Genomic DNA, 70,108 nt, shown 5'->3' on the forward strand with positions numbered 1-70,108 from the left:
TTACACTGTACTCTCCTTGGTACTTAGTACAGTTCTCTGGATACAGTAAGCACTCAGTAAATTTTATTGATTGATTGATTAATGTTCCAATACATCTCTATTTCCTTTTTCTCCCTGGGTTGAAAGAACATGAGCACGTACTTGTTCTGAGGCCATAGTTAGCCCTGTTCTTGCAGAGAAGTAGCATGGCCTAGTGGATAGAGCATGAGCCTGGGATTCAGTAGGACCTGGGTTCTAATCCTGACTCTGCAATTTATCTGCTGTGTGACCATGGGCATGACACTTGACTTTTTTGTGCCTCAGCTACCTCATATGTAAAATGGGGGTTAAGACTGTGAGCCCCAAATGTAACATGGACTGTGCCCAACCCAATTTGCTTGTAACCACTCCAGCACTTGGAACAATGTCTGACACATAGTAAGCACTTAACAAAGGTGACAATTATTATTACTATTTGAATCCATCAAGAGATTTACGACAGGTTGCATTTTATTTTCTGGGGCTGGGTTAAGTGGGGCAAAAGATTTTCGTGGGCAGACTGCACTAGTTTATGAAATAGCTCCCCAAACTCCATTCATTCATTCAATCATATTTATTGAGTACTTACTGTGTGCAGAGCACTGTACTAAGCTCTTGGGAAGTACAAGTCGGCAACATATAGAGACATTCCCTACCCAACACCGGCCTCACAGTCGGTTTATACTTAATGGACCTGGATTCCCTGACTACAGGTTCATATTCTCTGGACTGAGCATTGAGCAATCAAGTCCTACCACACATCTGTCAAATAGTTACTGGGGACTGTCAGATATGCTGTCAAAATCTCAAGGGATTGGGTCCCTATGGGTCCCTATGTTCCTCAAAACCAATGTAATCACTCTTCAGAACAAGAATCTGCGAACCATGGAGGGGAGAGCTTTCTTTATATTTTCATCTTCAGGTAATCAATTCTATAGAATGGAAAAATACTCTCTGTCTAGATCCGAGAGTTAGGATAATAATGATGCTATGTGTTAAGTATTTACCACGTACCAAGGACTGTACTAAGCCTTGGATAGATACAAGATAATCAGATCAGATTATCTGATTATCTGATTAGAGAAGCAGCACGGCTCAGTGGAAAGAGCCCGGGCTTTGGAGTCAGAGGTTACAGGTTCAATTTCCAGATCTGCCAATTGTCAGCTGTGTGACTTTGGGCAAGTCATTTAACTTCTCTGTGCCTCAGTTCCCTCATCTGTAAAATGGGGATTAAGACTGTGAGCCCCACGTGGGACAACCTGATCACCCTGTATCCCCCCAGTGCTTTGAACAGTGCTTTGCACATAGTAAGCACTTAACAAATACTATTATTATTATTATTATTATTATTATTATTATTATTATTATTAGATAAAATTACTGTTCCTAAACAGGCTCACAGTCTAAATTGAAGGGAGAGCAGTAATTAATCCCGATTTTCCAGAGAAGGAAACCGAGGCCCAGAGAAATGAAGCGATTTGCCTAAGGTCACATATCAGATTAGTAGCTGAGCTGGGATTAGAACCCAGGTCACCTGACTCCCAGGCTCACAGTGATAGAAGCCTCAGTTATTTATTTGCAATTTTTCCAGGAAAGGGGAATATTTTCCCCATTTAGAGCTCACTGCCTAGTGTAGAAAACAATGAATCAATGATCAATATTGATCCTCTATTAATCCAGTATCTTTGGAACATAGCCGCTGCTAGATATTTGAAAAGTCTAGCTATTTGAGGGTCATAGTCTTACAGGGCATTAACTCATCTAGGGTCATCAGATTCTAGCTGAAAGGAAAGTTCAGTTGCCACCCGATTTGAGTCTGCCTCTCTCCAACCTCAATGGGATAGCACTTCCTAAAGGAGAGTGTCAGCAGGAAGTGGGAACTTCTGGAATAAGTTGGTTCAGGGGTATAGGAGGGAGGGAGTGGAAATGCTAATGGGGATCCCTCTTTTGGGGACACTTCTCCCTAATCTAAAGTGCTGAAGAGAAGCTGCATGGCCTAGTAGATAGAGTATGAGCCTGGGAGTCAGAGTAATGTGCGTTCTCATTCTTTCTGGCTCTGCCACTTACCTATTTTGTGACCTTGGACAAGTCACTTAACTTCTCTGTGCCTTAGTTACCTCATTTGTAACATGGGGATTATGATTGTAAAATGTGAGAAGTGGACTGTGTCCAACCTGATTAGCTTGTATAAGCACTTAGCACAGTGCTCTGCACACAGTAAGCACTCAATAAATACGACTGAATGAATCTACCCCAGTGCTTAATAATGTGCCTGGCACATAGTAAGCTCTTAACAAATATCATTAAAAACCCCAAAAACTCCTTGACTGCTTTGAGGCCTGCTTGATTGGACCCTCCCCTTTTCTGTTTATTGACATTTTTAGTTTTAGAAGATCTTTCTGGTACAACAGATGTTCTGGGTATGAGCCTTGGAGAGCTAGCTCTTACTTTACCTGATTACTCCTTTACCATGCATAATTCCATAGCATGACGTTCTTTGAGGTGATAGCCACTGCCCAATAATTTCCAAGCTGCCACACCAAATACAGTCATTCAGGAATTGTCCAAGATGCAATAAAGCTTTTTTACATTTCGGTAAAGTCTCTTGTATACTTCCAAAAAGAATTGAAGTAACACCTACGCTAGGTTGACGCCCACCAGAATATCCAGAGGCCTGTGTGCTGCCGATGCTGTTGGTGAACACTCGCGAGTCAGAGGTATGTTTGGGTGAGCCCTGGATCAAGCACTTATGCACGGTTTGTCCGAGATATTGACCTCATATTTCCTCATAAAACCAGAGTTGCTATCATGGAAATAGTAGTAATAGTGAGAATGGATAATTAAAAGAATAAGGTATGTCCAACCCGAAGCTTGTCACTGGCAAAGACCTGAAGATGATACTTCAATTCCCAGCAAGAAGTCTGCAGCCGTCAACTATCTTATTTCCTAGGTGATAATTATCCAGTAGGGTTGCTTTTCACTTTGCATCATCTTTCTCTTCCCCCTTCTCCTGACCCTTTTCATCCTATTCTGTCATATCCCATCCCAATCGTACATGTTTTTTACATTATTCTGGCCAACAAATCTTCCCATGGGAAGGTTCCCCAGTTCCCCAAGCCTGGACAGTATGGATTAAGCGACTGAAGCATGGGGAAGGACAGAATGGGTTTAGGGAATTGGAGTGTTCCATCCTCTTAAATGTGCTCCCAACTCAGCTTATCCACTCACCCACACCCACCTTCACCAAACTGAGACCCCACACCATCCCTGCTCTCCCTGCTGGAATATAATGTAGAGAGAGGGTTCGTTCAAAGTCTTCGTGATACAGTCTGGTCTATGAAGAGCTATCCTTCACACCGCCATGCCCATCTTCCATCGTATCCCATCTACAGTCAATCAATCAATCATATTTATCGAGTGCTTACTGCATGGAGAACACTGTACTCGGTGCTTGAGAAAGTACAGTATAATAGAGCTGGTAGTCATGCATTAGGCAAGGTGGTTGAGTACTTTATGGCCAATAGTAAGGAATTTCTGTTGGACATCAAGGTGGATGGGCAACGACTGGAGGCTCTTCAGGGGTGGGGAAATATGGGTTGAAACCTTTTGTAGAAAAACGATTCTACAACTCCCTAGGATCTGAAAGAGTACCCAAGGGGAAGGCTTTTTAAAAAAAAAAATTGTATTTGTTAAGCCCTTATTATGTGTCAGGCACTGTACTAAGCTGTGGGGTAGATACAAGCTAATCTGGTTAGACACAGTCCATATCTCACATAGGGCTCACAGCCTTAATCCTCATTTTACAAATGAGGTAACTGAGGCTCAGAGAAGTTGAGTGACTGCCCAAGATCACACAATAGACAAGTGGAAGAGCTGGGATTAGAACTCAAGTCCTTCTGATTCCCAGACCCACATTCTATCTACTGGGCCAGGATGCTTCTTTTCAAGTTTTTAAAAGGGTAAAGGAAGCTATATAGTGAGAGGGGACTGTGTGGGGAGAGAAACCTGGATGAGTAGAAAAAGTAGCTTTACCTAACGATTATCGTTTGTGACATGCTGCTGCCTGTAACCAACACAGGGAGTTTTGCAGAAGGAAAGAATTTCTGGCTGGGAGAGGAGGCGACACCTTCTGGTCATCTCCGGTTTGACACCAATTTAGACAGTTGTGAGCCCATTTCCAATGTTTGATTAATTATCATCGTCTTCAACAACAATGGTATTTATTGAGCGCTTACTATGTGCAGCACACCATATTAAACACTTGGGAGACGTACAATACAACAGAGGTGCTAGGCACATTTCCTCTGCACAATGAATTTATAGTCTAAAGGGGGAGACAAATATTACTGTAAATAATATATGATATAGAATTCACAGATATGTACATAACTGCTGCGGGGTTGAGGATGGGTGAATATCAGATGCCCAGAGGCCAGCGATCCAAGACATAGACGATGCAGAAGGGAGAGGGGAAAAGAGGGCTTAATCAGGGAAGGCTTCTTGGAGATGTGACCTTACCGAATCTTTAAAGGTGGGGAGAATGGTGATCTGACGTATATGGAAAAGAAAGGAGTTTCAGGTTAAGGGGAGGACGTGGGAAAGAGATATGCAGCAAAATAGGTGAGATTGGGGCACAGTGAGTGAGTAGTGATAGAGGAACAGAGTATGTAGGCTAGGCTGTAGTAGGAGACCAGCGAGGTAAGGTAGGAGGGAGCAAGGTGATTGACTTCTCCATATTTAGTTTCCATCTGTTAATCTGATTCTACCTTAAAACTACAATGAGCATGTGTCTTGGAGGTGAGATGTTTGGTGGAAACCATACCTCAGTTCAAGAGTTCAGTTTCTTGGGCCTGACTGATCATAAATAGATGAAGATCACATGTTTCATGACTTTTTTGAAATGTATCTTGTAACGTTAGTGGGGAATCTTGGAATGATCCTGTTAATCTGGATTGATCCTCGGTTTCACTCTCCCACGTACTTTTTTAACAGTCATCTGTCTCTGGTTGATCTTGGTTATTCCTCCGCTGTCACTCCACACATGCTATCAGACTTCTTAAGGAAGGGTAAGTCGATTTCTTTCGGCAGCTGTGCTACCCAGATGTATTGTTTTGTCATCTTTGCAAGCACAGAATGCTACCTTTTGGCAGTGATGGCTTTTGACCATTATGTCACGATCTGTAATTCACTGCTCTATGCGGTTATCATGTAGCCCAAAATCTGTGCCCACTGGTGATCGGGTGCTACCTCATGGGTTTTGTGAATGCAACCACCCAGACCATTCTGACGGTACGTCTATCCTTCTGTGACTCCACAGTCATTAACCACTTTTTCTGTGACCTCCCTCCCCTGCTGGAACTGTCCTGCTCTAACACCCATGGCAACGAGACCGTACTACTCCTGTTTGCAATGTTCCTGGGCGTGTTCACATCTCTAGAAATCTTCCACTCTTATATATTCATCTTCACCAACATTTTGAGGATTGGATCTGCTGAAGGGAGATGCAAAGCTTTTTCTATCTGCACTTTCCACCTGGCAGCTGTGACTATTTTATACGGGACCACGGTCTTCACATATGTGCGGCTGAGCTCCAGCTACTCCCTGGACTCGGACAAAGTGACCTCTGTTTTCTATACAGTGGTAATCCCCATGTTGAATCCCATGATCTACAGACTGAGAAATAAGGAGATGAAGAATGCCATGAGCAGGTGTATATACCAAGGATATGGGATTTCATGACTGATTGAATATGTGGTTTGAATGAGAGAGATGAATTAAGGACAGTGCCAAGGTTAGGGGCTTAGGAGACAGGAAGGATGATGGTGTTGTCTAAACTACAGTGATGGAAAAGTCACGCGGAGGATAGGGCTTGGGTAGAAAAAGGTACAATACTGTTTTATCCCTTTTAGCATTTATTAAGTGCTTACTATCAATCAATCAATCGTATTTATTGAGCGCTTACTATGTGCAGAGCACTGTACTAAGCGCTTGGGAAGTACAAATTGGCAACACATAGAGACAGTCCCTACCCAACAGTGGGCTCACAGTCTAAAAGGGGGAGACAGAGAACAGAACCAAACATACCAACAAAATAAAATAAATAGGATAGAAATGTACAAGCAAAATAAATAAATAAATAAATAAATAAATAGAGTAATAAATATGTTAAACCATATATACATATATACAGGTGCTGTGGGGAAGGGAAGAAGCTTACTACGGGAAGCTTACTACGTGCAAAGCACGTTTCTAAGCGTTGGGGGAGATATAAGGTGATCAGGTTGTCCCACGGGGGGCTCACAGTCTTCATCCCCATTTTCCAGATGAGGTAACTGAGGCACAGAGAAGTGAAGTGACTTGCCCAAAGTCACACAGCTAAGTGGCAGAGCAGTGATTTGAATCCAGGACCTCTGACTCCAAAGCCCGTGCTCTTTCCACTGAGCAATGCTGCTTCTCTAAGCTTCTGCTTCAGTCCCTTCTATGGACTGAATGTCAGGACCCACAAAGTTTGAGTTCCTGGGGCCCTATGTTACCTGGAAACACTCTCTGGCCTAGAACCTTCCTGCCTATAGGCATGCACCCTGTAGACTCTCTACCCCAAGGCCAAGGTCATTGATGACCTTTGAGAGGGTAGTTTCTGCGGAGTGAAGCACCACTTATCTCTTTCATTCCTCACAAATATTCAGTCTGTCACCAAATCCTGTTGGTTCTACTTTCACCACCTTAATAAAATCCGTTCTTTTCTCCCCATCCACACTGGTACTATGCTGATCAAAGTACGTATCAAATCCCACCTTAACTATTGCATAGATTTATCACTGACCTCCCTGCCTCCTGTCTCTCCCCGCTCCAGTCGTTTATTCACTCTGCTGCCCAGAACCTTCTTTTCTAAAAGAAGTCTCTCCACTCCTCAAGAACATCCAGTAGTTGCCCATCCACGTCCACAACAAGCAGAAACTCTACCATTAGCTTGAAGCCATCAGTTCTCCCCCACCTACCTTACCCAGTGGATAGAGCACAGACCTGGGAGTCAGAAGATCAGGGGTTCTAACCCCTTGGACAAGTGACCTCATTTCTCTGGGCCTAAGTTATTTCATCTGTAAAATGGGGAGTGAGACTGAACCCCATGAACAGATACTGTGCCCAACCCTATTTGCTTGTATCCACCCCAGCACTTGGTACAGTGCCTGGGACATAGTAAGTGCTTAACAAATGTTATTATTATTATTATTATTATTATTATTATTATTATTATCATCATTATCATTATCATTATCATTATTATCATTATTTCCTACAGCCAGGGCTGCCCATTTCCCTCCTCTGACACCAACCTACTTTCTGTATCTCAATCTTACCTGCCTCGGGGCCAGACTCTTACTTATATCCTCCCTCTGACCTGGAACTCCCTCCCATTTCACATTCATGGAGCACCATTCTCCCTATCTTCACATCCCTACTAAAATACTATCTCCTTCAAGAGACCCTCCCTAACTAACCCCTCATTTCCCCAACCTATTTACCATCCCCTCTGCATCATCATGCACCTAGGTCTGCATCCCTTAGACACTTGTATATTCACTCCACATCCAGCCCCATAGCATTTAAATATTTATTTTTATACACTGCCATTTTCTTTATCCATTCATTTTAATGTCTGTCCTCCCTTCTAAAATGCAAACCCCTTGTGGACAGGGATTGTGACTACCCAGTCTATTGTATTGTATTTTTTCAAACACTTAGTACAGTGTTCTGCACAGGTAGAGCTCAATAAATACCATTTACCAATTAATTGATTGGCAGTGGCTATGTAAATCTGGGGATTGGAGGGTAATAATAATAATAATAATTGTGGTTTTTGTTAAGTGTTTACTATGTGCCAAGCACTGTTCTAAGTGCTAAGGTAGAGATAAAGTAATCAGGTTGCACACAGTCATTCATTCATTCATTCAATCGTATTTATTGAGCACTTACTGTGTGCAGAGCACTGTACTGAGCACTTGGGAAGTACAAGTTGGCAACATATAGAGACGGTCCCTACCCAACAACGGGTTCACAGTCTAGAAAGGGGAGACAGACAACAACATAAAACATGTAGACAGATGCCAAATCGTCAAAACTAATGAAATTAAAGTTAAATGCACATCATTTACAAAATAAATAGAATAATAAATATGTACAAGTAAAATAAATGGAGTGATAAATCTGTACAAACATATATACAGGTGCTGTGGGGAGGGGAAGGAGGTAGGGCGTTGGTGTTGGGGAGGAGGAGAGGACAAAGGGGAAAAAGAGGAAAAAATCCATGCCCCTCATGGGGCCCACAATCTTGATCCCTGTTGTCCGCCAGCGGCCTTGGCATGACTGACTCCATCTTCTGCATACCAATAGTAACCCTTCATTTTGTGCAGACTCCAGTGTGTGCAAAGCTACATTAACCAAAGTGGCTCCACTCTGTCTGGGATAAGTATAGTAGGGGTAGGTGGGAAAGTTCAAACTGTTTCTAGAGCGCAGCCCCTACAGTGCTGGCTACAGGGGATTTGCATCCACCACCTGTTTCTCATCACTTCTTCCACTCCATCTCCTTTAATAGTACGAGATCTATTATGCTGTTCGAATGTGACTCTGGTTTGTGATGATCAGGAAGGAATTGTCTTGACTCTAGGAAGCCTCCTGGTCAAATCTGATCCAGTGCACACTCCACCTGCACAGCTGAGTTCCCTCGTAGTACTCCTGGATGCATCTCCCTGCACAGATGATCCCACTCTAAGAACATTGCCTCTGACACTGTGGAGTCGTGTTCCATCGGATGTAGGCTTTCTTCAAGGGGCAGCCAGTTAAAATTGCAGTTTGAGAGGACCGGGCACCTCCCCAAGTCAGACAGTATCCAATGTCTCCAGAAGGTTAAGCAGATTTAAAGCCCCTGATAACTGCTTTTTTTGCATGAGGGAATTTTAATCGAATGTTGGTCTCCTTGTAATACTCCAGTGTTGCCTGTGCAAAATCCAGGCTCCCCTCCATTTTATCGGTTTATCCAGGACTTGTGTGCAATCAATTCTTACATTTTGCCTGTGCACACTGTGGTTCCTAGTTCCTCGGTGGTAGTTAGCTCCGTGAGTCCTAAAGCAACCTGTTTTACTTATATTGATCTAACTGGTGATTTCTTTACCATCCCGGTGTCCTGTGAGAGCCAGTACCTTTTTGCCTTTACCTCGGAAGGCCGTCAATTGACCTGGACAAGACTTGCCCACGGTTTTGTCCACTCCCCAACCAACTTTTCGAGAGAATTATGCAGAGCCCTATCACCCCTCAAATTACCCTAAGGGATCAGTATGTTCCAGTATGTGGATCATATCCTTATTGCCTGGGACACAGAAGATCTGTGTCGGTCTGGTTCCCTCCAGGTCCTAGCCTGTTTGCATCAGCTTGGTCTTAAAGTCAGCCACGAGAAACTGCAGTGGTGTCAGCCCCAGGTAAAATAACTTGGGTTCATGTTGTGGGTGGGAGAAAGAGCAATCGCCCCCAAACGAGCAAGCCTGATTCAGTGCATGCCTTTCCTCTTAGGACATGCCGTTTTTGTTCAGACTCCACATGAAGTTGTGCACCTCCTTCGTGGAGCAGCCACCCAAGCCCAATCTGTGGCACATCTGACTAAGTATGAGGATGCCTTATTGGAAAATACACAGGTACAGGTGGTGTGCTGTGGCTCCGTGAATCTGGCTACTCTCCTGGTGTCCTCCCCCATGACTGACCAAATTCATGATTATGATGATGTAGTTCAGGAAACTGTAGCTCCTCAACCTGACCTCCGAGATGAGCCTCTGTTCACTCCTGATAATAATACTAATAATAATGGCATTTATTAAGTGCTTATTATGTGCAAGACCCTGTTCTAAGCGCTGGGGGCATACAAGGTGATCAAGATGTCCCACAGGGGGCTCACAGTCTTCATCCCCATTTTACAGATGAGGTAACTGAGGCCCAGAAAAGTTAGGTGACTTGCCCAAAGTCACACAGCTAAGTGGCAGAGCCAGGATTCGAACCCATGACCTCTGACTCCAGTCAATAAATCAAGCAATTAATCAATCAATCAATCAATCAATCAATCGTATTTATTGAGTGCTTACTGTGTGCAGAGCACTGTACTAAGCGCTTGGGAAGTACAAGTTGGCAACATACAGAGACAGTCCCTACCCAACAGAGGGCTCACACTCTAAAAGGGGGAGACAGAGAATAAAACCAAACATACTAACAAAACAAAATAAATAGAATAGATATGTACAAGTAAAATACATAAATGAATAAATAGAGTAATGAATATGTACAAACATACATACATATATACAGGTGCTGTGGGGAAGGGAAGGAGGTAAGATGAGGGGGATGAAAGGGGGACGAGGGGGAGAGGAGAGAAGGGGCTCAGTCTGGGAAGGCCTCCTGGAGGAGGTGAGCTCTCAATAGGGCCTTGAAGGGAGGAAGAGCCCTAGCTTGGTGGATGGGCAGAGGGAGGGCATTCCAGACCTGGGAGATGACGTGGGCCGGGGGTCGATGGCGGGACAGGTGAGAACGAGGCACGTTGAGGAGATTAGCGGCAGAGGAGCAGAGGGTGCGGGGTGGGCTGTAGAAGGAGAGAAAGGAGGTGAGGTAGGAGGGGGCGAGGTGATGGAGAGCCTGGAAGCCGAGGGTGAGGAGTTTCTGCCTGATGCGCAGATTGATTGGTAGCCACTGGAGATTTTTGAGGAGGGGAGTAACATGCCCAGAGCGTTTCTGAACAAAGACAATCCGGGCAGCAGCATGTAGTATGGATTGAAGTGGGGAGAGACACGAGGATGGAAGATCAGAGAGAAGGCTGATACAGTAGTCCAGACGGGATAGGATGAGAGCTTGAACGAGCAGGGTAGCGGTTTGGATGGAGAGGAAAGGGCGCAGCTTGGCAATGTTGCGGAGCTGAGACCGGCAGGTTTTGGTGACGGCTTGGATGTGAGGAGTGAATGAGAGAGCAGAGTCGAGGATGACACCAAGGTTGCGGGCTTGTGAGACGGGAAGGATGGTAGTGCCGTCAACAGAGATGGGAAAGTCAGGGAGAGGGCAGGGTTTGGGAAGGAAGACAAGGAGTTCAGTCTTGGACATGTTGAGTTTTAGGTGGCGGGCAGACATCCAGATGGAGATGTCCTGAAGGCAGGAGGAGATGCGAGCCTGGAGAGAGGGGGAGAGAGCAGGGGCAGAGATGTAGATTTGGGTGCCATCAGCATAGAGATGGTAGTTGAAGCCGTGGGAGCTAACGAGGTCACCAAGGGTGTGAGTGTAGATCGAGAACAGAAGGGGACCAAGCACTGAACCTTGGGGAACCCCCACAGTAAGGGAATGGGAGGGGGAGGAGGAGCCTGCAAAAGAGACTGAGAATGAACGACCGGAGAGATAAGAGGAGAACCAGAAGAGGACGGAGTCTGTGAAGCCGAGGTCGGATAGCGTGTTCAGGAGAAGGGGGTGGTCCACAGTGTCGAAGGCAGCTGAGAGGTCGAGGAGGATTAGGATAGAGTAGGATCCGTTGGATTTGGCAAGCAGGAGGTCATTTGTGACCTTTGATAGGGCAGTTTCCATGGAATGTAGGGGACGGAAGCCAGACTGGAGGGGCTCAAGGAGAGAGTAGGTGTAGAGGAATTCGAGGCAGCCCGTGAAGACAACTCGTTCAAGGAGTTTGGAAAGGAATGGTAGGAGGGATATGGGGCGATAACTAGAAGGGATATGGGGTGATAACTAGAAACTAACTGATAACTCCAAAGTCCGTGCTGTTTCCACTGAGCCACGCTGATCTAACTTTGTTTACAGATGACTCCTCCTGTATGGACCAAGGGGTGTGCCTCACCGGCGCTGCCATTGTTACCCTCACCTCTGTGCTGTGGACCGGCTCACTCCCAGCTTCTTGCAGTGTGCAGGCAGCTGAGCTTGAAGGCCTTACACAGGCATTATTACTCGGTAAGGGGAAGCACGTGAGCATCTGTATGGACTCTAAGTATGCCTTTGGGGTATGTCACGCTACAGGTGCCCTATGGCAATGTCGTGGGTTGCTCACCTCAGCTGTCCATCAGGTTGTTAATGGGGATCGTATAGAGCGCCTACTATGGGCCCTCTTGCTCCCAGTCGAGGTGACCATTGTGCATGTTCGTGCCCACAACCGGGGAAGTGATTCCATGAGTTTGGGCAATTGCCGAGCCAATGAGGACTCTCGTTGGGCAGCCCTCCGGTTTTTCTGTGCTTCTTGTTTTTGGTGCTGTATTTCTCAGCTTTTGAAGGCCTGCCTCCGACACACTTCATCTACCCTGATGCTTCTGCAAACCTCGACTGTACCCCTGCCCAAGGCCGAGGTCATGGACATGCAGCACCATCTGGGCACCATGTTTCGCTGAGGAGGGGGATTGTTGTGTCTGGTCTGCTCTAGTATGCCTGGATTTTTCTGTCTTTTCCTTTACTTTAGGTGCCGGCTTTGCGGAAGACCTATGTTATCCCGAGAAGGGTTGTGTGTGATCCTCCCGGAGGCCATGGGCCTCGGAAGGATCAAAGGGAGGATTGTTGTCCGCCTGCGGACTTGACATGACTGACTCCATCTTGTGCATACCAATAGTAACCCTCCATTTTGTTCAGACCGAAAGCACTCCAGTGTGTGCAAAGCTACATTAACCAAAGTGGCTCAACTCTGAATGGGATGTCCCCATCCTGTACTGACCATTATCTCCTGATAACTTCCTGATAACAGGGATTTAGACACTAACAAAACCATGACAAACAAAGGGTTATAATTTAACTCAGGATCTAGGAATGCCAAGGTTTCACGTGCGGCACGTGTTCGGGAATCCTTTGTGTAGCTCAGATGGGGAACTAAATAAAAGAGGAAGCAGAGGCTCAGATTGGGGCTGCTTGCCACTCTTACCTCTCTCGGGAGGTGAAAGGGCAGGTAGTCAACCTTCCTACCTTTCCTGCTCTATCAGAACTCATGTCTCCGAGTCATTTTTCCTATCTGCATCAACACCTTGGGCTCTCAAACCCTGTGGACATTTACACCAGTTAACCTATTTTGCACCCTACTTTTCTTTAACAATCCCCATTTTACAAATGAGGTAACTGAGGTATAGAGAAGTTAAGTGACTTGCCCAAGATCGCACAGCATACGAGGCAGAGCTGGGATTAGAAACTATGATCTCCAACCTCCAGGCCCATGTTCATTCCACTACGCCACACTACTTCTCTGTAAAACCCCAGTAACCTGGAGAATCTTGGGGCAAAGCGGGAGATGGAAGATAATCACTGCTTTCCTCACAGGAGGTTTCATCGCTTCCATTCTGTGGCTGGAGAAGAAAACATGGCTTATTGTCCTATACATGTGTGTTTACATGCATCGATGTGCATATGCACACATGCATGTTCATGTGCCTAAGAACATGTGCACTTATGATATTCATATATACACTTGTTCACATGTATGTACTTACATACAAGTGAATATATCTATATATTAATATTTTCCACATACACTGTGTATGCATATATATGCACTCTTTTGTGTGCTGAAAAGCTTGAAATAGGACTATGGAATATCATAAAATATAGACACATAGATATTTGTCTGTGTATAGATTCATATATGTAAACATGGAAGAATTTGATTTCTTTTAAATAATTAGCTATGAGTCCAACTCGTGCCTCCAAAGCCAAGAGAATTAGAACTGTGCAATTCTGCCATGCTTTGACCAAATGGGATTTTGGTTCCATTTTCAACTAAGGTTATTGGAGACAGAGCTGTCACGTGGTAGAGGGTGCTTCAATGCCCCTCACACAAGCCCTGGTGGGGAAGATTCATCTTTAAACAGGGAGCCAGACAAAGAAAATCCTTTATAAATGTGGGGACTCTCATGGTATAGGTGTCAATCTCGCCAAGAACCTGGTCTCTAGAGAGGAAGAGAGGGAGGGGATCAGAGGTGAGGTAATGGCAGAAAGAGAGAGGGGGGATTTGTGGGTGCTGGTACACACAGGTGATCTGGGGACTCAGACCCAATCCAAGGACTGGAGGAATCAGTTGGTTCCCCCAGAACACTCCAGGAGATAATCCCAGGGCTACAGACCTGGATCCTAAAAGTACCTCCAATCTTGAAAATCTGACCAGCTTTAAAAATCCTACTGCATTATAAGAATAGCAGGATTGACAGAGTGGATTCCTTAGGCCAAACTGCAACACGAATCCTACCCTAAAGACTGGATTTCTGCCTTGAGATGTAAGGGGAAGTCAGGGAAGGATTAGATGAGGTGGGAGAGTTGGATGGAAAATCAGTGATGAGAGTAGTACTTAGATCTTAAAACCGAATATGGCTGCTGATTGTGGCCTGATGATTAACAGAAACTTCAAAGATGGTCTGCTGAATGCCAAGAAAGAAAAAGCTTCAGACAGCTTTAATCCTAACTCACGTTCATTACCCTTTCCCTCCTGCTCCAACTCCCTGATCATGAGTCCTCATTCAAGAATGTTAAGCAATCTTTTTCACCTCCATCTATTGAAATGTAAAAATAAACCTATCAATATTATCAAAAAATATTCTTATAGAGCTTTGTTGTAAGTTTGAATTTACAATGTGGAATTAGTCGCATGTGTTTACCCATTCACATTTAAGGCTAAGCAATGCCAACTGAATTCTCCATCTCTACCTCACAGTAGACCCCCCCACATTCTGCAAAAAGGCATTTTCTAGTGCAAACTATGAAAATGTCTACAATTTGGGGGAACACAGTTTTCTTCTCAATATTTTCTTCAGTGCACCTTTCATCTCACTGTTTCTCAAATTGTAGATGAGAGGGTTTAGCAGAGGTGTGAGGAGAATATATGCCAGAGAGAGCAATTCCTTGCTCTCTGGCCTTTGCAACTCGCCTTTGTAACTGACCTTTGGTTGTAAGTAGGTGAGATTAGCAAGGCCGTAGAATAGGGTCACAGAAGTCAGATGAGAAGCACAGGTGAAGAAGGCTTTTTGTCTTCCGGCTGTTGAAGACATTTTCAGAATAGTGTAGAGGATGCGAGTGTAGGACAGAAGTATCATCAGGAAAGGAAGCATAACCACTGAAATGGTGCCTATACAGGCATAGATTTCAAAGAGGAAGATGTCTTCAGACACGAGCTCCAGTACCGGGGGAGTTTCATAGAGAGGTGATTCATTTTATTGTGGTCACAAAACGGAAAGCTAAATATCCAAAGCGTTTGAATCATGGCAATAACTGACCCGGAAATTACAGAACGCACTGTGAGCTTGGTGAGAACTGCTTTACTCATAAGGACGGGGTAATGCAGGGGATTACAGATGGCCACATAGCAATCATAGGCCATTTTGCATAGGAGAAAGCATCCCGTAACCCCTAGGAATAGAATGAAATACACTTGCACGGCACAGGCAGCAAACGAAATGGTTTTGTGACCCACTGAAAGAATCACAAGCATTTTGGGGACGATCGTTCCACTCTAACAAGTTTCTGAGATAGACAAGATCCTCAGGAATAAGTACATAGGAATGTGAAAACTCTGTTCCAGGGTGATGATGAAGACAATGACCATGTTTCCTACCAAGATAATTAAGTAAATGATTAAAAACACCACAAACAGACGAAACTGCTGTTTGGGAAAGTTGGGAAAACTCAGGAGAATGAAGTCAGTCACAGCACTCTGCTTCCCCTCATCATTTCAAGCATGAAAACAGTAAGGCAAATGGCATGTTAATGCTCTTCGGCATGAGGTTAACTTATTCTGAAATCTGGCTTCTGCAATGACTTAACATCCTGTTCAACTTTCATTCACAGCCACCTATGAGAGATCAGAAATCAGCATTCCCATCTCTTCTGGGAATCTCCATTTGACATTTGCTACATTCACTGAACAAATCACCAGGATGATTAGCAAATCACCAGGATGGGAAATTTCGCACAAAGCTGAAAAATGAATGATGGATATTCCTAGACCAAAAGGACGGAATCATATTTGCCATTAGATGGAGAGTTTTTTTCTACAGTCATAGATAACATGGGATTCTATAACCATAAGCATAAAAAAGGCTTTGCTATTTATGCCTAAATCAATCAATTAATCCATCATATTTATTGAGCACTTACTGCATGCTTGGAAGAGCACTTGGAGCGCTTGGGAGAATACAATATGACATTGAAACTGAAACACCCACAGTGAGCTTACATCCAAGAAAGGGAGAAATGCCAGAAATAGGATTTGAACCCACACCTCTATTCAGAGACCAGAAGCCCCAGTAAGGGGAAGTGACAACTCAAGTCTGCCTCCTCAGAGCACTAGACCAGGGCTCTTGCTCTTCCTCTAGGTACACAGGCACATAGATAGTTTCTGTTGACAAGGATTGCTTCTGGCAGGTATTCTATATGATCAGGTTTGGCTTCAGATGTTTGACCACACTAGTGAGTGGAATAACCCCCCCCCCACCTTCTCTAGGATCGCATGACAGCCAGTGATGACATGCAATGTGACTTATTGACATCATTCGGGAACAATGTACAGTAATCCTCCCTAACATATTTTTCACCCACCTGAACGTAGCCAATTGACCAATCAATCCATAATACTCTCCCAGGCCTTAGTACACAGTAAGCACTTGATAAATGCGACTGATTGATTGATAATATCCATTTGTACTTCCCAAGTGCTCTTCACACAGTAAGCGCTCAATAAATATGATTGAATGAATGAAGGAATGAATTCAGCTCTGTGGGAAGAGTACCCTGCCTGTGAATTCTCCCCCTCCCTCCGCCTGAGCAACCCACAGCAACTGCTACACTACAAAGTTGTGCAACAGGAACTATTCCAATCAGATAGACAACCTGGGAATACGGGGAGGGCTAACCGGTTCAAGGGGTCTTTGTATATGAGGCATTGCTGCTATTTTTAGTTGTAGGCATTTAGACTGAGCCTTGCAGAGCCTGGCCTGCTGATTAGTACTCAGAACCCCTCCTTAGCTTGCTTGCTGTGCTACAGCTGTGTGAATACACCCAATAAAGAAGCAGAACTGATCACTCTGGCTCGAAGTCTGGTCTTTGGCTTATCATTGCCCAATCTAAAAAACACGGAGCCTCCCTCTGGTCGGCGACCCCAGCTGACTTGGAGGCATCTCCCCACATTGGCATAGTCGGCAGGATTGTGTGTCAATGCCCCAAACCCCAGACATGGGTAAAAAGGAGGCAGGATGCCTGGTATCACAGATCCCGGGGTGGAACTCGGGACAGGTGTAGCTGAAGTGCTTGATATGGCTGCCCTCCCCGACCCCCGGGAATGGGGTGCTCTAGTGGAGACCCCAGAGGGCATAGAGGACGCTCTATGAGCCCTGAACATACATAAGGTGTCAAAATCAGAGCAGAACTCAGAACGCAACTCGGGGATGTGATCGGACATAGCTGAAGCGATTGATATGGCTGGCCCTCCCCGGGAATGGGGTGCTCTAGTGGAGACCCCGAAGGGCATAGAGGACACTCTATGAGCCCTGGAAATCCATAAGATGTCAAAATCAGAGAGGAGAGCCGTTGCGACTCTATGATGGCTGCTGCTGGTGACATGCCAAAATGAAATGAATATGTGGCTGGAAAGTGAAAGTACGGCTCGAGAAGCTGGAAAGGCAGTTCGGGAGAACCAGGAGTCAAAAGAGCCTTATGCAGGACTCCTACAAACGACAAATAAGACCGCCGAAGAAGCAGTCGAGAAGGGGGTTATCTTGGGGTGCAGACTAGCAAAACTGAAGGGGCGACCGATGTGCCACCCCAGGGTATGGACACTTATAATGGGCACCAACTGGGACCCGGAAGCCTGGCACCCAAACAAGAATGGAGTGAGGAGGAAATGAAAAACATCATAGAAGAAGACATCGAGGGAACTAAACTAAACTAAACTAAAAGTACCCTCAGCCCTGAAGGGATAGGGGACCCCGAACCCAGGGACCACATCGCTGTAAGGGATTATGCCCCGGCAGAATTGATGGGGTCCACAAGCAATACCATCAGCAGCCTCGAGAAACGCTGCTGTCACGGACGGTCCGATGCTGGGACCAGGAGGGTGACGGGATTAAATTAACTGGAGTTGCAGCTACCCTTCAAGTCAGGCAGTGGTTGAAGGTGGGTCAGGTCAACATGGGTAATCACTCCCTGATGGATTGGGCAGTGGCCACCAGAAAAGACACCTGGACCACCCCAGAAAAGCTACCTGCTGAACCAGAAGATTGGGTTGATGTAGAAGAGGCATGCACATTATTGAGAAGGTTGGGAATGAAACAGCAAATATATGTTGCAGGAGATTATAGCTCCAATGCAGCACTCTTGAATTCCGGGGATGCACAGTAAGCTCCTCAATTCAGCATCCCCTAACATAGAGGGAGTGTTGCTATCCCTGGTTGCGGAGAAGATGGGCAAGCCTGTCATAGATCTTGTACTGGCTTTGGGGGATCTGGAGGGGCTGATTCCAAAGGGTAGCAGGATTCGAGGGGTGGCTCCAACAGAACCCATCTCTCTGGAAGAGGCAAAACAGAGGGTACCCCGATCCCAAACGTGGAGAGATTTAATAGGGGCCAGGATCAAATGAGAAAAGATAAACAGCCAAACACCGTGCTGTTGGCCCTGTGGAGAAAACTACCTAAGGATCAGAGGTATACCACAGGGGAAGGCAAACCCACAGCTGAATCACCGAAAGTGTCAATGGGTGCAAAAAAGGAGGCCCATTCACTCAGCCCCAGGTGGGGCCTTCTGCACCGCTGTACCCGGACCTGAACAAATGGAGAGACCAGACGTAGGGAAGTAGCCAAGGCCGCTCCCTTTGGGTCAGGTCAATCAGGGGAGATCGGAGACCATACGTTACCCTGACCGTTTGCTGGGGTCCCCAGAATATTCAGTTCACCTTTGCCTTGGTGGACACCAGTGTGTAAGTCACCCGTATCCATGGGGACCCCAGGAAATTCATGGGCCCCTGGATGTGGGTAGAAGGGTTTCGAGGACACAGCACCTCTGCCGTGAGAACCACCCTATGATTGGGTGTGGGCCAGATGGCCCCCACCACCTATCAGGCACTCATCACGGTAGTGCCCGAGTGTATATTGGGGGTGGTGACACTTGAGAACCCAGGACCCCCTCCCTCGATTCCCTCAGTACCAATTTGTGAGAATTGGCCTGTGGAGAAGGGGGAGGGGGAACTGCCAGCTGGGACATGGTACACTGATGTGTCAGCCAAAGGGAACCTGATTATGTGGGCTGCAGTTACAGTCCACCCGCCCATGGATACCATCCTCTGGGAAAAAGGGGTCCATTAGTCCAGCCAATGGGCTGAACTCAGGGTGGTATGGATGCTCCTATCCACGCACCCTGATGTAGATGCCTTGGCAACCGACTCGTGTGGGCTGTATACAGCAGCCTAGCCCCATGGTTGGGAGTGTGGGAAGCCAAAGGGTGGATGGTAGCATGGGGCGAGGTATGGGAAAAGAGATGTGGTGTGACATTGCCCGAATATTAAGAGCCCGGGAGGCCCCCCTCACCGTGTACCATGTGCCAGCTCACCGGGGACCCCCAGGAACGAGGAGGTAGGCGGGCTCACACAATGGCGGGAGGCACGGCCCACCAACGCCATCCAGGGCATACATGAGGTACTACCTCATAGCAGGGTGGATGCCACGTATCGAGCTCTCCACAGACCGGGGTGGGAAGGAAGCCTCAAGGAGGTACGTGAATTCTTGCAAGATTGTAAACATTGTATGAAAAAGGATTTGTGGCCCTATGGCCATAAGAGGACCCCTGCCCCTAAGTCAGGGAAAGAGATACTTGCTCACCGCGGTGGATACTCAGATGGGAGTAGTGTTCACCAACCCAGTGGCAGCAGCAATGCAGGTTGTTACTATACAAGGGCTTCAGGTGATGAGGGCTGGACGGCTTGCCGGCCTACATAGATTCTGATCAGGGGACCCACTTTATGGGGCACGAGGTCAAGGAGTGGGCCGCCCAACATGACATTCTGTGGCCCTTACCCTGCTGGAAGGTGACACCACCATGCCAGCACAGTGGACCGGCAGAACCAATGTGTGGTGGGACGCCACCCCTAAGGATGAGAATTACCTGCCACTGTAATCACAGCCGGAGAATTCAATGGGCCCTGGGAGACTGTGACAGTATTCAGCACCACTGCGCAGGTACTCTGCCATATGCTGGAGCTATGGGAAGTCACCCTGGAAGGGGCTTGCCTGTTAACCCACACTCGATGGACTACCAAGGCAATCTCCAGGTCGTTCAAACCGTGGTAGGTGGATACCCATCACCCAAACTGCTCCAATGCCCTGGCCCAGCTCCGGCGACAATGGGCCTGGTAGGTAGGGGTCCGGTAGCCAGCAAGGGCCCCCGGACAATAGAAGAGAGACAACACTGGGTGGGTCAGCGGCATGCTAGGAGTATGGAAACAAGCAGACATCCAAGGCCTAGGGGATGCCAGAGGCCGAGACCTCCAATATGAAAGCCAGATCCAACAGCTAATTAGCACTGGAATGTTGCAGGACGCTGGAGGGTGGAGAAGAATGGCACTGTCAACTGGAACTCTGAAGATGTGGGTGGGTATACTCGCAGGCGAGCTGGCCTGGTGGGCCAAAACATCGCCTGGTCAGATGCCTGCATTCAAACTCAATTAGGGCTGCTATCATATCTCACCACCCTAACAGAAGAAGTAAGCCAAGCACAGTGGCTCCCCAGCCTGGCTCACCTGTATCCAGCCTCTGTCACATGGCCTGCCATTCAGGTACTATACTGTGGGTGTACCACCCATTACTGTAAGCTGAGGGTATGCCACCCGGTGGGCAAACTGCCCCTGTGAACCACTACCCTAGTGGGATTAGGGATAGTGCAAGATGGCAAGGGTTTGGTCCCCCTGGGAGAGAGGTGGGGATGGTGGAATGGGTCGAGGAATGAATGGGAGCCCTTCTCCCCTTCTGGGTGTACCCAAGTAAAGAGGGATTGGTTCTGCCCATGGGACTCCAGGGGACATGAGAGCGTACAGGACAGTTGGCCAATTTCTATCACTGGAGTGGAAAAGGGAGACTACTGGTATTTGGGTAATGGGAAATTCTGTTGGATGTGCAGAGAACATATAACAATTTTAATTATAGTGCTAGTGCTGCATGTGCTAATTTAATGCTTGTTTGTTGTAATATGTCTTTAGTAGGGTTGCACATTGGTAATTCTATCAACTTCCCCAGATGGGAGCGACATAAACACCACACCCTCCTCTGGGACATGCCAACGGATCTAGTGGACTCAGTGGATGCATAGCAAGACTGGAACCGCACCATGCTCCGCCTAACTAAAGCTGGACTGTAGATACGAACCCTGAACCAAAGTATGGTGACAGACTGTGGGTGGTTCTCATGGTGTGAGGGTGCGGGAGTGTTGGAAGGGGACATTGTTTCCAGTGGGTCGTGCTAGGGTGCATCATGATCTGAGCAGCTTTGGCGCTAGGATGCTGTTAATTGCACAGGCCCTCCACCAGAACTATCGTGGTCCCCAGCTCTTCATTGCTCTAGGCATACAGAGGGGGCAAAGGGGTGGAGTGTTGGAAGAGTGCCCTATCTGTGAATTCACCCCCTCCCTCCACCTGAGCTACCCACAGCGCAGGCCCCCCTGACTATTAGGGTCCCCAGCTCCTGGTTGCTCTAGGCGTATGAAGGGGGCAGGGGTGGAGTGTGGGTAGAGTGCCCTATCTGTGAATTCTCCCCCTCCCTCCGCCTGAGCAACCTACAGCAAGGACACAGAACTGCTACACTACAAGTTTGTGAACCGGGAATTGTCTCAATCAGAAAGACAACCTGGGAATATGGTTAGGGCTAACCAGTTCAAGGGACCTTCGTATATGAGGCATTGCGGCTATTTTTAGTTGTCGGCGTTTAAACTGAGCCTTGCAGAGCCTGCCCTGCTGATTAGTACTCAGAACCCCTCCTTAGTTTGCTTGCTGTGCTACAGCTATGTGAGTACACCCAATAAAGAGGCAGAACTGATCACTCTGGCTCGATGTCTGGTCTTTGTCTCATCGTTGTTCAATGTAAAGAACCCGGAGCCGCCCTCTGGTCAGTGACCCCAGCTGACATGGGGGGCATCTTCTCACGAGCTCTTTCTATGTGCAGAGCACTACACGGAATTCTTGAGAGGACACTAGAGTTAGTAGACATGATCCCTGCCCCCAAGGAGTTTATAATCCAGTGGGAGAGACAGACATTAATATAAATTATAGATAAGGAGAAAGTAATAAAGTGAAAGATATGAAACATCGCCTGGAACTAACACCTCTAGAGATATATCACTAATTCAAATCTTGAAATTATAATTCTTCAAAAGTTCTGAAAAGAAAATCCATGATGATAAAAATCTCCAGAACTTTGAGAGGTCACCCCATCTCGATAGCAACTATCACCCCCATGATGATGCACCCTGACTAGGAATGTCTCTTAGAGTCAGAGGTCTGTCCTGTATATATGTGTGTCTGCGTGTCTGTGTGTCGGTTGGAGAGTTCTCTGCAGTACTCTGCGGAATTCTCCTTTATTGGCTATAATCAGGAGCGTGGGTAAAGAGCTACAAAATAATTCATATTTGGGGACTGTGGGATTCATTCTCATACCTTCATTTTCCTGTTATTCTCCCTGCCCATAACGTCATTTATGACTCTTCTGATTTGTACCTCTCACATGCAGTTCATCTTTAAATCCTGTTGTTTTTTCCTCTGCAGTTTTCCAGATCCATCCCTTCCTCTCCTTGTTATTTTTATTATTCTTCACTCTCTTATGCCCACAATCCTGATCCATATTTCCACTCTCCTCCCCTCTTCATCTTTCTATGTTTTTGAAGTTACTCAATAGTACTATTTATTAGGCACCTACTATTTGCAAAGCCCTGAATTAAACAATAAGAAAAAATACATGGTGAGGCATTAGATATGGCCCATTAATCTTGCTCTGTCTTATGCCATTGAGTCGTCTCTGACCCATAGCGACACCAAGGACACATCTTTTCCAAACTGCCCCACCTTCAGCTGGAATCGTTTTTGTAGCGGATCCACGGAGTGTTCTTGGTAAAAATATAGACGTGGTTTGTCATTGCGTCCTTCCACGCAGTCAACTTGAGTCTCTGCTCTCGCCTATCTCCCATGCTGCTGCTGCCCAAAGCAATTTAGTTTTGACTTGTAGCAGATTGCCTTCCACTTTCTAGCCCCTGCCCAAGCTAGGAATGCAATGGGTATGCTTCTGCTTGACTCTCTCTCTCCTATAGTCGAGACTGGTAGAGTACTGGGTACTCTCCGGGTGCGACCCTGAGAGAGGGGTCCACTAATACAGTAATATAAATAAATAGATTATGGATAATATGTGCTTTGGGACTGATGGGATTAGTATAGGATGAAAATCCCAGTGCAAGGGTGATGTAGAAGGGAGTGGAAGAAGAGGAAATGAGGGCCTAGCTCGGGAAGGGCTCATGGAGGAGATTTGCCTTCAATAAGGCTTTGAGAGTGAGAGAAGGATCATCTGCTGGATTCAAAGAAGGAGAGTTTCCAGGCCAGAGGTAGGAAGTGGGTGAGAAATTGGTGGTGAGGTAGATGAGACTAGTCTCCAGTTGCTGCAATGAGAACTGTGTGATTATTTACTTATTTATAATGTTAATGCCTGTCTTCCCCTCTAGACAGTAAGCTCCTTGTGGGCAGATAATGTGCTTACCAACTCTATTTTATTGTATTCTCCCAAGTGCTTAGTACTTAGTGCACAGTGCTTCAAGGAATAAGAGAAGCAGCGTGGCTCAGTGGAAAAGAGCATGGGCTTTGGAGTCAGAGGTCATGGGTTCAAATCCTGGCTCCATCAATTGTCAGCTATGTGACTTTGGGCAAGTCACTTAACTTCTCTGGGCCTCAGTTACCTCCGCTGTAAAATGGGGATTAAGACTGTGAGCCCCCCCGTGGGACAACCTGATCATTTTGTAACCTCCCCAGTGCTTTGCACATAGTAAGTGCTTAATAAATGCCATCAAAAAAGCTCTCAATATACACTATCGATTTAATGATTGCTGTTTGCTCTTATTGAAACATCTTAATGTTTAGGGTTGCACCAACATTTAGAAGAAGCTGCATGGCTCAGTGGAAAGAGCATGGGCTTTGGAGTCAGAGGTCAGGGGTTCAAATCCCGGGTCTGCCAATTGTCAGCTGTGTGACTTTGGGCAAATCACTTCACTTCTCTGTTCCTCAGTTACCTCAATTGTAAAATGGGGATTAATACTGTGAGCCCCCTGTGGGACAACCTGATCACCTTGTAATCTCCCCAGCACTTAGAACAGTGCTTTGCACATAATAAGTGCTTAATAAATGCCATCATTATTGTAACCCTTTCCAGGCCTGATTTTCTCTTCATAGATCATTCATCCTTTTATTTAGACAACACCCTCTTGAACCTGCTAATATTTTCTACCTGTACAACTTTCTGAATCCATAAGCTCTGAATGTTTATCATCCACTATGTGTAGAAGAGCTAAGCCCTCAGAACTGGTTAATCTAAAATATACTTTCAAAATATGCCTCATTATATCCTTCAAACTTCACATTTCTATCGTAATAATTCTAGTTATCAAAGAGGTGAAGACCTGAAGTTTATATTGCACTTGATTGAAAGTCATAAAATCAGGGGCTATCAATCAATCAATCATATTTATTGAGTGCTTACTGTGTGCTGAGCACTGTACTCAGCACTTGGGAGAGTACAATGTAACAGAGTGTGTAGAAAAATTCCCTGCCTACAGCCTGGTGTAGTGGATAGAGCATGAGCCTGGGAGTCAGAATGTCATGGGTTCTAATGCCGGGTCCACCACTTGTCTGCTGCGTGATCATGGGAAAATCAATTTACTTCTCTGTGCCTCTGTTACCTCATCTGCAAAATGGGGATGAGGACTGTGAGCCCCATGTGGGACAGGGACTATGTCCAACCAGATTTGTTTGTATCCACCCCAGCGCTTAGTACAGTGCCTTGGCACATAATATGTGCTTAACAAAATGCCATTATTATTATTATTATCATTCCCTTTCTAAATGAGCTTAGTAGAATGACAAATTTCCTGGGTCTCATTTTGCCTATGTAATCAAAGGGAATAAAACTCTGGGCCTGGAAACCAGATAACCTGAGTTCTAATCCCGGCTCTGCTACTTGCTCACTTTGTGACCTTGGGTAAGTCACTTAATTTCTCTGTGCCTCAATTTCCTCAAATGCAAAATGGAGATTCAAAACCTGTTTTTCTTCCTACTTTGACCGTGAGTCCCAGGTGGGCCAGAGACTGTATCCGTTCTGATTAACTTGTAACTACTCCAGCACTTAGAACAGTGCTTGACACATAATAAACACTTAACAAATACCAAAAACAGAATTAGAATCTCAGGTAAATAACCCCAATGGACAGCTTTCTTTACATATACTTTCAATTTTGAAAACATTTAAACAAACTGAGTTCCTTAAGAAGCTGAGAAAATAAATTATTTTCCATATGCTAATATTATCGAAACATCTCAATGTGACTAAAAAAGCCTCAGAAATAATATAAAAACAGAATGCTTTGGATGAGCCTTTAAGGCTAGAACTCCTTGCTCTCCTGTCCCCACTCGAAATCCTCCTCCTTTTATTGGAAGGAGGATTTGGCTCAATTCATAAATATATCATCATAAATTCCCTCACATAAAAGTTGCAGTGGGAATTGGCTTTATGTGGAAATCCTAATTGCATGGTAATAGTTCCTTACTTTACACAACAATTTCATTCCGAGGAAAAGATAGGTACATCAGATTGGTACTAGGAAAAAACAGATTAAAACATAACAGACCAGAAAGGCATGAAAACCTTCAAAAACCAAATCTGTATTAAAGCTAGTTTTCTTTTCTTTTTCAAGCCATTTCTACAACATTATACTTGGCAACATTTTGGAATGAGAAAAAATGTTTTTCATTTTCAAGGCAGAGCTTAATAATATGTGTTTCCAGTGGTAATTTTTGGAAGAAAAAGAAACTTCTCTCCCTTCATTCCTTCCCTTTTCCCTGTTGTCAGTTTTCCCAATAAAGCAAGGTTACAATGGAGGGGTTGCTTCTCTAATGGAGGAAGCATCCTTGTGTGGTCCCTAAGCAATTTTCCAACCACTACAAAATTCATGCAGGTCTCCTCTCATTGTTATCATTATTATCATCGTTCTCACATACAAATGATAATGATAATAATGACAATAATAACTGTGGTATTTGTTAAGTGCTTACTATGTGCCAAGTAGATGCAAAATATCCTGGGTAGATACATTCAGTCATATTTCATTTAATCATATTTATTGAGTGCTTACTGTGTTATACTTACTTGTTGTACTTACTATTTATTCTACTTATTTTATTTTGTTAATATGTTTTGTTTTCTTCTCTGTCTCCCCCTTCTAGACTGTGAGCCCACTGTTGGGTAGGGACCATCTCTATATGTTGCCAACTTGTACTTCCCAAGGTCTTAGTACAGTGCACTGCACACAGTAAGCGCTCAATAAATACGATTGAATGAATGAATGAATGAATGTGTGCAGAGCACTGTACTAAGTGCTTGGAGAGTACAAATGGCCAATAGGACCCACATGAGGCTCAAAGTCTAAGTGAATCTAAGTGAATGCTCTAAGTGAGGGTCTAAGTCTAAGTGAATGGAGATAGTGAATCTCTATTTTGCAAATGAAGGAACTGAGGCACAGGGAAATTTAAGTGACTTACCCAAGGTCACACAGCAGAGAGGTAGTGGAGTTGGGATTAGAACTCAGGTCCTCTGACTCCCAGGCCCAGGCTCTTTCTACTGGGCCCCGCAGCTTGTCAGGACATGATGCTTCTCTGCTCTCCTCATGCTCTCCATGTCTGTAAAGCCCACTCTGTGCTTCCAAATATGGCAGGCTTAAAAGTGAGAAAAATATCCAAACGTAAGTGCTCAAAGTGTAAGAAGACAGTACGAAGCATGCAATCATATCTTGTCTGAGTTATTGCTCATGTGATCTGCATTCTAGTGGAACTTGTACATCATCAATCCACACTCTCCTTTCATCCAAGTGAAGATAGCAGAGTTCACAGCAAATCCAAATCATCAAATGCCCTCTGCAGTGATGTTGCACTGTGATTGAAAAACTGGGTTCCCAGATTCATAACAGCCCAGAATCGAATTAAAAATATGAAGACTATATTTTAGCCATAGCTCTGTAAGAGTATCAAAAGAGGGTAAAGTGATGAGGGGGATAAAACCTGGCAGATGAACATTTCAACACAGATAAGTTTCCTGTCAGCTTGAAATATGAATTAAGAAGAAGAGTGAGAAAAAAATAGTATTCACATTTATTCACAAAGGAGATGAATTAAACTAGATTGTTTTCATAAAGATATAATAAGAATAGTACGCTTACTTTAAAATGATTACCTTCTCTAGTCTTCAGTACGTGGAAAAATGTTTATGATTACATTGCAATAAATACCTTTACCGCCAAGCCAAAAAAGAGTAGTTGGTGTTTTCACTACTGCAAAGGGTCTTTTGAGTCCATTATATTAACTATCCTCAGTTACTGCTGAGAATCAGAATACACTCAAGGGATTAAGTCTCAGCAGTAACTGAGGATAGTTAATGCAAGGGAATATAGCAACAATAACATAAACTGTTGCCAAAATTATGGTCTTATGCAACCAGATTACTAAATATATTGACTCCAATACATTTCCCCAAATTGCCTTTCTTTTATTTAAATGTTTCCACCAAGTCAAGATTTATCCATGCCCCATTAAATCTAATAAACAACACCCTTGACCATTGAGATGTCACCCCAAATATAAGGAACATAAACATTCTTTACAGATATCTTCTAATGGAATGTAAGCCCACTTCCATCATCCTCTTTTGCTCATTAGATACAGCAGGAATAATTGAATATATAAAATGTAAGTCAAGGAAGTAAGAATATTTGTGTAACTTATTGATTTTAAATAGATGCATTGCAGTTCCATTAAGAGCTGATAATAAATTATGAATAAAGACAAATATTTGATTAGTAGGGATCAATTATGTATGACACAGAAAAGCAGCATTAAAATATCCATCAAGACATCCTGGGCTCAGTTTTATATTAGCTGTTAGGACCTTGCTGAATTTAGGACATTTTCCAGGCTGCCCAGTATAAGGTCTGATTTGTTCAGCCAATGGGATGTCAGGAATTACGTTCTCCTATAACCCATTTAGAGAAATTATTAGCACCCTTCACACCATAAACCACATTATCCCATAATCAATGTAATACTAAATATTTAATTTCTACAGACTTAATCTCGCCAGGACATTCTACCTGAAACCTATGCTTTCCACACAAATAACCACCACCCTGGCTCAAGATCTTGTCATCTCTGGTTAGGTTACTGTATCAGCCTCTTCAATGACCTCCCTTCTTCCAAATTCTTCCCACTTCAGGTTAAAATTCACTCCGTAGACCACATCAACTCCTAAAATGTCGTTCCACTAACAACTCTCTCCACTTCAAAAACAATCAATGACTACCCGTTTCCTTCTATATAATGCTAATCTCCAGATGACTGGCTCTAAGGCTCAGCTTGAAATCTCTCCTTGTACTTACCTGCCCTTGTCCCACACTAAACCTCAGCCTGCAGTCTGTGCTAGCGCAAGTCAGTCAGTCATTTGATTATATTTATTGTGCAGTTACTGTGTGCAGAGCATTGTACCATTCATTTATTCATTCATTCAATCATATTTATGGAGCAGTTACTGTGTGCAGAGCACTGTACTAAGCACTTGGGAAGTACAGGTCGACAACATAATATAGATGGTCCCTACCCAACAACGAGCTCACAGTCTAGAAGGGGGAGACAGACAACAAAGCAAAACATGTAGGAAGGTGTCAAAACCGCCAGAACAAATAAAATTATAGCTATGTGCACATCATTAACAAAAGAAATAGAGTAGTAAATATGTCCAAGTAAAATAAATAGAATAATAAATCTGTACAAATATATACAAGTGTTGTGGGGAGGAGAAGGAGGTAGGGCAGACGGGGGGATGAGGAGGAAGAAAGGAAAACGGGGGCTCAGTCTGTGAAGGCCTCCTAGAGGAGGTGAGCTCTCAGTAGTGTTTTGAAGGGAGGAAGAGAGCTGGCTTGGTGAATGTGTGGCGGGAGGGCATTCCAGGCCAGGGGAAGGATGTGGACCGGGGTTCGATGGTGGGACAGGTGAGAAAGAGACACACTGAGGAGGTTAGCGGAAGAGGAGCAGAGGGTGCAGGCTGGGCTGTAGGAGAGAAGAGAGGTGAGGTAGGAGGGGTTGAGGTGATGGAGAGCCTTGAAGCTGAGAGTGAGGAGATTTTGCTTGATTCTTAGGTTAACAGACAACTACTGGAGATTTTTGAGGAGGGGAGTGACATGACCAGAGCGTTTATGTACAAAGATAATCTGGGCAGCAGAGTGAAGTATAGACTGAAGTGGGGAGAGACAAGAGAATGGGAGATCAGAGAGGAGGCTGATGCAGCAATCCAGTCGGGATAGGATGAGAGATTGAACCAGCAAGGTAGTGGTTTGGATGGAGAGGAAAGGGCAGCTCTTGGTGATGTTGTGGAGGTGAGACCGGCAGATTTGGTGCCGGCTTGGATGTGTGGGGTGAATGAGAGAGCGAAGTCGAGGATGACACCAAGGTTTCGGGCTTGTGAGACAGGAAGGATGGTAGTGCTGTCTACAGTGACGGGAAAATCAGGGAGAGGACAGGGTTTGGGAGGGAAGATAAGGATTTCAGTCTTGGACATGTTGAGGTTTATATGGCGGGCAGACATCCAGATGGAGGTGTCCTGAAGTCAGGATGAGATACGAGCCTGGAGGAAGGGAGAGAGAGCAGGGGCAGAGATGTAGATTTGGGTGTAATTAGCGTAGAGATGATAGTTGAAGCCGTGGGAATGAATGAGTTCACCAAGGGAGTGAATGTAGTTAAAGAACAGAAGGGGACCAAGAACTGACCCTTGAGGAACCCCTACAGTAAGGGGATAGGAGGTGAGGAGGTGCCCACAAAGGAGACTGAGAATGAATGGCTGGAGAGTTAAGAGGAGAAACAGGAGAGGACAGAGTATGTGAAGCCAAGGTTGGATAGCATGTTGAGGGGAAGGGGATGATCCATAGCGTCGAAGGCAGCTGAGACATCGAGGAGGATTAGGATAGAGTAGGAGCCATTGGATTTGACAAGAAGGAGGTCATTGGTGACCTTTGAGAGGACAGTTTAGGTGGAGTGTAGGGGATAGAAGCCAGAGTGGAGGGGTCAAGGAGAGAGTTGGCATTGAGGAATTCGAGGCAGCGAGTGTAGACAACTCGTTCTAGAAATTTGGAAAGGAAGGGTAGGAGAGAGATAAGGAGATAACTAGAAGAGGAGGTGGGGTCAAGAGGGTTTTTTAGGATGGGGGGACTTGGGCATGTTTGAAGGCAGAAGGGAAGGAACCAGTGGAGAGTGAGCAGTTGAAGATGGGAGTTAAGGAGGGGAGGAGAGAAGGGGGCAAGTTCTTTCATAAAATGAGAGGGAATGGGGTCCGAAGCACAGGTGGCTGGAGTAGCACTTGAGAGGAGGGAGGAGATCCTACCTGAAGATACTGTTGCAAGTCCAGATACCAAGCCCAGGTACATCCCAGATACCAAGCACTTGTGCAGTCACATTTCCTGCCCACAATGAACTTTCAGTCTAAAGAATGAGACAGGCATTAATATGAATAAATAAAATTACTAGTGAACCTTCTCCTTGCCCTTGCAGTATGGCATAGTGGAAAGAGCCCGGGCCCAGGAGCCAAAGGTCCTGGGTTCTAATTCTGGTTCTGCCAATTTCCAGCCATGTGATCTTGGGCAAGTCACTGAAGTTACCTGTGTCTCAATTTCCTCAACTGTAAAATGGAGATTAAAATGGGGATTAAATCTTTGCCCCTCCAATTTAGACTGTGAACCCTAAGTGGGACAGGAACTGTTTCCAACCTGATTGACTTGAATCTACCCCAGAACTTGTAACAGTGCTAAACAAATATAATAATAATAATGATGACAATGATTATATTAATAAAAATAATTGTGGTATTTGTTAAGCACTTACTATGCATCAGACACTGGAGTGGATTAAAGCTAATCGTGTTGGACATACTCCCTGGCCCCAAGTGAGGCTCACACTCTCGGTCCCCCTTTTAAAGATGAGGGAACTGAGGCACAGAGAAGTGAAGGGACTTGCCTAGGGTCACCCAGCAGACAAGTGGTGGAGTGGGGATTAGAACCCATGACCTTCTTACTCTCAGGCCTCTGCTGTATCCACTGTGCTATGATAATGACATTAGGAAGGCACTGAGCTTGCATTTCCTGACCTGTGACTAGGTGGTATACTTGCACTGCTTTGGCTCAAATAAAGCAAGTATAATGATTGCACAATAGAATAAAGTGTCATACTCAGTTCTTCTAAAACGTGTACTTACACTAAGCATTTTGGATGAACAGAGTTAGGAAATTAATGAATGTGTTTTACAACACTCATCTATTTCAATAGAACACAAGCTGGTGTTGGAAGAAACTTGTACTGCATTGGCCAAGTGATGCATAAGAGAAGTAGCATGGCCTAGTGAACAGACCACAAGCCTGGGTATCAGAAGGACCTTGGTTCTAATCCCACTCCACCACTTATCCACTGTGTGACCTTTGACAAGTCACTTTATCTCCCTGTGCCTCAGTTACCTGATCTGTAAAATTCATTCATTCATTTAATCGTATTTATTGAGCACTTACTGTGTGCAGAGTACTGTAATAAGCGCTTGGGAAGTACAAGTTGGCAACATATAGAGACAGTCCCTACCCAAAAGGGTGCTCACAGTCTAGAAGTAAAATGGGGATTAAGACTGTGAGCCACACTTAGGACAGGGATGTTCAACAAAATTAGCTGGTATTTTTTACCCCATTGCTTAGTACAGTGACTGGCACCTAGTAAGTGTTTAACAAATATCACAATTATTACAATAAAATTACAAGACAGGTTAGTGTACAACTACTGAGAAGCAGTGGTGATTAGTGGGAAAAAATATGGCATTTGTTAAGTGCCTGTCACTGTTCTAAGATCTAGAGTAGATTCAAGATAATCGTGTCAAACACAGTCCCTGTACCACATAGGGCTCACTGGCTTAATCCTCATGTTACAAATGAGGGAACTGAGGCCTAAAGAAGTTAAGTGACTTGCCCAACGTCACACCGCAGAAAAGTGGCCGAGTTGGAATTAGAACCCATGACCTTCTGACTCCCAGGCCAGTGCTCTATCTAGTAAGACCCTAAACCCAGTTCCACTTCTTACCTTCTGTATGATCTTGAGCAAGTCACTTGAATTCTCTGTGCCTTAATTTCCTCATCTATAGGATCAATCAATCAACTCATGTTATCTATTGAGCACATACTGTGTGCAGAGTACTATATTAAGCAGTTGGTATAATATAATGAATGGGGATGAAATACCTGTTCTCTCACCTGCTTTAGACCATGAGTCCCAGCTGGTACAGAGACAGAGTCTGATCTGTTTGTATTTTATCTATCCCAGCACTTAGTACAGTGCTTGGCACATAGGACTTAGCAAATACCAATTTTTACAACAACAATTATTTTTATTATCATTTTGACATTATGGCATTAATGTAATATGAGCAGCAATAACATTTACAAATAATTGGGCTGGCACTTTAGTAAAGTTAACAAACCACAGGTATTTATTGAGAATCTATTGTGTGTGTTGATCTAAGCTCTTGGGAGACAGCTGTAGTAATATAAGGAAATTGAAGGAGTATCAGAGTGCTATTAGTGCAAATGAAGAATTATCTTCATCTTACTTCAGTCAATCAATGGAATTTTTTGAGCATTTACTGCATTAAGAGTACTGTGCTAAGTGCTTGAATACAACACAACAGAGTTGGTAGGCATGTTCCGTGCCTACACACTGGTCCTCTTCACTCACATTTGTATGAGATTCATCCTTTCCTTCCCTCTTTTTCCCCTACCACTCCATTCATCAAACCCTCACCAGACAAGGGAATTCAGATTATCCGATCCCAGCTCGGTAACTAATCTAGTGAAGGAATCAGGTTCATTTTAATGCGAAGAGTCCTTGCACAACAATTCTCTACATTCATTCATTCATCCATTCAATCATATTTACTGAGCGCCTACTGTGTGTAAAGCCCTGTACTAAGTGCTTGGCAGAGTACACTATAACAACCAATAGACAAATTCCCTGCCCACAACGAGCTACAGTCTAGAGGGGGACTATACATACCAAGCATACATACATACATATACTATGTATACTATATACATATATATATATATACTATACATATATATATATATATATATATATATATATATTCTATTCAGTTAGTCACTAAACTATGATTTGGATCAACAACTGAAAATATTAATCTTTCTAGGTCAAATTTTAAAAAAACAATTCAACATCCTATATTTGGGGTGAAAAATTGAATCCCTTGAGAAATCATTACTGGACCAACTATCTCCAGTAGAATAATAAGGGTAACGTGGCATAAAATAATTCAATAGGTAAATAGGGGAATTTGTCAATATTCAACTTGATTTTGCTAAGGAGTTGGTGTTGTTGTCTTATGCTGTCGAGTCGTGTCCGACCCATAGACATGCCGTAGAAACATCTCTCCCAGAATTCCTCACTTCCATCTGCAATTGTTCTGGTAGTATATCCAGAGAGTTTTCTCGGTAAAAATATGGAAGTGGTTTACCATTGCCTCCTTCCAAGCAGTAAATGAGTCTCTGCCCTAGATCCTCTCCCAGTCCTTTTCTGCCCAGCTCAGGTGAGTTTTGACTTGTAACAGATTGCCTTCCACTCACTAGCCACTGCCCAAGCTAGGAATGGAATGGGTATGCCTCTGCTTGACTCTCCCTCCTGTAGTCCTGATTGGTAGAGTACCGGAAACTCTCCAGATACGACCCTGAAAGAGGTGCTAAGGATTTATTGATTTGATTTTGATTTATTTGATTTGTAAGGGTATTAATATTGCTAGTATAAATAAATGTTATATGGCATTCATAAAAACGGGATGAATTAGAGCACTATTACTCATAAGGAAAAAATCCTCTCAAAATGAATTTTCTGCATACTATCATAAAACAGACTTGAGAGTATTTGCATGGGCTAAGACTCTTACCATGCCAAAATGAGAGAATATACTTACAATCATATCTAGTGCAGTCACCTGTATGCAATGTGAGAAAGTGGATGCAAGGAGTTAAAAGAATGGCTTGATACAAATCTAAAGGACCTATTGATTCAGGTATATTTGCTGCCTTTTGTGTGTATTGAGTCAATCATTGGAATACTAACTAATCTGGTAATTATAAACAAATAACACCCAGACTAAAGCTGTGATTCACTCCAAGAAACTCTCAGGGAATTTTTGAAAATTGATAACTCATTTACTTTTTTTGGATTTCTGTCCTAATTTTGTTTCCCAAGAAATATTACTCATTGCTCAGACACACGTATTATTTTGGATAACGTAGTGAATGAAAACATTTAATAATAAGGATCATAATAATAATGGTACTTAATAAGCATTTCCTAAGTGACAAGCACTGTTCAAAGCACAGGGCTAAATACAAGGTAGTCAGGATGGACACAGTCCCTGTGCCACACAGAGCTCACACTACTAATCCCCATTTTAAAGATGAGGTAACTGAGGCCCAGAGAAATGAAATGCTTTGCCTAAAGTCACACAGTTGACATATGGTGGAGCCAGGATTACAATCCATGATCGTCTGACTCTTCAGCCCTTGCTCTGTTCACTAAGTCATGCTGCTAGATCATAACATCATCATCATCATCAATTGTATTTATTGAGCGCTTACTGTGTGCAGAGCACTGTACTAAGCGCTTGGGAAGTACAAGTTGGCAACATATAGAGACAGTCCCTACCCAACAGTGGGCTCACAGTCTAAAAGGGGGAGACAGAGAACAAAACCAAACAAACATACTAACAAAATAAAATAGAATAGAATAGATATGTACAAGTAAAATAAATAAATAAATAAATAGAGTAATAAATATGTACAAACATATATACATATATACAGGTGCTGTGAGGAAGGGAAGGAGGTAAGATGGGGGGATGGAGAGGGGGACGAGGGGAAGAGGAAGGAAGTGGCTCAGTCTGGGAAGGCCTCCTGGAGGAGGTGAGCTCTCAGTAGGGCCTTGAAGGGAGGAAGAGAGCTAGCTTGGCGGGTGGGCAGAGGGAGTGCATTCCAGGCCCGGGGGATGACGTGGGCCGGGGGTCGATGGCGGGACAGGCGAGAACGAGGCACGGTGAGGAGATTAGCGGCAGAGAAGCGGAGGGTGCGGGGTGGGGTGTAGAAGGAGAGAAGGGAGGAGAGGTAGGAGGGGGCGAGGTGATGGAGAGCCTTGAAGCCCAGGGAGAGGAGTTTCTGCCTGATGCGCAGATTGATTGGTAGCCACTGGAGATTTTTGAGGAGGGGAGTAACATGCACAGAGCATTTCTGGACAAAGACAATCCGGGCAGCAGCATGAAGTATGGATTGAAGTGGGGAGAGACACGACGATGGGAGATCAGAGACAAGGCTGATGCAGTAGTCCAGACGGGATAGGATGAAAGCTTGAACGAGCAGGGTAGTGGTATGGTTGGAGAGGAAAGGGCGGATCTTGGCAATGTTGTGGAGCTGAGACCGGCAGGTTTTGGTGACGGCTTGGATGTGAGGGTTGAATGAGACAGCCGAGTCCAGGATGACACCAAGGCTGCGGGCTTGTGAGACGGGAGGGATGGTAGTGCCATCAACAGAGATGGGAAAGTCAGGGAGAGGGCAGGGTTTGGGAGGGAAGACAAGGAGTTCAGTATTCGACATGTTGAGCTTTAGGTGGCGGGCGGACATCCAGATGGAGATGTCCTGAAGGCAGGAGGAGATGCGAGCCTCGAGAGAGGGGGAGAGAGCAGGGGCAGAGATGTAGATTTGGGTGCCATCAGCATAGAGATGGTAGTTGAAGCCGTGGGAGCTAACGAGGTCACCAAGGGTGTGAGTGTAGATCGAGAACAGAAGGGGACCAAGCACTGAACCTTGGGGAACCCCCACATTAAGGGGATGGGAGGGGGAGGAGGAGCCTGCAAAAGAGACTGAGAATGAACGACCGGAGAGATAAGAGGAGAACCAGGAGAGGACAGAGTCTGTGAAGCCAAGGTCAGATAGCGTGTTGAGGAGAAGGGGATGGTCCACAGTGTCGAAGGCAGCTGAGAGGTCGAGGAGGATTAGGACAGAGTATGAGCCGTTGGATTTGGCAAGCAGGAGGTCATTGGTGACCTTTGAGAGTGCAGTTTCCGTGGAATGTAGGGGACGGAAGCCAGACTGGAAGGGGTCAAGGAGAGTGTTGTTGTTGAGGAATTCGAGGCAGCGCGTGTAGACAGCTCGTTCAAGGAGTTAGGAAAGGAATGGTAGGAGGGATATGGGGCGATAACTAGAAGGTGAGGTGGGGTCAAGAGAGGGTTTTTTTAGGATGGGAGAGACATGGGCATGTTTGAAGGCAGAGGGGAAGGAACCAGTGGAGAGTGAGCGGTTGAAGATGGAAGTTAAGGAGGGGAGAAGGGATGGAGCGAGAGATTTCATGAGATGAGAGGGAATGGGGTCAGAAGCACAGGTGGCCGGAGTAGCACTTGAGAGGAGGGAGGAGAGCTCCTCTGAGGATACTGCTGGGAAGGATGGGAGAGTAGCAGAGAGTGTTGAGAGCCGGGGGGCTGGAGAAAGGGGGGAAGAGACTTTGGGGAGGTCGGACCTGATGGATTTAATTTTGTTAATGAAGTACGAGGCCAGACCGTTGGGAGTGAGGGAAGGAAGAGGGGGAGGAACAGGGGGCCTGAGAAGGGAGTTGAATGTATGGGAGAGCCGGTGGTGGTGATGGGCATGGTTGTCAATGAGGGAGGAGAAATAGCTTTGTCTGGCAGAGGAGAGGGCTGAGTTAAGGCAGGAAAGGATAAACCTGAAGTGAACGAGGTTGGCATTGTGTTTAGACTTTCGCCAGCAGCGTTTGGCAGCTCGAGCATAAGAGCGAAGGAGGCGGACAGTGGCAGTGATCCAGGGCTGTGGGTTAGGGGTACGAGAGCGGTGAAGGGAAAGGGGAGCGAGTGAGTCTAGCTGAGTAGAAAGGGTAGAGTTGAGAGCAGTAATTTGATCATCAAGACTGGATAGAGAGGAGAGGGCGGCGAGGTAGGGTGTGAGGTGCTCTGAAAGTTGGATGGGGTCAAGAGAGCAGAGATCTCTGTGAGGGAGTAATATGGATTTACAGGGGAAAGGAGTGTGAGTGAGGAGGCAGGTGAGAAGATTATGATCAGAGAGAGGGATTTCAGAGTTGGTGAGGGTGGACACAGTGCAGCGATAGGAGATGATGAGGTCGAGGGTATGACCAAGTTGGTGAGTGGGTGAGGTGGGGTGGAGGAAGAGGTTGGCAGCGTCGAGGAGAGATAGAAGGCGGGCGGCAGAGGAGTCATCAGGGATATCCATGTGGATATTGAAGTCTCAAAGGATCAGAGTGGGCATGGAGAAGGAGAGAAGGAAGGTGAGGAAGGGGTTAAAGTCGTTAAAGAAGTTGGAAGTGGGGCCGGGAGAGCAGTAGATGACGGCTACAAGAATCTGGAGGGGGTGGTAGAGGCGAATAATGTGGGCCTCAAAGGAAGGGAAGGACAGGGATGGGGGAGGAGGGACAGTGTGAAAGCGACATTAGGGGGCGAGAAGGAAGCCGACACCTCCTCCTATTCCGGTGAGTCTGGGGGAGTGGGAGAAGAAGAGGCCTCCACTGGAGAGAGCAGCAGAAGAGACCGTGTCGTCCGGAGACAGCCATGTTTCAGGTAGGGCGAGGAGGAGTAGAGAGCTGGAAAGGAATAGGTCCAAGATGAAAGGGATCTTACTTAAAATGGAGCGGGGGTTCCAGAGGCCAGACTTGGCAGCAGCAGTCAGGGGAGGGGAGGGAGAGGGAAGGGTGCGAGGGGTGGGGAGGGTTTGGATTGGGATGAGTTGGCGGGGGCCTGGGCGGGGAGAGTGGGAAGAGGGGTGGCAATGGGAAAGGAGAACTGGGATGGGGTGGGGGCGGGGAGAAGGGGAGGGATGGGGCCGGGAGGGAGGAGTGGCGGACTGGCGCTGATACAGAGGGATCCTTGGTAGGGGGTGAGGGGGAGTGGTCTTGGTGGGGGAGAGGGAGGGAAAAAGCTGGGTGGGAGAGGGGAAGGGGAAGGTGAGGAATGGGAATGGCAGTTGGGAGCAAGGGAACTGAAAGTTCATGGTGAGGTCAGCAGGGTGAGTGACAGTACAGCGGGAGGTTAACAATTGAGATGCAGAAGCAATAAAACAGTAGCAATGATATAAGTAGGCGATGGCATCACAGGGTATAGTTAATCAATATGCTATGGCAATAATAAAATTGGCAGATAATGATGTCACAGAGAGCAGATACAAACTATTATGTGCTGGAGTAGGGTGGGCCTGTTAAGGGGGATCAAGGAGCAGAGATACCTGGGGAGAGGAGCGAACAGCCAACTAGCATGGGAGGGCTGAGGAAGTGCAAATGAGGTTGTCGTTAATCATATTAATAAGCATTTCCAAGCATGTGACTAGGCTAAATTGGAAGCATTTCATTCAATCGTATTTATTGAGTGCTTACTGTTTGCAGAGCACTGTACTAAGCGCTTAGAAAGTACAAGTTGGCAACATATAGAGACAGTCCCTACCCAACAGTAGGCTCACAGTCTAGGAGGGGGAGACAGAGAACAAAACAAAACATATTAACAAAATAAAATAAATAGAATAAATATGTACAAATAATATAAAAAATAGAGTAATAAATACAAACAAACATATATACATATATACAGGTGTTGTGGGGAGGGGGAGGAGGGGGAGAGGAAGGAGAGGGCTCAGTCTGGGAAGGCCTCCTGGAGGAGGTGAGCTCTCATTAGGGCTTTGAAGGGAGGAAGAGAGCTACCTTGTCGGATGTGCGGAGGGAGGGCATTCCAGGCCAGGGGGATGACGCGGGCCGGGGGTCGACGGCGGGACAGGCGAGAACGAGGCACACTGAGGAGATTAGCGGCAGAGGAGCGGAGGGTGCGGGTTGGGCTGTAGAAGGAGAGAAGGGAGGTGAGGTAGGAGGGGGCGAGGTGATGGACAGCCTTGAAGCTGAGGATGAGAAGCAGGGATTACAAGAGCTGAAAAGTCATCTTTTTTTAATACTCAGCATTGGTGAAACCTGCAAGTATTTTGTCTTGGTTACTGATCTTTTAATAGGACATGGAGAAGCTGGAGCAGATCCAGACAAAAAGTAGGTAGGACAGAGCAAATAAAGCCTTTAAGAAGTAGCGTGGCTTACCTGCAAGCACATGAGCCTGGGATTCAGAGGACCTGGGTTCTCAGTGGCTCTGCCACTTTCATTCACTCATTCATTCAATAGTATTTATTGAGTGCTTATTGTGTGCAGAGCACTGTACTAAAGGCTTGAAAAGTACAACTCAGCAACAGATAAGAGACAGCCCCTACCCAACAATGGGCTCACAGTCTAGAAGGGGGAGAGACACAACAAAACAAATAGAAAGGTGACAAAAAAGTAGACCTTGGGCCAGTCACTTAACTGTTCTGTGCCTCAGTCACCTCATCTGTAAAATGAGAATTAAGACTGTGAGCCCTATGTGGGACCTGGACTGTGTCCCAATTAATTAGCTTAATAGAATGACTGGCACATAGTAAGCACTTAGAAAATACCAATAAAATAAAAATACATTGGAATTATTTATCCTAAAGGGAAAAATGTTTAAAGGGTGATTTACATATTTATTTATGTATAAAGGTTTTTATGAGGAGCATGCTAATGACTACTTCCCCTTGGTCATAGATTACTGAAGAAATGGAAATAGACTTCAGGAAGGAAGAACATATTTCTTGATGGCAAGGACGGTTCTACAATAGACAGGATATTTTGTGAGGTTAAGGGGCATCCATCTTGAAATATTTTTAAATAAATCTGGGTAACCATCCTATAAATGACTTAGACCATTTGCACTCTAATCATTTTGTTGATAGTACACTCTGCCACAATCCCCACCTTAAAGTGATGATTGAAAAACAGAAGCCGATCAAAACTAATAGATCGAATTGCAAACCTAAATCACTTAGAGGAACAGAGAAAGCTCCATCCAAAAACTAATGACTCTTTCATTCTCCTTGTGTCCTGCCCTGTGAAGGCATAATGCAATAAGTATTGCTTAGATACCGGTGCCTGGAAGTTTTTCCTCAACCTAATTGTTTGCAATCTTCTTTGATGATGATGGAATCTTTCTTTGGGAATGATGGATGAGCAACACTCCTGAGACTCCAAAGGGATTTATTATAGTGCTGGTGGCTTTGTGCAGTGCTACTCACATTATCTCTTTCCAGCCCTATGTTTTCCTACTGGGGCATGGAGTGCAGTGAACACGAAAGTGGTCAGAGGTGCTGCGTATTGTGAAATTCACTTCAAGCACTCCCCCTCTACACTGTCAGCTCGATGTGTGCAGTAAATGTGTCTACCAAACTCTGCTGCATTGTACTCTCCCAAGTTCTTAGTAGAACGGCTTAGTGGATAAGAGCACAGGCCTGGGTTTCAGAAGTACTTGGGTTCTAATGCTGGCTGTGCCACTTGTCTGCAGTGTGACCTTGTTATGACTCACATAACTTCTCTATACCTCAGCTACCTCGTCTGTAAAATGGGAATTAAGACTGTGACCCCCATGTGTGACATGGACCGTGTTCCATCTAAATAGCTTGTATCTTCCCCAGAGTTTAAAACAGTACTTGACGCATAGTAAGCACTTAACAAATGCCATCATTATTACTGAGTGCTCAATAAATGATGGATTGATTACTTGATTGCACAGCCCATGTAGTGTTGAGGAGAGAGTCTAAGTGACTGGTGGAAGATGGTGGATTTGGGGTACTTGTATGAGTGGGGGCCATTTGTTATGTTTGAGAGACCATTCTGCAATGCCTAGTCTCTAGTAAATTTCGATACTCATTTTTTTGTTTTATTTCCAATTTCTAGGTCAGAGATGAAAAAGTCAGTGAAAATGACATTATGTAAATCAGTCAGGTACAAAATGGAGAGCACGTAATCCACTAGATGTGTTTGGGACACTGGATATAAATTAAAACGTCAAAATCACTATAGCCTTCTCATATGGCTATAATTTTACACTAATACCTCCAGTAGGCAGAAAGCTTGGGAAAACAATGAAGACATATGGTGTTATGATTATCATAATAAATAGGTCTTTCATTAGGAACATCTCTAAAAAATTCACTAATTAAATAACCATAAAAATATTGATTACCTTGCATCCATACAGGCCTTAGTACAAAATAAGCGCTAAGTACCATTAATTTTGTTGTCATTATTATTTTTGTTATTATTAAATGATGAATCAGTCATCAGGGTCAGAGATAATTCAAAGTAGTGTGATGGTATTTTATTGAACATTTATTGTGTAAAGAGCACTGTGCTAAGCACATGGGAGAGTTCATTATTATTATCAAGTACCATTGAGTCATTTCCAATTCATAACGACTCCATGGATATCCTTTCTCCAGAACTTCCTGTCCTCTGACATAATCCACAACCTTTCTAATGGTTCTTCCATTATCATTGTTATGGCCTCTATCCACCTAACAGCTGATCTGCCTCTTCCACTTTTTCACTGGACTTTTCCTATCATAATGTCTTCTCCAGATAATTAGTCCTCCTTATTGTGTGTCCAAAATATGCTAATATAACTCCAGTCATTTGGCCTTCCAAAGACCACTTGGTTTAAATTTGCTCTAAAATCCATTTGTTTGTCTTTTGGGCAGTCCATGGTTTTCTTAAAAGCCTTCACCAACATCACATTTCAAAAGAATCGATGTTCTTTCTATCTTGTTTTTTCACTGTCCAGCTTTCAGATCCATACGTTGTCACTGGAAATACCATAGGGTCGACAATTTGTATAATAGACACAATACCTGGCCTCAGTTTACTTGGAGGACATGTCAGTACCACCTTCTGTTGTTCAGTTCATTCATTCATTCATTTGTATATATTGAGCACTTACTGTGTGCAGAGCACTGTACTAAGCACTTGGGAAGTACCAATCGGCAACAAATAGAGACGGTCCCTACCCAGCAATGGGCTCACAGTCTAGAAGGGGGAGACAGACAACAAAACAAAGCAATTAGACAGGTGGTCCAACCAACTAACTTTTCCAAGGTCACAACAGCAGGCAAGAGGAGAAATAGAATTAGAACCCAGGTCTTCTGACTGCCAGTTTGTTGACTTTTTCTTTTTTAACTCTTTAGAGGAAGCAGTGTGGCCTAGAGGATAGAGCACAGGCCTGGGAGTCAGAAGGACCTGGGTTCCAATCCCAGCCCCTCCACTTGTCTGCTGTGTGACCTTGGGCAAATCACTTCATTTCTCTGGGCCTCTGTTACTGCATCTGTAAAATGGGGATTAAGGCTGCATGCCCCATCTGGGACAAGGACTGTGTCCATCCCGATTTCCTTTATATCTATCCCAGCGTGTAGCACAGTGCTTAGCACATAGTAAACGTTTAACAAATACCATTATTATTATTACCCCTAATGCTTCCACTCTGGTGCCCCCAGTAGCTCCGTGCTTTCAAAACAGGTACGTTTGAATCGCAGTGCCTCCCAATCACACTTTTGGTCTTGCCATGCTTGACCAGTCACCCTAATTATTTCCGCGGGGTGCAGTTTTTGCTGCTTTCACGTTACTCCAATAAGCCCCTACTGACCACCATTAAATAATAATATTAATAATAATAATAATGATGGTATTTGTTAAGCATTTACCATGAGCCAAGCACTGTTCTAAGCACTAGGGTAGATACAAGGTAATCAGGTTGTCCCACATGGGGCTCAGTGTCTTAATCCCCAATTTACAGGTGAGGGAACTGAGACACAAAGAAGTTAAGTGGCTTGCCCAACATCACAAAGCAGACAAGTGGCAGAACAAGGATTCGAACCCACATCCTCTGACTCCTAAGCCCATGCTCTTTCCACCAGGCCACTCTGCTTCTCGAGGTGTTAAACACCTCGTTGGCATTTTGTCAGCAGTAGAGGAAGCAGCAAAATGTAAACTAGATTCTTTCCTTCCAGAAAGAAGGAATTCCTTCTACAATTACTTGCTCGAACACATGCACAAACATGGAACCCAGTCCTATAAATAAGAAGATGATTGTGGAATTTTAAGTGCTTACCGTGTGCCAAGCACTGCATGATGCACTGGAAACTAGACCTAGCTGAGCACCTGTCTCGCAGCAGGGCTGAGCTGCTTGAATCACTTTTATTTCCAGAATCGGAAGATTTCCTCCTGGAAGGACAAAGCAGGGTAAACATTCAGGGGATTTTCTTGGGGTCATTTTCAAACCCTAATTTGGCAAGGCACTGGGGTTGCGAAGTGACTTGCCCAAGGTCACAGAGCTGATTTTGACCCCTTCCTCACCTTCCTTCTCTCCTTTTCCATGCCCACTCTGATCCTCGGAGACGTCAAAATCCACATGGATATCCCTGGTGACTCCTCTGCCGCCTGCCCTCTATCTCTCCTTGACGCTGCCAACCTCTTGCTCCACCCAACCTCGCCCACTCACCAACTTGGTCACACCCTCGACCTCATCATCTCCTACCTCTGCAGTGTCTCTACCCTCACCAACTCTGAAATCCCTCTCTCTGATCATAACCTTCTCACCTGCCTCCTCACTCAAGCTCCTTTCCCCTGTAAATCTATATTACTTCCTCACAGAGACCTCTGCTCTCTTGACCCCCTCCATCTTTCTCAGTGCCTCACACCCCACCTCGCCTCCCTTTCCTCTCTACCCAATCTTGATGATCAGATTGCTGCTCTCAACTCTACCCTCTCTACTCAGCTCGACTCGCTCGCTCCCTTCTCCCTTCACCGCTCTCATACCACTAACACACAGCCCTGGATCACTGCCACTGTCTGCCTCCTTCGCTCTCATGATCGAGCTGCTGAACGCTGCTGGCGAAAGTCTAAACACCATGACAACCCCGTTCACTTCAAGTTTATCCTTTCCTGCCTTAACTCTGCCCTCTCCTCTGCCAGAAAAAACTATTTCTCCTCCCTTATTAACACCCATTCCCATCATCCCCGTCAGCTCTTCCATACATTTAACTCCCCTCTCAGGCCCCCTGTTCCTCCCCCTCCTCCTTCCCTCACCCCTAACGATCTGGTCTCCTACTTCATTAATAAAATTAAATCTATCAGGTCTGAGCTCCCCAAAGTCTCTCCCCCCCCTTCTCCAACCCCGCAACTCTCAACCCTCTCTGCTACTCTCCCATCCTTCCCAGCAGTATCCTCTGAGGAGATCTCCTCCCTCCTCTCAAGTGCTACTTCGGCCACCTGTGCTTCTGACCCCATTCTTTCCCATCTTATGAAATCTCTCGCTCTGTCCCTTCTCCCCTCCTTAACTTCCATCTTCAACCGCTCACTCTCCACTGGTTCCTTCCCCTCTGCCTTCAAACTTGCCCACGTCTCTCCCATCCCAAAATACCCCTCTCTTGACACCACCTCACCTTCTAGTTATTGCCCTATCTCCCTCCTACCATTCCTTTCTAAACTCCTTCAACGAGTCATCTACATGCGCTGCCTCAAATTCCTCAACGCCTATTCTCTCCTCGACCCCCTCCAAACTGGCTTCCATCCCCTATATTCCACGGAAACTGCCCTCTCAAAGGTCACCAATGACCTTCTGCTTGCCAAATCCAACGGCTCCTACTCTATCCTAATCCTCCTCGAACTCTCAGATTCCTTCGACACTGTGGACCTTTGACACTGTGGACCACCCCCTTCTCCTCAACACGCTATCTGACCTTGGCTTCACAGACTCCGTCCTCTCCTGGTTCTCCTCTTATTTCTCCGGTCGTTCTTTCTCAGTCTCTTTTGCAGGCTCCTCCTCCCCCTCCCATCCTCTTACTGTGGGGGTTCCCCAAGGTTCAGTGCTTGGTCCCCTTCTGTTCCCAATCTACACTCACTCCCTTGGTGACCTCATTCGCTCCCACGGCTTCAACTATCATCTCTAGGCTGATGACACCCAGATCTACATCTCTGCCGCTGCTTTCTCCCCCTCCCTCCAGGCTCGCATCTCCTCCTGCCTTCAGGACATCTCCATCTGGATGTCCGCCCGCCACCTAAAGCTCAACATGTCGAAGACTGAGCTCCTTGTCTTCCCTCCCAAACCTTGTCCTCTCCCTGACTTTCCCATCTCTGTTGACGGCACTACCATCCTTCCCGTCTCACAAGCCCGCAACCTTGGTGTCATCCTCGACTCCGCTCTCTCATTCACCCCTCACATCCAAGCCGTCACCAAAACCTGCCGGTCTCAGCTCCACAACATTGTCAAGATCCGCCCTTTCCTCTCCATCCAAACCGCTACCCTGCTCATTCAAGCTCTCATCCTATCCCGTCTGGACCACTGCACTAGCCTTCTCTCTGATCTCCCATCGTCGTGTCTCTCTCCACTTCAATCCATACTTCATGCTGCTGCCCGGATTATCTTTGTCCAGAAACGCTCTGGACATATTACTCCCCTCCTCAAAAACCTCCAGTGGCTACCAATCAATCTGCGCATCAGGCAGAAACTCCTCACCCTGGGCTTCAAGGCTCTCCATCACCTCGCCCCCTCCTACCTCACCTCCCTTCTCTCCTTCTACTGCCCAGCCCGCAACCTCCGCTCCTCCACTGCTAATCTCCTCACCGTACCACGTTCTCGCCTGTCCCGCCATCGACCCCCGGCCCACGTCATCCCCCGGGCCTAGAATGCCCTCCCTCTGCCCCTCCGCCAAGCTAGCTCTCTTCCTCCCTTCAAGGCCCTGCTGAGTGCTCACCTCCTCCAGGAGGCCTTCCCACACTGAGCCCCTTCCTTCCTCTCTCCCTTGTCCCCCTCTCCATCCCCCCATCTTACCTCCTTCCCTTCCCCACAGCACCTGTATATATGTATATATGGTTGTACATATTTATTACTCTATTTATTTATTTATTTATTTATTTTACTTGTACATTTCTATCCTATTTATTTTATTTTGTTGGTATGTTTGGTTTTGTTCTCTGTCTCCCCCTTTTAGACTGTGAGCCCACTGTTGGGTAGGGACTGTCTCTATGTGTTGCCAATTTGTACTTCCCAAGCGCTTAGTACAGTGCTCTGCACATAGTAAGCGCTCAATAAATACGATTGATTGATTGATTGATTGGACCACCCCCTTCTCCTCAACACGCTATCCAACCTTGGCTTCACAGACTCCGTCCACTCCTGGTTCTCCTCTTATCTCTCCGGCCTTTCATTGTCAGTCTCTTTTGCGGGCTCGTCCGCCCCCTCCCGTCCCCTTACTATAGGGGTTCCTCAAGGGTCATTTCTTGGTCCCCTTTTGTTCTCTATCTACACTCACTCCCTTGTTGAACTCATTCGCTCCCACGGCTTCAACTATCAGCTCTACGCTGATGACACCCAAATCTACATCTCTGCCCCTGCTCTCTCTCCCTTCCTCCAGGCTCGCATCTGCTCCTGCCTTCAGGGCATCTCCATCTTGATGTCTGCCCGCCATCTAAAACTCAACATGTCCAAGACAGAACTCCTCATCTTCCCTCCCAAACCCTGCCCTCTCCCTGACTTTCCCATCACTGTGGACGGCACTACCATCCTTCCCGTTTCACAAGCCCACAACCTTAGTGTCATCCTCGACTCCGCTCTCTCGTTTACCCCTCACATCCAATCCATCACCAAAATCTGCCGGTCTCACCTCCTCAACATTGCCAAGATCCGCCCTTTCCTCTGCATCCAAACCGCTACCTTGCTCGTTCAAGCTCTCATCCTATCCCGACTGCATTAGTGCATCAGCCTCCTCTCCGATCTCCCATCCTCCTGTCTCTCCCCACTCCAGTCCATACTTCACGTCGCTGCCCGGATCGTCTTTGTCCAGAAAAGCTCTGGGCATGTTACTCCCCTCCTCAAAAATCTCCAGTGGCTACCAATCAACCTGCGCATCAGGCAGAAACTCCTCACTCTCGGCTTCAAGGCTCTCCATCACCTCGCCCCCTCCTACCTCACCTCCCTTCTCTCCTTCTACAGCAGAGCCCACACCCTCCACTCCTCTGCCGCTAATCTCCTCACTGTGCCTCGTTCTCGCCTGTCCCGCCGTCGACCCCCGGCCCACGTTTCCCCCTGTCCTGAAATGCCCTCCTTCCACACATCCGCCAAGCTAGCTCTCTTCCTCCCTTCAAGGCCCTACTGAGAGCTCACCTCCTCCGGGAGGCATTCCCAGACTGAGCCCCCTCCTTGCAGTCGCCCTCCTCCCCCCGTCTTGCCTCCCTCCCCTCCCCACAGCACCTGCATATATGTTTGTACGTATTTATTACTCTACTTATTTATTTATTTTATTTGTACATATTTATTCTATTTATTTTATTTTGTTAATATGTTTTGTTTTGTTGTCTGTCTCCCCCTTCTAGACTGTGAGCCCACTGTTGGGTAGGGACCGTCTCTATATGTTGCCAACTTGTACTTCCAAAGCGCTTAGTACAATGCTCTGCAGACAGTAAGTGCTCAATAAATACTATTGAATGGGTCTTCAATAAGGCTTTGAAGGGGGAGAGAGTGATTGTCTCTCGATATGAAAATGGAAGGTATTCCAGAGCAGAGGCAGGATGTGGGCAAGAGGTCAGCAGTGAGATAGACAAGATCTAGGCACAGTGAGTGGGCTGGCATTAGAGGAGTGAAGTGTGCAGACTAGACTGTAGTAGTAGAGTAGCCAGGTGAGGTAGCAGCGTGGCTCAGAAGCAGTGTGGCTCAGTGGAAAGAGCCCGGGCTTTGGAGTCAGAGACCATGGGTTCGAATCCCGACTCCACCACACGTCTGCTGTGTGATCTTGGGCAAGTCACTTAACTTCTCTGGGCCTCAGTTCTCTCATCTGTAAAATGGGGATTAAGACTGTGAGCCCCACGTGGGACAACCTGATCACCCTGTATCCTCCCCAGCGCTTAGAACAGTGCTTTGCACATAGTAAGCGCTGAATAAATGCCTATTATTATTATTAGGTAGGAGTCACCTTCTGGCTTGTCTAGTCAGCGGGAAGATCATGCATTATCCTTTGTCTTTCATATCCCACTATTTCCTTCCCAAGGTACTACTTCTCCATTTGAAGGGGCTATTTTTTGTGATCACTGGCTCCATTGCTCTCAACCTTCATAACTCAACCTCCACCATGCTGTCTAGATATTTGGGTCTGTTGTCTTCCATCTACAACAAACTCATTTCTAAAGGGATATGAGGTGAAATCATACCCTCCTCCTTCCCTTTTACCGTAGCACTGCTTAAGCATTCTTTTTAGTGGTGTCACCTGATTGCTCTATCCCCATCTTATTCCACCCCAGCAAAAACCTTGGATAGATTAGAGATCTTAAAAACCTAAACACACCAAGGGTGATCTCTCCAACACCAGGTCTGATTAGTTCTACTCTTCACAACTAGAAGCGGGGGAAAAGTGGTAACATGGGTCATATGTTCATGGGAAAATGGACGAATCTGTTGAGGAACAGAGGGGTTGATGCTGAGCCACCTCTGGTAAGGAAATCTGAATTCTTAAGATAATCCCTCTGTCAAATACAGAAAGGTAGCAAGTTGTATAGATAATAATGTCTTAAGACAGGAGCCCCCTCTGAGAAATAGGTGAAATTAACTCCCTCAAATAGACTCATGAACTCACCATGAGGACCAAACATGCACAAAAGTTGGCCCCAGAGTCGGTGGCTGCAGAGAGCTGGTGACATGTATGAACTACCTGCCCATTCTTCTTAGGGTTCTGGAACAGTCACTCCACTTTCCCACCAATCTGATCTCAGGAACATTGTAAATGCTCGAACCCTAGGGTAGCAGGAGACTCCTCCCAGCTTGACCCACAATGGGGACGATACCTTCTCTATTGTAAATGGGTAGGAAACTTCAGGGAAGCAATTTCCCCAACACTTGTCCCTTTGGTTCTGCTGGATGTAGTCATTTGTGTGTCCACCTGGGAAAGCAGAGAATTTAGTCTCCTTTAATTCAGGTGGGTCTTTTCCTGGCCTTGCTTGTATTTCAGTGCCCAAACCAGAGCCTGGAAAGGGAGATAAAGGTATGTTTGGAAGCCATTTCGGTCTCAGAGGAAGAGTAAAGGGTTCTGTTCTGCCCTTACCAACGGGATTCAGGGTAGAATTCGAGGACCCTGGACCTTGAAATGGGAAGAATGGGTCCCGAGGGTTTGGACCTTTATTATCCTCATTCAGTTCAGGATTCCTTGGGAATCCAGTGTGACTCCATATTCCTAAAGGGGAAAGGTTATTTCCAGAGATACAATGGCCTGGTGGCTCTCCTGGTCCAATCTGAATCCCCAAGCCCACAGAACAACAACCTTAATAGCCCTGCCCAGACCCATTAACAAAGAGGTCTCCTGGAGCTGCCCAGGACTCTACAAAGAATCAGTGATCTAGTCTTGTTCCAAAACAAATTCAGAAAACTCAATGAAATTGTATGCAATCATTCAGAACAGGAATTGTCCCTAAGCATTTTCGAAATTCAGAATAGGAATTGTCCATAGGCATTTTCAATCATAAGATGATATGATGTTGCAATGGTAAATCAGATGCTTCCTTGCATTAATTCTTACCATCCCGAGAACCATTCATGACATTCTGTGGAATCCTCCTCTGTACAGTGCTCTGCAAATAGTAAGTGGTCCCTAAATACCATTGATGCTGATAGCTTTTTACTGTCATAAATATTACAATGGAGCAATTAAAAAACATTTTTGGTAGTCCATTGAAAATATTTTCATATTTGGCCTTTTTATGTCTAACCTGATTACAGTGTATCTAGCCCAATGCTTAGAACAGTGTTTGGCACATAGGAAGTGCTTAACAAATGTAACTGTTACTATTAGTTGTATTATTTGTTAAATGATATTTGAAAATTACTGTATTTCTCAACAAAGCTTAATCACCAATGGTAGTATGATCGTGGATATAATAATCTGTTATCTGCAAGATTAATTTCAATTATATTAACAAATAAATGCATCTAAGGGAAGACAAAAAATGTTACTTAATAATAATAATAATGATGGCACTTGTTAAGCACTTACTACGTTCAAAGCACTGTTCTAAGCACTAGGGGGCAACAAGGTGATCAAGGTGTCCCACGTGGGGCTTACAGTCTCAATCCCCATTTTACAGAGGAGGTAACTGAGGCACAGAGAAATCAAGTGGCTTGCCCAATGTCACACAGCTGACAAGTGAAGCAGCGTGGCTCAGTGGAAAAAGCATGGGCTTTGGAGACAGAAGTCATGGGTTCGAATCCTGGCTCCACCACATGTCTGCTGTGTGACCTTGGGCATGTCACTTAACTTCTCGAAGCCTCAGTTTCCTAATCTGTAAAATGGGGATGAAGACTATGAGCCCCACGTGGGACAACTTGATCGCCTTGTATTCCCTCCCCCAGCGCTTAGAACAGTGCCTTGCACATAATAAACACTTAACAAATGCCATTATTATTATTAGTATTAAGTGGCGGAGCCGTGATTCAAACCAATGACCTCTGACTACCAAGCCCGTGCTCTTTCCATGGAGCCACAGCGCTGGGTTACTACATTGCTTATTAAAGGGAGTTTGATTTAAGAATCTTAATGCCATGTATATTCTTAGCGTTCAATCAATATCAATCAATCAATCAATCGTATTTATTGAGCGCTTACTGTGTACAGAGCACTGTATTAAGCGCTTGGGAAAAGTACAAATTGTCAGCATATAGAGACGGTCCCTACCCAACAGTGGGCTCACAGTCTAGGAGGGGGAGACAGAGAACAAAACAAAACATTTTAACAAAATAAAATAAATAGAATAGATATGTACAAGTAAAATAAATAAATAAATAGAGTAATAAATAAGTACAAACATATATACATATATACAGGTGCTGTTGGGAAGGGAAGGACGGAAGGCGGGAGGTGGAGAGGGGGAGGAGGGGAAGAGGAAGGAGGGGGCTCAGTCTGGAAAGGCCTCCTGGAGGAGGTGAGCTCTCAGTAGGGCCTTGAAGGGAGAAAGAGAGCTAGCTTGGCGGATGAGGGGAGGGAGGGCATTCCAGGCCAGGGGGATGACGTGGGCTGGGGTCGGCGGCGGGACAGGCTAGAATGAGGCACGGTGAGGAGATTAGTGGCAGAGGAGCAGGGGGTAGGGGCTGGGCTGTATGAAGCTGCTAACCTCAGAATTTCCATTGGTGAAGTAGATTCAACATTTACTCTCTAAGACAAGTCTTCTGGCATAATGTTCTCCCCAAGACCTCTTTCACCTCACTGTTCTGTAGACTGTAGATCAGGGGATTCAACAGGGGAATCAGGAGAATATACAAGTGCATCAGCAGTTTCTTGCTTTCTGCTGAATAGCCAGTTTTGGGCCCACAAATAAGTTAGAATAGCTGCACCGCAGAACAGAGTGACCACAGTGAGATGGGAGGAGCAAGTAGAAAAGGCTTTCTTCCTTCCTTCTGCAGAAGACATCTTCAGGATGGTGGAAATGATGTGGACATAGGAGAGCAGAATGAGAAGGAATGGGACCATAATGATGAGAATGGTACCCGTCAGCTCACAGAGCTCAAACAGATACATATCTGCACACACCAGCCCTAACACCGGAGGGGTGTCACAGAAGACATGATCAATACCATTAGGTCCACAGAAGGGAAAATTAAATATCCATGCAGTTTGCATTATTGCTACCATCAGTCCCAAGCTCCAGGAATCACCAGCTAGGTAGCTAAACAAATGTCGGTTCATAAGTACTGGGTAGCACTGTGAGTTACAGGTAGCTAGATAGTGGTCATAAGACATTGCACCCACAGAAAACATTTACTAGCCCCAAGACAAGAAAGAACAATTGGGCAAAGCAACTAGCAAAGGAAATATTCTTATTCTCACTGGAGAGAATAACAAGGATTTTAGGGACTATGACAGTATTTAAGCAAATGTTTAGAAAGGACAAATTCCTTAGAAAAAAATACATTGGTGTTTGAAGAACACGATCCACTGTGGTGACTAGAATAATGAGGACATTTCCTTTTAGGATTATCATTTAAATTATTAAGAATAACATAATAGAACCTGCAGTTCAGGAAGTTTAGAAAATCCTAAGAGAAGAAACTCAGTCACCGAGGAGTGATTGCCTCTTCCCATTTTTGCTGCAGGCTTTGGGTAGAGCAGGAAGAGGAATTTGGTGTCTTCTTTCAAAATATTTTCAGTTAATTTTCTTTATATCTACTTTTGTTTCTCCTCACAGCTTCTGAAATGCCAAGATGAGTGGTGTCCCCTTCCATTTGATTAGTGCATATTACCTGTTGGTTCAGATAATAGAAAGGACAAGCACTGTAGATTTACTTCTAAGCAATGAGAATTGCCAAAATAATTTCCCTGGGTTTCAAGCCTAGGTTCAGATATAAGGAAACCAATACAACACCTGAAAGGAACACAAGTACATTCAGAATCCTACCTGATCCCAGCTTCAACTTATTCATTTTACTAACTAAAATGGCAAAGCCAGATTCTTCCCACTACCAAAGGAGAACTAGCGGCAGCAACTCCTAGAAGGAGCTAGCAATAGAGGTTGCACCGTGCCTCTGATCAACAGCCTCAATTAACCAATATTATTCCATAATCTTAAAATCCCCATAAGATTCACTCTGCTGCTTTTAATTGGACAATCTGATTGTACTAACTAAATGATAGTTGCAATACTAGTTGTAATAACTGTAAAAAGCTTTCTTATGGGTCCGGATGAACCTCCGCAGGAGACAGAGAAATGCCGTTAAGTAAAATTAAACATTCAGTAAGTAAAAACCACACCAAGGCACCAGTTTGATTCCCAAATAATGAAATTAGGATTCATGAACATACTAGAACAGTGCTCAACACTTAGAACTGTGCTTGGCATATAGTAAGCATTTAACAAATACCACCACTATTATTACTATATAATTTTGTAATAATAATAATAATGATGATGGTATTTGTTAAGCACTTATTATATGTGAAGCACTGTTCTAAGCACTGGGGAGGTGATCAGGTTGTCCCACATGGGGCTCACAGTCTTAATCCCCATTTTACAGATGAGGTAACTGAGGCACAGAGAAGTTAAGTGACTTGCCCAAAGTCATACAGCTGACAAGTGGTGGAGTCGGGATTACAACCCATGACCTTTGATTTCCAAGCCCATGCTCTTCCCCCTGAGGAACGCTGCTTCTAGAATAGCGTTTTCCAGGATTTTGGTTGTTTTTTTTTTTTTTGCATTTTCAGTTCTGCATATTTAGGGACAAACAGAAAATCAACAGAGTGACAGGACAACAGAAACGAAATGAATGACTGAAAAAGTTTCAACTTCTTGTTAATGACCCACTCCGCGTATATAGCATAGGCAGTTGGAGGATCCTAGTGCTCGATTTGAGACAAAAATAAAAAATAAACCTTTCCAGACAAAAGAGGATTTGTCTTCCCTGTAAAGAGGAAATCCTACCATCTCCCTTATTAATGCATTTCAACATACTAAAACCCCCACCATCAGAATATCCTTCATTCTGTCTCACCTAAGTCTATCATTTGGCAAACATTTCCTACCCATCTCTAGTTCCTGATAAATTCTTTAAAGGGGCATCTCATTATTAACTTCTCTGACCTAATTCCTCCAGCCTTGACTGTCAGTTTAAGATGATAAAGACTCTCTTAATCCAAACACCCACTTTATAATGCTGGGATTTTCACCACTAAATGTGTGCTAGGTCTCACTAGGGTATTGCCCCAGGACCTATGGGGAGAGGGTAAGCTGCGATGACTCTACACTGGCCAGTGGTTGGCTATCACTTGTGAGAATCAATCAGAACTGAGACAGAGGAAGCTCCACTATTCGATTTCTTCCCCTGCTGCCTAGCGTCTTGGTAGTATGAGAGGTCCCTGTTTTTTCAGCACTCCAGTTCCCTTCCCAATATGAATCTGGCCCCGTTTTCAGAGGATCCATGCTATAGTTGAACAGGATTAAATGCAGGGTCTTCAGAGGCCTCTAGGACCAGGTTTCTAGGAGTGATTTTAATATTAATGATCTCATTAAGCTGCAAAGAAAGCATTCAGTGATTTCAAATAGTTTCATAGCCCCTTAAGACTTCATTAGTGTGGTGCAGGTTTCTCCTTGATTCCTTTATTCTGTTTCATTCTCTACTTTTTTCCTTACCTAGAAACAGACTCTGCTGGTTACTGGAATGAGATTTCTCCTTTCCTCCAGGAAATATGAATCTGAACAATTTACCATTATTGTTCCTACTTTGATAGAGAGGGTAAGGACTGCCCTCACCCCTTTAATCCTCCCTTCTGCATTGTCTAAAGAATCATTTGGTCTCCAATACAGCCAAACTCTTAGACATTTGTTGTACAAGAAAATGCCCTTCTCTGAGCTCCAGGGTGAATACACACCTGACCTGCTCCACATATTCAGTGGGAAACCCACCTCCACTTTCAAAACGCCCAGTGTCTCTCCATATTTATGCAAACTTCCAGATACACACCCCTGCCTATGAACCCGTATTAAAAAAGAGAAAAAGAGTATGAAATTAAAAATGGAGTGCACAGTGAGAATAGTATTTACTTAGCGACAAGTGCACAGTGAGAGTAGTATTTACTTAGCAACAAGATCCAGGGCAAGTCAGCATTAAAAGAACAACAGCCTCCTGAAACACAAGGATGCAGGAACACTGCGACATGGCAAAAGAAATTAAACTGGAAAACTAGAAGCGAGTATGAGGAACTGAAAATGAGCAGGGAGGGAAGTTTGGAAAAGAGAGATTGGGAAATGCAGAGAAAAATGTTGAAGCAGGAAGGAAAAAAATGAAAGGAAAGGGAAAAGTGGGGATTTAAGTGAAATATAGTATCTGTAGGTTGGTGGCAAGAGTGAAGCCAGAGTATCCCTGGACCAGAGCAGACACGATTTTCAAAGCACAGCAAATTCAGGAGTTCAGGGAGCAACACCAAGAATTCTATTCCATTTTCTGCAACTTCAAAAGAGTATTGGTGCTTGAGTAAGGATCACCTAAATGACAAGGGGCCAGATATAGTGTACTATTTTAATTGATGAATAGTGATGGCATTATTGATGTAAAATACTCTTTTGAAGTTGCAGAAAATGGAATAGAATTCTTGGTGCTGCTCCCTGAACTCCTGAATTTGCTGTGCTTTGAAAATCGTGTCTGCTCTGGTCCAGGGATACTCTGGCTTCACTCTTGCCACCAACCTACAGATACTATATTTCACCTAAATCCCCACTTTTCCCTTTCCTTTCATTTTTTTCCTTCCTGCTTCAACATTTTTCTCTGCATTTCCCAATGGCTAATGTATTTCACCACCCTTCTAGATTGTGAGCTCACTGTGGGCAGGGATTGTCACTCTTTATTGTACTTTCCCAAGCATTTAGTACAGTGTTCTGCATACAGTAAGGGCTCAATAAATACGATTGAATGAATGAATAAGAATGGAAATGTATTTCCTGATACCAGCATTGTATGTGCTTGAGTTAGGTTTGCAGAAGTAGTGATGGCTTGCATTGACCCATCTACAATTTTTTGCCTTGCCACCCTAGGCCCAACAGCATATGTCATAGCATAGTACAATGTCCAGCGCCTAGTACAGAGCCAGACCCATAGTAAATGCTTAACAAATACCATAATCATTATTATATCATGAGCCAGTTGCTGGGAGGAATGAATGCCATCTGTGGTCACAGAACAGAATAGCTCCATAACTTCAAGCAGTCCTGGGCATCGCTGTGCCCTAACCCATTTAGTAAACCATTATTGAGTATACTATTCAGAGTGACTTAGCATAGACCTAGAGTGGATCTTTTCCACCTTCTTACAAAAACCAGAATCGCTCCTGCTGGCTTTGCAAACTAAATGCTTGAAAGTCAGTCAACTGGAAAGCAAATGATAGCTGACTTTCAATATAACTCTAATAGTTATCCAAACACTCTGATAACTACAAATGAGTTTCTTCTATTATATAATAGTAATAACAATAATGAGATTTATTAAGCACTTAATATGCTTCAACCACTGGTATACAAACTAACTGGGTGAGACACAATCTGTCTCATGGGGGCTCACAATCTAAGGAGGAGGAAGAACAGGTATTTGAATTCCAATTTACAGATAAGTAAACTGAGGCACAAACAATTTAAGTGACTTACTCAAGGTCATGCAGTAGACAAATAGCAGAGCTGGCACTAAAGCCCGGGTCTACTGATTCCCAATCTTGGCCTCTTTCCTCTAAGACTTGCTCTAAATAGATATGGTTTGTGTTTTTTCACATTTGGTTTGAACCATGGGAATGTGCTTTCTCCTGCTTTGGTTAGCAAGGGAGGAGAAACTAAATAAATTAAATAAACTAAATGCTAACTAGGATATACTATTTCCCGTAAGGTACTTTCCCACTCATGCCATGTCCTTCTATTCAGGTGAGCTGGTCTTTGGCTATGCCAGCTTCTGCAGGTTGTCACCAAGTGCACTGCCGTTTCAGGGAGATATCTGGTCTATCTATTCCTCTCACTGATGCGTTCTTAACAATGTCATATTTATTAAGTGCTTCCTGTGTGCAGAACATGTACTAAGTCCTTGGGAGAGTGCAATGAAGCAGAACTGGTAGACAGGTAGGTATGTTCCCTGGCCACAAAGAGTTTACAGTCTAGATGAGAAGTTTTTACGCTGAAGATCTTCAGGCACAAGTGGAGCTACTTCCTGAGCTCCAAACTTGAGCAACTATACCAATTCTTCCATTCCTCCATCAGCTGCCTTCTCCTTTACAGTGCTGACAGATGTATTTGGGCCACTGTACAAGGGCAGTGTCAGATGAGCAGGAGAGTGGGAGGTGGAGAAGATTCACAGAGCAGGAACTGGGACTTAATGTCTGCAACTTCTCTCCCCATCTCCAACATTGTTCCTGTCAGAGAACCATTTTAGGAAAGCTTATAGCTCAATGCCTACTCTCACATCACTGGGGAGCTCCTCTCCCCCTCCTCCCCACTGTCCTCACACAGAGAGGGACAAAGACAGACAGATGCAGAGACAGAGGCAGACCCAGAAACACAGATAGATGGACACGGAGTCATAGAGATATAGTTGGACACAGAGACAGACAAAGGGATAGTTGGACAAAGAGACAGATGGACACACAGGCAGACAGACACAGACAGACAAATGTATGGCAGGGGCAATACTAAGTGTGTCCCACTGACAGCCATTCACAAGGTCATTGCCCCTCTTAAGAGTCAACACACAAACCTGTAACTATATTTTTGGTGAATGTTATGTTTATAACAGAACATGAAGAAATGAAAACTCAGCCCCCTGGGCGCCAATTTATTTTCCCTCAAAACTTTGTGTAGATCTGGCCTAAATAAGGGGAATAAAATTAATTACTCAATTGACTCTAAAATAGTAACAATAACAATAATAATGATGATGATAAACATTTGTTAATTTCTTACTTTGTACAAAGCGTTGTACTGAGCCTGGGGAAGATACAAGATAATCAGGCAGATAAACTCCTTGTCCCACAAGTACAAACAACTCAACTGGACCTTAAGCACGACGTCCTCTCAAACTCAGAATTAGCACTGACAGAGAATAACCAAAAGCAATATTTAGTCTTTACAAACACGTTTTCTTGCATTATTCTTCTCAAGGTCCTTTTCACCTCCCTGTTGCATAGGCTGTAGATCGGGGGTTCAATAAGGGAATCAAGAGATTGTATGAGAGGGTCAGTAATTTCTTGCTTTCTGCCGAGGAGCTAGCTTTGGGTTGTACGTAGGTCAGAATGGCTGCACCACAGAAGGGAGTGACAACAATAAGGTGGAAGGAGCAGGTAGAAAAGGCCTTTTTTCTCCCCTCAGTGGATGACATCTTCATGATGGTAGAGATGATGTATATGTAGGAGAGCTGAATGAGAAGGAATGGGACAATATTAATCAAAATGGTGCCCATCAGTGTACAGAGTTCAAGCACAGAGGTAACTGCACACACGAGCTCTAACACTGGAGGGGTGTCACAGAAGAAATTATCGATGCCATTGGGTCCACAGAAGATTAAACTAAATATCCACAAGGTTTGAACAATTGCCAGAAGCAGCCCCAGAAGGCATGAACCTCCTATCAGTCGGATTAACACGCTTAGGTTCATTAGTACTGGATAGCACAGAGGATTACAGATAGCTAGGTAACGGAAACTCCCAACAGAAAGAACTCAGTCACTGAGGTGTGATTTCTACTTGTTATTTCTGTGGCACACGTGCAGATTTTTTTTTTCTTTCAGTGTAAAATCAAGAAATTACCTCTTTTAAACAGAACTTGGGTTCTTTAAATTCCCTTGATGGCATCCATTTTTGGTCTAATTTTCTCCTTCATCTTTATCATTTGACTAGTGGACATGCTGTATATCAGACCTAGGATAAGTGAATGCATAAAATATAAATATTTAGTGAATGAAGAAAAAACAAAACAATACAGGCTTGAAAAGCACAAATATATCTATATTAGATCCAGTTTAAATCTCCATTGGATTTTGCGAATCCCATAGAGTGGTTCCTGTCCTCTTCCCATTTTTCCAGGATTATTTGCTCCTGTAGCTCTATGAACACCAGCACAGCAGCAGCTGTGGAAGGAGGTAGAAGGTGGTGTTGGCAGAGGTGGGGAATATATCTGAGGACTATTGCAAATTGGATTTAAGGGTATTACCTCAGTGGCATAAGGAGCTCCTGGTGATATGACCTTGGGAAATGCTCAGTTAACCTAATTGTTAAAACTGTCCTGGTGCTGTATATCATATTCCCAACTTACTCTGGACTCCTGTTAGGTTTTATGACAAATACATTCACGAACCAATTCATCTTGTGGTGTTGACCATTCTCTGAGCAAAGCATTTTGGGAATATCCATTTCTTTTTCCTTTTTTTTTTAAAGATCTGGCTACTCTCAGAATGTTAGTACTATGTGGTGGGGTAAATGTATAGTACCTGGTTTATCCTGGCAGGAAATCCAGAATAGATAGAAATAGATAGAATAGGTAGACAGTGGGGCTTTCCTTTCTGTAGCTCAAGTGAATGCACACTGGAATAATAGAGAAACTCGAGTGAATATCGTAGTATCATCCTGAAAAGAGATCATACAAAATCTATGGTCATATTCCTGAACAATGACATTTGTGGTATTTGGCGAGTATGGTATTTATTTTGCAATTACTATTGTCAAGTACTGTTCTAAGTGCTAGAGTAGATACAAGTAATCACATCAGGCCTAGTCCCTGTCCCGCGTAGGGCTCAACAATATACATATAATATAAAAATATAAAATTACCTGAATTCTGAACAACACAGTGGAATTTATTTTCATCAGAAATCCACTATAATTCTGTCATCTTCAAGAACAAAACCATATCTGCTATATCAATTAAGAAATGAAATAATTATGGATAGTTATTTCCAATTTCACGCACTTTGAGGGATTAATATTTTCCTAAAATTTTAAATAATACCAAGCAAGCACATCATTACTTAACTGCCTGGGGGATCAGGCACCCATTGACCTCAATTATTATCTCATACAAACAGTCCTGTTCTAGTAGGGAATGTATTCATACACATAAATTTCTAGAAAAATAGAGCTTTCTTAGAACTCGGGTTCAAAAGGCATAATCAGCACTGATATTCTGTGACTGAATTACACTGATTTCATTTGGATAAGCAAAGTAATAGCAATAATATCTAATTTCAATTTTGTATAGACATTCTCTTTAGAAGGATGAAGGAGGCAATTCTTTTAAACTGAAAACATCCTTTCAGGATCCCAGACAGTTAAACACTAGCACAATCGATCAATCAATCAATCATATCTACATTTGAACACTTCCTGTGTGCACAGCACTGTACTAAACACTTAGAAGAGTACATACAATAGAGTTGGTAGACACATTCCCTGCCCACAGTGAATTTACAGTGTGTGGGGGATAGGTAGAAAATAATATAAATAAATAAATTTCAGTTATGTACAAAAGTACTGTGGGGCAGAGGCAAGGGTGAATAAAGCATTCAAATCCAAGTACAAACGAGAGAGCCATTTTGGAATTCATAATGTCTTGCAATAGAAATTGTTGAAATACAAGAGAGATTCAGTGTTAAACCCTAACGGCTTCCCAAAGTGGGGCATAAGCAGTGGGAAAAACTAATTTCAACGTGAACTCCTGCTACTGGGAGGCATATTGAGTAATCGTTGATTTGCTTTCACTACTTTCAGACAGGATCAGTCTAAAACCATCTTAGACAAATGGTGATTTGTCCTGTTGACCTACTGAAGGTCCCTCCACCCCCTCCCTCAACAATCTTTTCCTTGTTCTTGCTCCCAGGAAACTCCTTTCCATCTTACCTAAATCCCTTCTACAGCAGGTAAGCCTATTTGAAAAATTGAGGTGTTTTCCTTTATTTTCAGTTCATCTTTTTTTCCAGTTTCATATATAATTATGGCATTTGTTAAGCGCTTACTATGTGCTGAGCAGTGTTACCTTAGATCCTTTTTTCTATCTTAACCAACTTCCCTGGCCTCCCCATTCTCCAAATTGATAATCAGGTACTTGAAATCATTTTGGCAATGATGTTAGGAAGTTGGGTTTCCAGACACCAAAGCAGATAGATAACTTGCCCTGAACTTCCCTTCTCCCAGGTTATGCTCCATCCTTCCCCCCGTTTGCAGTCAACATCCAGACTCAAAGCCAAAAACAGTGAGCAGTCAACACCTCTGCCTTTCTGGCATCATTTGGTAAAGGGAAATATTTGGGTCCTTTCTCTGATTTCTGCTGCATTTAAAGCAAGGAAGTTAAAAATCCTGTTTTTCTAACTTTATTTCTTCCATCATCTCATTTCCTATAAGAAAAAGAAGGCAGAGCAGTGCGCCTACCTCTGCTCAGTCATCTCGTTCTGGGGTCCACGAGGTGACGAGGCAGAATTATATTTAGGATGATTGACTTCTGGGACCAGGTTTCCAATATGTTTTCTAACAGTATGCTAGGCACCATAGCTCATTAAACTATGTTCCCTGTAAAGAAATAACACAGATGTTTCACATGTTTGTATGTCCCATAGGGCTTATTGCAAAAACTATCCTAAAAGTTTAAAATAATGGTGGTATTTGTTAAGTGCTTACTACGGTGAGCAGCAGTATGGCATAGTAGATAGAACATGGGCATGGGAGTCAGAAGATCATGGGTTCTTAATCCCGGCTATGAGATTTGTCCACTGTGTGACCTTGGGAAAGTCACTTCACTTCTCTGTGCCTCAGTCACCTCATCTGTAAAATGGGAATAAAGATTGTGGGCCCCATGAGGGAAAGGGACTGTGTCTAACCTGATTACCGTGTCTTTACCCTTGTCCTCTCCCTGACTTTCCCATCTCTGTTGACGGCACTACCATCCTTCCCGTCTCACAAGCCCGCAACCTTGGTGTCATCCTCGACTCCGCTCTCTCATTCACTCCTCACATCCAAGCCGTCACCAAAACCTGCCGGTCTCAGCTCCGCAACATTGCCAAGATCCGCCCTTTCCTCTCCATCCAAACCGCTACCCTGCTCATTCAAGCTCTCATCCTATCCCGTCTGGACTACTGCACTAGCCTTCTCTCTGATCTCCCATCCTCGTGTCTCTCTCCACTTCAATCCATACTTCATGCTGCTGCCCGGATTATCTTTGTCCAGAAACGCTCTGGACATATTACTCCCCTCCTCAAAAACCTCCAATGGCTACCGATCAATCTGCGCATCAGGCAGAAACTCCTCACCCTGGGCTTCAAGGCTCTCCATCACCTCGCCCCCTCCTACCTCACCTCCCTTCTCTCCTTCTACTGCCCAGCCCTCACCCTCCGCTCCTCCACTGCTAATCTCCTCACTGTACCTCGCTCTCGCCTGTCCCGCCATCGACCCCCGGCCCACGTCATCCCCCGGGCCTAGAATGCCCTCCCTCTGCCCATCCGCCAAGCTAGCTCTCTTCCTCCCTTCAAGGCCCTGCTGAGAGCTCACCTCCTCCAGGAGGCCTTCCCAGACTGAGCCCCTTCTTTCCTCTCCCCCTCGTCCCCCTCTCCATCCCCCCGTCTTACCTCCTTCCCTTCCCCACAGCACCTGTATATGTGTATATATGGTTGTACATATTTATTACTCTATTTATTTATTTATTTATTTATTTTACTTGTACATTTCTATCCTACTTATTTTATTTTGCTGGTATGTTTGGTTCTGTTCTCTGTCTCCCCCTTTTAGACTGTGAGCCCACTGTTGGGTAGGGACTGTCTCTATGTGATGCCAATTTGTACTTCCCAAGCGCTTAGTACAGTGCTCTGCACATAGTAAGCGCTCAATAAATACGATTGATTGATTGATTGATTGTTTAGAACAGTGCTTGGCACATAGTAAGGGCTTAAGAAATACCGTAATTATTATTATGTGTCAATCATTGTTGTAAGTACTGGAATAGGATATCACGTGCTTAACAATGTGCTTGGCATGCAGTAGGCACTCAATAAATATAAATTGATTGATTAGCTGGTTGAATGGAGAAAGTTTCATCTACTGCAACCTCTCCCACATCCTCTGAAAAATCATTTAACCCCAACCACTGCCAAGATCCTGTCTTCATGCTCTGATTTTTGGCACGTGAAATTAATTTACTGAACTGTCATTGGCAGGTAAGAGAATTCCACAGTGGACTCCTCTTTTGATTGAATCACACTGGTCTCACACTCCCAAATATGAATATGCAACCTGGGAAATTTAGAGTGCAACAGAAGCAGTGAGAGAAGCAGTGCCTAATGGAAAATGCAAGGTCTTGGGAATCAGCATTCCTGGGTTTTAATTCTGGCTCTGCAACTTCTCTGCTGTGCTATGTTGGACAAGTCACTTCACTTCTCTCTGCTTCAGTTATCTCATCTGTAAAATGGGGATTAAGGCTATGGGTCGTGGACTGTATCTAGTCTGATTAGTGTGCATCTATCCCAGCATTTAGTACAGTCCTGACACATGAGTGCTTAACAAATATCATTTAAAAAAAATCATCTGTCGTCCCTGCTAGACTGTAGGCTCACTGTGGATAGGTAATGAGTCTGCCAACTCTATTATAATGCGTGGCTTAGTGGAAAGAACACGGACATGGGAGTCAGAGGTCGTGGGTTCTACTCCTGGCTCCGCTGCTTGTCAGCTATGTGACTTTGGTCAAGTCACTTAACTTCTCTGGGCCTCAGTTTTCTCATCTGTAAAATGGGGGTTAAGACTGTGAGATACACGTGGGACAATCTGATTACCCTGTATCTACCCCAGCGCTGAGAACAGTGCTTAGCACATAGTAAGTGCTTAACAAATATCATCATCACTATTATTATCATTAACATTAATCTCCAAATCACCTAATACAGTACTCTGCAAAGAGTAAGCATTCGATAAATTCCATTGATGTTGTTGATGATGATCGAATCTGCTCATCCTATTTGCCAGCCCTGTATTCCATCTGCTATACAATCCCTCATTTCCAGCTGCTTCCACGTCTTCTCAAGGACAATCTACTAGCAGTTCAAACTCAGTAATGCTGAAAGTGAGCTTCTAGGCATCCACCCTTAAATTTATTTCTCCCCTTCATGACATTCCGATTGCAGTATAAAACACCACCACCACCCTTTCTATCCTAAAAGCTGGTGACCTTGTTGACCCTATTACTCCAGGTCCATGGGGCAGCCCACCCAATGTCAATCAGACTCCTCAACCTCCCTGACACCCCAGTGGAAGCCCACCCTTCTTATCCCTGCAGGATATCCTTGAGATGACAAGATGACAATCATCTTGCTCATGCAACCCACATAATCAATCTATATCACTAAATCCTGTTTGTTCAAGATTCACATTGCCAAAATCCACCTCTCCATTCAATGTTACCATGTTAATACAAGCACTTATCTTATCCCACCTTGTTTACTGTATCAGCCTGCTTGCTGACCTCCCTCCATACTTCTATATGCTGCCCGGATCATTTTCTAAAAAAAATTTCAGCTCTATCATCTCCTCAGCAAACAGAAACTCTTTAAAAGCATTCAATCACCTTGCCCCCTCCTATCTCACATTGCTGCTCTTCTACTGCAACTAGCCCATATATTTGGTTCCTCTAATGCCACTCCTCTAATACTCACTGTACCTTGATTTTGTCTATCTCACCACTGACCTCTCATCCTCATCCTGCCTCTGGCCTGGAACATACTCCCTCTTCAATGACAGACAATTAGTCTCTCTACATTCAAAGCTCTATTGAAGGCACATCGCCTCCAAGAGACATTCCCTTATTAAGCCCTCATTTCTTCTTTTCTCATTCCCTTCTGTGTCACCTGGTTTGCTCCCATTATTCAGCCCTTCCTTAGCCCCATAGCCTTTATGTATTCATTCATTCATTCAATTATATTTATTGAACGCTTACTGTGTGCAAAGCACTGTACTAAGCACTTGGGAAAGTGCGTTACAGAAACAACAATCATACACATTCCCTGCCCACAATGGGCCCACCGTCTAGGTAGAGTAAATAGATTGGCAATTAGAGAACTAGGATGGTGTAGTGGATTAGTGGTTCTAATCTCAGTTCCACCACCTGTCTGCTGTGTGGCCTTGGGCAAATCACCTCAATTATCTGGGCCTTGGTTAACCTCATCTGTAAAATAGGGATTGAGACTGTAATCTCCATGTGGGATAGGGACTGTGTCCAACTCAATTTGCTTGTACCCACCCCACCACTTAGTACAGTGGCTGGCACATAGTAGGCATGTAATAAATACCATCATTATTAGAGGATGAGATGGGTATTAATATAAATAAATAAATATACAAATTACAGATTTATACATATATGCTGTGGGGATGAGAGGGAACATGAATAAAGGGAGCAGGTCAGGGTGATGCAGAAGGGAGTGGGAGGAGAGGAGAGGAGGGCTTGATCATGGAAGGCTTCTTGGAAGAGATGTGCTTTCAATAAGGCTTTGAAGTGGGGGAGAGCAATTATCTTTCTTCCCAGAGACCTTCCCAGACTAAGCCCTACTATTCCTCATCTCTGACTCCCTTCTGCATCGCCCTGATTTGCTGTCCAGGCTCTGTCCTTAAATGTGTTACTTTCCCCTAATCCCTCTTGAATTTCATTCTCTTTTTCATGGAAAACTTTCTAAAGTGTCAAGTTTACCTTCAATTCTATTTTAATCTATCATTCATTCATTCATTCAATCGTATTTACTGAGCACTTATTGTGTGCAGATCACTGTATTAGGCACTTGGGAAGTACAAGTTGGCAACACGTAGAGATGGTCCCTACCCAACAGTGGGCTCACAGTCTAGAAGTCTATCAAATGATAACCCCACCCAAAAGAAGATAGGCACAACCAGGACCAACAAATTTAATTGAGAAGCACCGTGCTTAGTGGATAGACAATGGCATTGGGAGTCAGAAGGACCTGGGTTCTAATTGCAGCTCCACCACTTGTCTGCTGTGTGACCTTGAGAAAGTCACTTCACTTCTCTGTGTCCCAGTTACCTCACCTGTAAAGTGGGGAATAAGACTCTGAGCTCCATGTGGGAAATGGATTGCGTCCAACCTGATTAGCTTGTATCTCCCCGCTGCTTAGTACACTGTCCAGCTCATAATAAGTGCTTGAAAAATACCACTGAAAAAGAAAAATGTCTGACGAAAGGAATTGAATAAGCAGTAGATCTCTAGGTGTTACTCTTTAAGGAGCTTGATTTTTTTTCTTTTGGAACTAGAGTAATTTGAGCTATGTTGGGTGCACACAATTATTTGATGTCACCATTTAGGGCACTGTTTCGAAAATTAGTCCCTTTGTGTGTGTGTGTATATATATATACATACATAAAACCCAGCCCTCAAACCTCATCCCTCTAATCCTAACCTTCATACTGTTTCTCGATTTCATCTATCTTGCCTTCGATCTCTCGACAACGTCCTGCCTTTGGCCTGGAATGCCTTCCCTCCTCATATCCAACAGACAATTTCTCTCCCCACTTCCAAGGCCTTATGGAAGGCATGTCTACTCCAAGAGGCCTTCCCTGACTAAGCCCTCCTTTCCCCTTCTCCCACTCCCTTCTGTGTCGCTCTAATTTGCTCCCTTTATTCACCCATCACTTCAGTCCCACAGAACTTATGCACATATCTGTAATTCATTTATTTATATTAATGTCTGTCTCCCCCTCTAGACAGAAAGCTTGTTATGGGCAGAAAATATGTCTGTTTATTGATATACTGTATTCTCCCAAGTGTTTATTGCAGTGCTCTGCACTTGGTAAGTGCTCAATAAATGTGATTGACTGACTGATTGGATTTTAATACATGCCCAACATCTGTTTAAATACAAATGAGGGAGTATTCCTCGCAAAACCAGAGTAGTGGTCCTGGAAGCAGAAGACAATTAGGCGCAGAGGAATTTGTCTGTAGGATGAAAAATCAACCCAATCTTCAACTCCCAGGAATGCCTCTAGCATTCCTTTATGATCCCCTCTCCCTTATTTTTAAATAAAATAATAGAACATTAATAATAATATAATAATGGCATTTATTAAGCACTTACTACGTGCAAAGCACTGTTCTAAGCGCTGGGGAGGTTACAAGGTTTTCAGGTTGTCCCACAGGTGGCCCACAGTCTTAATCACCATTTTACAGATGAGGTAACCGAGGCAAAGAGAAGTTAAATGACTTGCCCAAAGTCACACAGGTGACAATTTGCAGAGCCGGGATTTGAACCCATGACCTCTGACTCCAAAGCCCGTGCTCTTTCCACTGAGGCATGCTGCTATGATTCTGTGATGCCTCAAAACTTTGGCCTCAAGTTATACACACAATAAGCCCTCAGTGAATACCATTAATTGATTGAGAAAATGCCAAATTTTATGGACTGATGCCTTGGCATCTCATCTCTTCCTAGCCTTCTACCTTCTGAGTTTGGGCTGCTGTTGTCCATTTTAATTCTCAAAATGAGGAATGGGCTTTCAAAACTCTAGCATGGTCTTTCTAAGAGCCCAGAATATCCTGTGCACACAGTGAGCCCTCAGCAAATAATGAAGATGAGAATGTGTCAGGTAAAGATGACTAACCTTTGACTTTATATTTCAATAAAAAAGTCACATTCACAAATCAGAGCCTCTGAGATCCTGGGAAACTATTGTTTTACCTAGAATTTCTTCAGGGCACGTTTCACCTCTTGATTCCTCAGACTATAGATCAGAGGATTTAGCATGGGAGCGAAGACTGAATAGGAGAGAGAAAGCAGATTCTTGGTCTTGGGAGTGTAGGAAGATTTGACTCAGAAATAGGTTGAACTCGTAGCCCCAAAGAACAGCGAGACTACAATGAGGTTGGATGAGCAGGTGGAGAAGGTTTCGTGAAAGCCCTCGGCAGAGGACATCTTCAGGATGTTGACGAGGATGCGGACATAAGATACAGTTATCACTACAAAGGGGAGCATCGGGACGATAACAGTTGCTGTTACACCATACACCTCAAACGCGAAGGTGTCTGTACATACACACCAGATCTAAGAGAGGAGGGCCATCACAGAAGAAATGGTTAATTATATTAGGCCCACAGAAGTGCAGTGTAAGCATCATTGTAATCTGTACTGTTGCCTCAGGAATCCCGGTTAGCCAGGAAGCCAGGGCCAGCTGCAAACAGAACCTCTGGTTCATAATGAGTAAATAGTGGAGCGGATCACAGATGGCGACCTGTCTGTCATAAGCCATTGTTGTCAGGATCCAACACTCCAATGGCCCGAAAAAGAAAAGGAAATACATCTGGGCTGCACAGCCACCAAAGGAAATACTGTTATACTTGGACAGGAAATTGGTGAGCATTTTGGGGATGACAACCGTGGTATAGCCAATATCTATAACAGGGACAGACTCCTGAGGAAAAAGCACAAGGGGGTGTGTAGGGCAGGGTCCACAGTGGAGACCAGCACTAAGAGGGAGTTTCTAGTCATGGCTATTAGGTATATCGCAAGGAAAATCATAAACAGGATGACCTGAAAATCATGGAGACTGGAGAAACTCAAAAAAATGAATTAAGAATCTAACTGATTACCTTCTTTTATTTGCATGGTGTTTTTAAGGGAGATGTAAGTACAGAAATATCTGAGCCCAAAATGGGTCTTCTCTGTTCAGGAAAAAAAATCAGTAGCAAAATTTTCAGACTCCAGGTCTTCCCTACAAACATTTTTCAGCATGAACTTGGGTAGCTTATTTAGGCCTGGATCAAGGAGGTGATGGTGGAATATATGGTGTCTAGGTTCTCTTTGGTGCAAGATCAGGAAACCGGGTAAGTGTTGAAGATAGCCATTAATACACATTCTGCCAAGGAATGATAAAATAGTGCTTCATTTTATCTTCACTTGCTACTAATGTTTCTCATTATCGAACCCACCTTTTTCTCACCACACTATATCCTATCATTTTCATTATGAAATAATAAAATTTAATTTAATTAAATAATTAAATAATCACAGCTTCTCTGCAGGGAACAAAGCACCCCAATGCATGACTCTCACATAGAAATCTCCTCAACTTTCCATTATAAACACACACACACACACACAAACACACATGCACACACACCCCTACATCTCACACAGAGAAATCCACCTATACATACATACCTATACATATACACAAACACATGCACATTAGCTGGGTGCTCTTGTACCTAAGAATGACAGGGTTAAGGATTTTCACACGCACACAGACACACAAATAAATGTGCTTCTTAGCAACATGGAAGATCCTGAAATAGACTCGTTGTTTCTCTGCCCCTCCTCTTCCCCCACCTTTCCTGTCATTACACTGTTACAAATCCACTCCCTCATCCTTATCACCTTTCCTCTAAGTGCTATCGTTAGGAAAGTGGAGCTATGATTTTAGCTCCATGAAACAGGTTCCAAAAAGAAGAATATTGGTCTACCCCTTCTCAGAAACGTTAACATCCTTCCATACTCTTCCTTTCTCCTTTTGAAAATGACAAGAAGGACAGATGCTATCAAATCAATCTCGGGGCAGGGAGAGGAGGAGTAGTTCGAAAAACAGGGTACCAAGAAAACCATCTGAACTTCCTAAAGTCTTACTCTTTCCCTAACAAAGGTTTATTGTTGTCTCTTACATTTTGTTTTATTATACCAATGTAGGATTTCATTTTTTAATAGCGTTAGTAAAATGAAAGGAAAGAAGACAAAAAAAATCCCAAATCTATCTCGAGATTCCATTCCAAAACTGTGTAGCATTTGACTATCATATCGGTTTCTAGGAGAAATTTAGCATAATTTTATACATTACACCCAACAGCAAGTCACTTCTCTTCAACACATTGGATGGTGGCACTCCATTCCTTGGAAATCTGCAGGGTCACTTACCACCACTAATATCAAATGAAAACCTTTGAGTGTGGATTTCACAGCTCTCTGACAACTGACACCATCCTCCACCCAACTCAAGAAAACCTGTTCACTGGTCCAACACTTTCCATTTTACTTGCCCATCAAGTAACATTTTTTCCCCAAAAGAGATATCTGTCACTTCTTCAAGCTTAAAAAATCCAGCCATTACATGAACTCTTCCCTCAATACCCCTTACCATAATAGCCCTCCCCACACTATTTCACTCAGCTACCTTCAGATTTGGTTGTGCTCTTTTACATTTCTTTTAGTTGCTTATGGTTATTTTAAACACCTAGCTCACCTTATCTACTGTTATAAGAGGGTCATGATTTTCTACTGGA

At 44.4% G+C, this 70,108-nt stretch overlaps 2 non-coding genes and 1 pseudogene across 2 annotated transcripts; all 3 read right to left on the reverse strand.

Moving 5' to 3' along the window:
• Nucleotides 1–14,774: 14,774 nt before the first annotated feature.
• LOC119923382 lies at nt 14,775–17,458 on the reverse strand (annotated as a pseudogene).
• Nucleotides 17,459–23,247: 5,789 nt separating this feature from the next.
• LOC119923387 lies at nt 23,248–23,387 on the reverse strand. The gene has a single exon (XR_005448843.1). It is a non-coding gene; the product is annotated as a small nucleolar RNA SNORA7 (small nucleolar RNA).
• A 10,576-nt stretch (nt 23,388–33,963) lies between these two features.
• LOC119923388 lies at nt 33,964–34,101 on the reverse strand. Its single transcript, XR_005448844.1, has one exon. It is a non-coding gene; the product is annotated as a small nucleolar RNA SNORA7 (small nucleolar RNA).
• Between the last annotated feature and the right edge of the window lie 36,007 nt (nt 34,102–70,108).

Source organism: Tachyglossus aculeatus, unplaced genomic scaffold (genome assembly GCF_015852505.1).
Source record: "Tachyglossus aculeatus isolate mTacAcu1 unplaced genomic scaffold, mTacAcu1.pri scaffold_182_arrow_ctg1, whole genome shotgun sequence".
Classification (NCBI taxonomy): domain Eukaryota; kingdom Metazoa; phylum Chordata; class Mammalia; order Monotremata; family Tachyglossidae; genus Tachyglossus; species Tachyglossus aculeatus.